General features: G+C 36.8%; 1 annotated feature.

Annotated features, from left to right (window-relative positions):
- Positions 40,505 to 41,089: an enhancer, noted in NCBI's record as "H3K27ac-H3K4me1 hESC enhancer chr15:46834165-46834749 (GRCh37/hg19 assembly coordinates)". NCBI's record gives its function as "activates a minimal SCP1, AML or CMV promoter by ChIP-STARR-seq in naive and primed H9 embryonic stem cells {active_cell/tissue: H9 hESC(naive and primed)}" and the evidence as "EXISTENCE:reporter gene assay evidence [ECO:0000049][PMID:30033119]".

Here is a 72,089-nt window from a genome sequence, read left to right as displayed (position 1 = left end):
CTGCCCACCTACGGGCTGTGTGACCTTTGGCACATCCCCTTTCTTTCTATATATTATTATCATAACCTCCCATCTATTTAGACTGAAGTGGAGTCATAAGGTAACTTCAAAGCAGTTGTCATATTACCATTTAATCTTCAACAGAAAAATTGGAGACTTCAAAACTTTTTAGTTTTGAAGACAACTATTTTAACTTCAGCCCTCATTACACACCCCAGCAATCTCCCCATCTCCAGTTTGAATTTACCCAGTTCTTCATATGCTACTGTTTGTCCAGTCTGTCTTAGAGTATGCTGTATGTTAAGATGAATACAATCCTTCACACGTGGTATGACCAGTGGCACACGTAGGGGTTTTAAAACCCTTCCCCTGAATGCATTTCTCCACCAGCACAGGAGCTTTTGCTACAACAACAGAGTAGCCTGGTTGACACTTAGCTTACTGTTGACTGAAACTCCCAGATGTTTGTTGTGAGTGTTCTTAGTTGTGTCTTTGGCTATCCATTCAGTTCTCCTCCAAATTGTTTTTTTTTTTAATCCAAGTACTGGACCCTGCATTTATTCCTGAATATTTGTACTGACATTAGTGCCACCAAGCAAGTGTCCCTAAAAGACCACTTGGAATCACTTCCTGATGAAATTCCACAATCACTCTCTGTGGTTTCAGGTGCAAGTAGTCATAACCCTATTTGCCTTCATATAGCCAATCTTGCATTGGCTCCTATTATACCATCAAAAAGACCTTTCAATAGAGTTTACCCTCCATATTTGAAGGGTAGGAAGACACAAAGGGGTTTTTCAATGCCTCCTTCATTCACCTTACTTTTGATTTGCTCTGTGCCACAAGAGTTTCCTCTCTATTCAGGAAGCATCAAATACACCCTGACTTTTCTATTCCTAACTGCCACTGAAGCTGTGTGTGTGTTATTTATAATTCTTTTATTATTTCAAAGAAGCTTCAGCAATTTCTTTTTGTAGGCTACTTAGATTTCAGCATAGAAAGCAGGATGCAGTTTTATAGCTATGCTCGAGAGGTTCTATTTGAAACTGTTTTAAGATGGGGAAGTTTTAAGTTACAGAGCTGAAGTGTTACAGTAAAGAGAAAAGATTTTATCACACACATAATGACATAATCAATCTAAATATACATGTACAAAAAAGATGGAACTAGCTGAAATTCCTAGTCTTCCTCAAAATAGAAATAAGACCCTTAGTATTTATATTTTAAAATGCTTTCTATAATCCATAAATAATAATTCAACTATTATGTTCTCTGCACTCAAAATGTTTACAATATATTTGGAGAGACATTTGAACTTTCTAGAAACATCAAATTAAGCAATAATGCCAATCACTTTTAAACATATGATTTTATTTAATGCTCACAACCATGTGATTTAAGCTCATCTAGTATTATAATCTGCATTTTAGAAATGAGAACTCTGTGGCTGAGGGAAGAAAGGAGAAGTATGAAGGTCACAGAGCCTGTTAAGTGGGCAGAATTTAGTTGAGCCTTAAGTCTGCTAACTCCTAACCTGGTGCTCTTTCCACTTCAGTTCTAACATAATTTTTGTCCCATCACTCTTTTTCAAATTTAGAATGAGAATCTAATTAGAAAGTTATTTTTTGTTCATCTTTCAGTTCATGAATTTCCCATTTTATTATAAAATTCTTAAAAGCTGAGGTAAGCACATAACTAACATAAGTATAAACATTGGACATAAAGTATATATGTTATAGATTACACTAGTCAGTAGTTTGCTAGTAAATGTTTAACAACAGGTACTTAGAGGAATAGGGGTAGGTACGAAAAAGTAACATTTGTCTATTTCAATGGTGTATGTACTCCTATCATGGCTAGTTTTAATCTACCAATATGATGTCATTGACTGTCCATTGACTGTGCAGTTAGGAAAAGATGCATACAATCAGCTCTCATGAGCTGGTATGAGATGCCACCAGCTCTCATTGATTATTCGTCCCTCTAAGACATATTGTCTAAATTAGTCACACACTGGACTGTCATCCATTGATTTTATTTTTCCCTCATGAGCTTTATTGAGAGATAATTTACATACAATGAACTGCATTCAGTTAAAGTGTACAATTCAGTGATTTTTAACAATTGTATAAATTAGCAACTACACTAAAGATAGATCACCTCCACTGGGTACCATTTCAAAACACCCTTTCCTCACTCTATCTTCCTCACTCTATCTTCCTCACTCTATCCCTGGCAAACACTGATCTAATCGGATTAGTTCACATTTCATGTAAATGCAATTATACAGGAAGTAGGCTTTTGTATCTAGCTTTTTTCACGCAGAACATAGTGATTTTGTGATTTACTCAAGGTGTAGCTTATGTCAATAATTAATTCACATTTTATTGCTGAACAGTATTCTACTGTATGAATGTAACACCATTTGCCTTTCCATTCATTTGTTGATGTTCAGTGAAATTGTTGCTGGTCTCTAGCTATTAGAAATAAAGCTGTTACAAATATTAACATATAAATCTGTGTGGAGACCTATGTTTTAATTTCTCTTGGGTAAATATATATGAGTATAATGGCTGACAAGGATATACTAAACTTCTTTTACAAAATTGCCAAAAGTTTCCAAAGTGGTCATACCATTAAGATTCCCAACAGTAGTGTCTCTTTTGAATTTTAGCTGCACTAACGCGTTAATAGTAGTATCTCGTTGTGGTTCTAATTTATATTTGTTTGATTCTTAATAATGTTGATCATGTTTTCATGTGTGTATTGGCCATTCATACATATTCTTTTTAAAGTGTCTTTTCAAATTTTTGGCACATTAAAAAGTATCAGGCTGCCTGTCTTATTATTTAGTTGTAAGAATTCTTTATATATTTCGGATACTAGTAAAACATTTAGTTTTCATTTTTCACATGTAGGTGAATATTAGATGGAGTTTAAAATGAATTGTGGAAAAATGACAATCCCATACATCTAACAGTACATTTCAAGCAGGATCATATATCTTTTTTATTTTTATAAGTACAACAGTTCTGTGAGGAAAGAAGGATAGTTATAATTCTCCTCACTTTCAGAATAAAGAGACCAAGTTTTAGATAGGAAATAGAGCACTTCTTAGGCATGTGGGCTTTGGAACTAGATGACCTCTGTTTAAATTGTGACCTATTCACTAGCTGAGGAACCTCTAGCAAGTTGATAGGGAGTCTCTAAAACTCAGTTTTATTACTGCTAAGATGTGAGAAATAATAGTACTTAAATAAAGAGTAAGAATTAAATAAGATGTTGGGAGGCTGAGGTGAGCAGATCACCTGAGTTGAGGAGTTCAAGACCAGCCTGACCAACATAGTGAAACCTTGTCTCTACTAAAAATACAAAATCAGCCGAGTGTGGTGGAACACATCTGTAATCCCAGCTATTTGGGAAGCTGAGGAGGCTTGAATCCCGGAGGCAGAGGTTGCAGTGAGCCGAGATCACACCACTGCACTCCAGCCTGGGCGACAGAGCAAGACTCTGTCTGAAAAATAAATAAATAAATAAGATGAAGGTTGTATAATAACTAGTTTACACAGCTATAATTAAAGAAATAATATAAGTTCCATAAAAGCTGCCCAAACAGACTGGTATGGGGGTTAAGGTCAGAGATGACTATATTTAGTTGATGGAATTGTGAAGATAGAATACAATAGCCTGAAGCTTCTTTTGTTACTGTTTTTTGTTTGTTCATTTTGTTTTATAATCAGAAAGGGAAACCTATCTAAAACAAAGTCAAAACAAAGGGAAGCAGTGTCAAAAAATGGAGAGAGATTCCTACAGATATAGTCTGTAGATCTGGATTTGTCCATCCTTGAATTTTCATCACCCCAGACTGTCAGTAAAAATCCATAGGTACATCATCCTTGATTCAGTATTATTTGGAGAGCAGAAGGGTGGTAACTTGGGTATCCTGTAATGATGTGGTGCAGGAGTGGGACACACCCAAGAGGGATATTGATGTGATCTAAACAAAATTAATCTGAATGGTTTTGGACCATATCTAACTTGTCTCCCCCTTGGGCCTGGGCATTCCATCGCAAACACAAATTAACTTTGTTTAGTTAAACATAATCTGTGTGTTGCACACCAGCATATACAAGCATCTTTTTTGTGAGGTTTGAGTTTGTCAGGGTATTATTGTGTTATAAATCAATATCACTGCCACTACCTCTCAGAAACTAAATCCTTCTAGTGTTCCTGTTGTTTATATCCATGAGGGGCTATTTTGTTGACTGAGAGAATGATATGTTTTTATGACTGTCTCAAAGAATATTGCCAGGGAGATATGGAAACCTAGACATGTAACCAGAAGAAGCAAAGACATCAAGAGACAAACATGCAAGAAGTAGAAAGCCTTCCATTGTGGCTAATTCATAGTGGATGAATAGGCAAGTAGAAGAGTGTAAAGGCTAGTTATGGAAAAGATGTGAAAATGTAGAGAACCCCAGATGGCAGGCTGAGGAGCCAGGATATCCCTTCTTAAATAAGGGAGAGCCAGAGAGTGGGCTTGAGAGAGCAATGCCTTCTTCCCGGGTGTGAGTCAGCATAGGATGGCTTAATGGGGAGAAACAAGCAAGAACGATCCATAGAGAAGATGCTGACGATAGTTTAAACAGTAAATAAGAAAAGTCTGACCCAGAGTCACAGCAGGAGAAGAGGCATTTTGGGGAACAGAACCTACCGATCTTGTCACATGACTGCTACAGAGGGATCAGGAGAAGTCACAGATTTCTGGTTTTGGACAGAATACAGACTCCTGGTTTTGGACCAAGTCTGATTCAGAGATGTCTCTTGCTGCTTTTCCCAGAGCAAGAACCTGGAAAACAGGAAGAAATGGGTAGTTTTTTGAGGGGTAGGATCAGCAATGATGATAACTTAATTGTGAACAGTTTGAGCATATAGGTACAAGAAGGCCATACAAATAGAAGGCAATTGTAAATGAGTATATGAGTCGAGAGAGAGGCAAAGACCAGAAATAGAAAATTGGGAACCACATCTCCAGAGGCTTCACTTAGAAAGGAAACGAGAACACTACTGCTCTGTGGTAGGACTTAGCAAACTCCAGCTCAAAGGTATTATTTGACCTGGCACCAGTTCATTATCCTTTAGTAATCTTTTTATTTTCCAAGAATTGTATATTCACTTTCAGTTATAAAATAAAAGAGGTTTGTGTAAGCTTCACTGAGTTTTCCACAACAGTAACATCTTACAGAAGTCTAGTACAATATCATAACTAGAATGTTGACATGATAGAGTCTCTCAATTTTATTCAAACATCCTCAGTTTTCCTTGTATTCCTTTATGTGTTTCTGTGTGTGTGTGCGTGTGTGAGAGAGATAGAGAGAGAGTTCTGTGCAATTTTGTCACATGTGTAGGTTCATATATTTACTACTATGATCAAGACACAAAACAGTTCCCTCACCATAAGAAACTTTTGTGTTGCTGCTTCATAACCGCACTCACCTCCTTCCCTCCCAGTCCCTACCCCCAGCAACCACTAATCACTTCTCTACATTTATCATTTTGTAACTTCAAGAATGTTTTATAAATGCAGTTATATAGTTTATAACCTTTTAGAACTGCCTTTTTCACTGGGTGCTATTCCCTGGAGATTTATCCTAATTGTTGCCTGTATCTAAAAGTTCATGTCCTTTTTTGCTCAGTAGTATTCCATGGACTAGATCTTATGCAGTTCAACCATTCCTCTGTTGAAGGACATCTGGGTTGTTTCTAGGATTTGGTTGTTGTGATTAAAGTGATAATGAACATTTGTATTTAGGCTTTTGTGTGAATATAAGTTTTATTTTTTCTGGGAAAAATGCCCAAGAGTGCAATTGCTAGGTCATAGGGTAATTGCATGTTTAATTCCATAAGAACTATTAAATTATTTTACAGAGTAACTATATCATTTTATGTTCCTACCAGTAATGTATGAGTGATACCCTGCCACTTGTTTTTGTAAATCAAATTTTATCAAAACACAGCCACACTTATTTGTTAACATATTCTTCATAGCTGCTTTCACATTGCAATGACAGAGTTAAATGGTTGTTAAAGTCACTATATAGACCAGAAAGACTGAAATATTTACTATCTGACCCTTTTTATGTCAGAAATATTTACTTTCTGGCAGAAAAAGATTTCTGACTTCCTCTCTAAGGATTGGTATCTAACTGTAGATGCCTGGGCTGGGTGTGGCAGGCCTAGAGCAGCAGAGTTAAGCATAGAGGAATGAAGCCCTGACAGGGTAGGCCAGGGCTGCTGAAGGCAAAGAAGTCTCTTGCATTTGCACTGAGTTGGATACAGTGGGCCTTGAGAGAAATTCTGAATAGCATGTCTATAGAATTGGGGGAAACCGGGATTGAATGAGAGAAATGCACAGAGGAGATGCCTAGAACCATCTTCTGAGCAGCAGCTGGCAATGAGAGGATGTTATTGATGAGGTGCTGTAAACATGAAGTGAGGAAAAGATGGTAAAAATGTCACCTAAGCCAAAGAGAATTATCACATTTCCTTAGTTCTAAGAGGCCATCAATTATAAGAAGCATAATTGTCTAAATAGCAAGATTTTAAGGTGAATAAGTGATGGAAACTTTCAAAAATCCATTGTAAAATGCACCCACCTGCAATTTACACATTTGAAAGATGTATGTCTGAGAATGAAAGAAATGTGGGCATACAAAGGTTGAGTACAGTATTGTGACTAGGCAGTTATAATGGTTCTCTAGAACCATCACATGATATGGAAGTCCTGGAGGATGATTTAAAAGATAGACTGGGAAAGAAGACTGAAACTGATTCTAAAATCTTGAGAAATTTTATAATTTTGACAATCTTATCAATAGCCACAAAGTATTGTATTGTCCAGGAAGTTACAGTAAAGTTTATTTCATATTAGATTATTGTTTTCAACATTTTCTAAAGATAGGTGTCATTATCTCCATTTTACAGACACATAAACTGGTGAGATATTTCCAGTTATTTCCCTAAGGTCAAAAGACAGAAAAGTAGCAGAGCTGATACATGAATTCAGGTGATCCCAGCTTCCTGCAAGCATGCCTTTGAATTGCAGGTAAAGATGATGAAGAAGAATGTGTCATATGGATGGCACGGGCTTCACCTTACTAACCCTTATGAAATTTCTTCATTTGAATAGCCTGGTAGAGGCAGTGAAGAACAAGAACACTGGTGTCCATTACTCCTTCATCTCCATGCATCAGTGTTACAGGAATAGAGAAGGCACCACCATCAAGGAAAAGCCAGGACTTATAAGTCCAGATAATGTAAGAGTGAAAGACCAAGAGCCCACAAAGGTAGAGGAATCTGTTCCCAGTAGCACAGGGCCTGCTAAGATACAGTGCAAGAGGCCCAGTAGGTGACAGGAAGGAGAGAGGGCCTTGTGGACACTGAGCCTCTCCAGATGGAAACCCCACATCCCTCAGAGTTTTCTCAGCTTTCTTCCTCTTCAGTTCTTACTGATGTTTGTTTGTTTGTTTGTTTGTTTGTTTTGAGACAAAGTCTCGCTCTGTCACCCAGGCTGGAGTGCAGTGGCGTGATGTCAGCTCACTGGGTTTCACCATATTGGCCAGGCTGGTCTTGAACTCCTAGACTCAAGTAATCTGCCTGCCTCAGCCTCCCAAAGTGCTGGGATTACAGTCATGAGCCACCACGACCGGCCTTATTACTGATTCAAGTAATAAATCAGTACTTAGCTGCTCCATTGTCTTTCAACTCCTGGGGCTCCCCTTGGGGTGTTTCTGATGCTACAGGGTCTCTAAAAACTCATATGACTTTATTTTTTCTTAACCGAACCCCATCAGCTTGCTTAAGCAACATGAAGATCAGGTACTCTGGGTACATTCGCTTGCTGATGAGCATCCATTCAATTTCTCTAACCTGCAGCATTAAAATAAAACAATAACACTGTGTTCTTTTCATCTATCACCAATTTCTCTATCACCTTCTTTCAATTCACAGTTACTTTGGGGAAAGGTCTGTCTTGTTTTTTCTCTTTTTTAACCCTTTTGGCACATTCACAACCTGATTTCTTTACAAGCCTCTCACAAATTCTTTCAGGCCCTCAGTCCATGGTTTTTGAACCTGTGTGGTTTCATCACATGGCCCAGGAAACACAAAAGGGCAGAGAACAAAATAGAATATGAACCTACAGACAATTATAGGAGGGTACTTAAGTGCTTACGTAGCAACCAAAAGCTCTCCAAGGGGCTCTGGGTCCACGAAGGATGACCTCAGATAAATAAAGCATGTAGCCAAATACTAAGAACTGAGCAGGCATCTTGGTGTCTTTTTTGTTTTCCTTCTCTTATTTGTTCAATAGATTTCAAATAACGTATGAATGATTGATTCAGCCTCATGAGGCTGGCTGTGATCTAATTCCCTGAGGCTGTCTGCACAGCAAAAGAGAAACAAAATCAGAGGGATCTGGGGATTTTTGCAAGGCTAAAATAAAATGGCATGTTTGATTACTCCCTTTGTTTTCTCAGTTACTAATATCTGAACTATTTAAAGAGATCCCCAAATGCCTTGGAAATAGAAAGTGATGGCAATAGTAAAATGATGGTGACTTTGAGGATATGAAGCTTTTATTCTTACTTTAAAACCTCTGACATCGTTTTTTCAGACATGATTAAGACCACCAAAGCAATTTTACCATCATTCCTTCTGGCCTTTGCTACTTGACTTGCTAGCAATGAGTAATAGGTGCAGTAATCCCAATTCTGTTAGGTAAAGACAAGAAGCGAAAGGGACTAAATGCCCTTTCAGCTAAATCCCCTTTCTTTTGTTTTTTTCTTCTTTCTTTTCCCTTCCTTCCTCCCTTCCTCCTTTCTTCCTTCCCTCCCTTCGTCCCTTTCTCCATTCCTTCCCTTCCTTTCCTTCTTTCCTTTTTTCTTTCTTGTAGTCAGGGAAAAGGTGGGTATTCAAAGAGTTTCCTAAAGTAAATTTGTGCTGTGACTTTACCCATATGAGTATGTCCGCTGTTAGGGACACATGTATCTTGAACCAGGAGAAAACAAACAAAGGACTGAGTGACCCAGTTCTAAGCTTCACCTAACCTACTATAAAAAAAAAGAGGTTGAAATCACAGTTTAAGAACTAATAAGCAAATGACACTAGCAAACAGAGTTATTAAAACTATTTTTAGATGCAAAAATATATATAGTTAGATTACATAACAATTTTACTATTACTCTGTATTTTATGTTTCTCAGAATTTACTGCCCACATTTTCTGGCTTATAAATAGTTTAATTATGAATATTTAACATTTTCTAGGTAAACTAAATCAACTATACAAATTCATTACGCATTTGAAATAAGTTATGGATATTACCTGCTTGATCAGTTTGAGGAATAAAATTTTTTAAAATCCTTTTATATTCAAATTACAAGGACACTGAACCCCTTTCTCCTTCTTCTGGGCTTCTTCCTGGGAGATCCTCAGGATATTTACAGCCCTTCACAAGGCTAGGCTTCAGCAACCTGGCCAGAGAGCAGGAACCCATAGGCCCAGATGAAGCTATTCTCAAGACAAAAGAAAGTGAAAATTCAATGCTTCTCTTGATTTTCCTGTGGCTATTGACATTTTGTGTTTAACAACACCTTCCCATTAGAACTGTAAACATCCCCAGGCATATAAGGGCTTTCAGTATTTGGCCACAATGATATCGGTTAAAACCATCCTTGTTTTCTCCGACAGTCAGCATTTCTATATTAAGACAAATATCAATATTGTTAGTAGCCTATAATGGAGAACTGTACATATAAATAGGAGAAAGTTGAAGAATTCAGCATGATTTATAGATAACAATATAGAGGCTGTTACAGACGTTTTCTGGGGGCGGGGGCTGGAAGGCTCAAATGCAAACTCCTCAGGTGTTGCTCTGCAAAGGAAGATACATACCCAAGCAGCTCTCACAGGAGGCCTGATTCCCCTCAGTAGGGAAAGCTCACAGCAGCAGTGATAGGTGTACAGGTCCTCAGTGACCCACTGCTTTCTACAACAGGCCACAGAAATTTTGCTTGACTGGATATTGGGCTCCAGAAAATGGATCCTTACTCTTGGGTTGTGGGGCTTCCAGGTGGTATGATTAGAAATAAGTAGTCTCTCTTCTGGGGTGATCCAGGGCAGATGCACAAGCCTTGACACTAGCCATATGACTTGGCCAATTACTTTGGCAACTTAGCAGGAAGATGTCACCATGACAGCACTAACCCTGCCTAGACATAATATCAGAGGCAGCTTGGAGGACTGGATTCAAGTACGTTTGTTAATCAGGAAGCTAGGGCTGTATCTAGTTTCCATTGAACTCTGAAGGAATTCAACTCAGTCCAGGAAGAGAGCCTGCAGGCACTCAGTCTTAAATAACTGCCTTCTTAATAACTTGGTTCACCTCACAAAGACGGCCTCTAAACATGTGGCATGCCTCCCTATTTTAGCAACGCGTACCATTTCAACCCAGGAGCAGTGCAACTTATTGTTATTGTTGTGGGAGACTCTAAAAAATGGTGATTATTGGCCAATTCACTAGTCACAGTGTGCAGATTATATTTCCCCAAGGCAAACAGGGCACCGTCATTTGTAAGAATAGCCTAGGAGGGTCACATCTGCAAGTCCAGAAAAAGTAATAAGGTTGTGACTGAAAGATCAAGTAGAGGTTAACCAAAGCTTGCATCATTGCTTCCAGGACTTTTCTACTGGCTGAGGAAATCATATATTCTTGGAGGGAGGAAGAGCTACACTGTATGACTGACTTAGCCTCTTTTTTTTTGAGATGGAGTCTTGCTGTGTTGCCCAGGCTGGAGTGCAGTGGCACAATCTCATCTCACTGCAACCTTCTGCCTCCCAGGTTCAAGAAACTCTCCTGCCTCAGCCTCCTGAGTAGCTGGGATTACAGGCACACGCCACCACACCCAGCTAATTTTTGTATTTTTAGTAGAGACGGGCTTTCACCATGTTGGTCAGGCTGGTCTCGAACTCCTGACCTCGTGATCTGCCCACCTCGGCCTCCCAAAGTACTGGTATTACAGGCATGAGCCACCGTGCCCGGCCAGCTTCTCTTCTTAGGACCTATTGTTGGCAGTCACTTTTATTGGCATGTACTGATGATATGTCTTGATGGAGGTGGGCAAACAAGTGAGAGGAACTGGGAGCACAGTAGTTCCATTAGCAAACACTAAAATGGCTACCAATTCTCCCTTTAACACTTCTGGCACTGGGTGGCAAGTCTGTCATCATGACACATTAGCTGAAGAAGCTCATCACTGTGGGGCATCACCGTGCTGTGTTTGCTGGTGTTTCACCATCTAATTGAGTAAGAAATCGAGTTATCTATCCAACACAGTAATTTGTGGAGACATTTCAAGTTAGACAGTCTTATTTCTGTATCAACATCTGAGTCACTGGATAACCCTGGAATTTCAAAGAAGTGGTCAGCTAGTTCCCCTCTCATGGATTATATTTTGGAGACCTCTTTATTTTTGTGTTACAGGTGTTTTGTGCTGTTCCCTAATATTGTTGCTCCCTTGTACCAACTAGTCAGACTTTCAGCAAATATCCAGTGGGTCCTTATACTCCATTGTTCATGTGCTTGTATGTGGAAGGGTTGGGGAGGGAGAGAGAAAGAGAGTGTTTGTGCATGGTTTATCAGGGAACATAGTTCAATATTCACCTCTATGGAGTGCACTCCTTTCTAAGTGACTCTCTAAGGCCCTTATTAACAACCTAGGAATTCATTCCAGATTTTATCATTTTCTGAAAAGATGCCATTTCTCAGGACCTTGTGGAACTAATTTTTATAAACAGTGACCAGCGATGCCAATAGTCAGTTGTGCAGCCCAAAGTAGACACCCCCAAGACTGATCCCATCCCCAAGGCAGAACGTTGATTTCTAATCCTCTGATTTACACCAAACAGCCCATGGTGGGTTCTTGGTAAGATTCCCAGTACCAGCTGTTATGGAAACAAGAGGAAGTAGCCAAGGGGCACTGTCATAAAGCCTGTTTATGAGAAAAATTAAGGAAAGAAGTAGCAGGTGTGTAAGTTCTTATTGCCTATTATGTGCTAGGTGTGAGCACAGAGATCTAGCAACATGAAACGTCAAACTCTGGGGAGAAGACCCTAACCCTTGAGCTCTTGAGCTTCTCAGTTTCGTGATAAGAAAAATATCAGCCCATGCTGATTTGGTGAAGGACCAGGATGTAATAGTAACATAGCATGATAGAATTATGCCTTTGTCCATATCTCACCGACTGAACTTTCATGGTTAATGTTGAGAACCAACCCCTCTCCTGGAATGACTAAGAAGCTAGTCTCAAGCTTTGCAGTTGCAGTTATGTGACATGGCATGCTAACAGCAAAATTCATCATGTAAGTATCCATGGTTGAGGAAGCATCAGTCTTGTTTTTTAGTATTTTGAGAGATGGACTAGAATTCAGACTAGGATTGCTTGCTATGATCACTGGACTATACTCAGTTTCTATGGAGCTTGGGAAGGCCAGGTTGCCAGGGATAAGTCCTGAACAAGTTACCTTTTACCTCTCAGAAGGTTTAAGGCAGAAGTTGCAAATGTCTTCAGAGTTCAACTATATTACATAAATGAATTATTAAGTGAAATAATTTAAGAGATAGTAGATACTATGGTAAAAATAGACATGAACCCATCCAAATGAGAAAGTCATTGCCCAGCAATAACCGTTGTTGCCCTGTGGAAATGTGGGCCTGATATTGCCAGGTCTTCCTTTTATCAAGAAAATAAGAAAAATGAAAAGTTTGGAGTTTGACATCAAAATTATATATTGTAAAACAAAACCTCTCTTTGGACTGGCTTGAGTTCTTGGATCAAAGACAATATGGCTTGTTATTAAGTTCTAAAGAGCCTAAAAGGGAAATGAGGGGTGGGGGTGGAAATAAGGAGAATGCAGACTAAAGCTTGTTTCAACTCTCCAGACCTCTTTGCTTTAAGGGATTGCTCAGTAAAGCACTCCATGATTCCCTTTGAGTAGTCCCCTTTGTAAGCCTAATCAGCAGCTACTAACTCTGTAATTCTGTCGTTTCTTTGAGGGATGACTTTGCATCTTCTTGGAAGGCTTAGTACATTTTATTGCTGCCAAGATACCCTGTGATATTTCAAAGATATCATTTGCTGCCTTCTTGTTGCTTCTGCAGGTTTTTTATGCTACCATAAACATGAACATGGGACAAAAGAACTTATTTAGATAAAGGTCAGCTCTCTGGAGCTAAATCTAAAATGTTATTGAAAAATACCATAAATAGTGTTATTTCATCCTTGAGATGGAAGACGGGGCATGGCAGTGGGCGTGCTTGAGTGGCAGCTCAATCTTTTCTCATCAGTTTATCAGGTTCCTGTGGGTTATCCGTAGGTAAAGCAGAAGAATGGCTTAGAAGAATAATTAGGTCTCAAAATCTAACAAGGAGTTTTGAAGTGTGTAGTTACTTGACCAGATATCAATAATATTTTTCATTTTGAATTTTAATCAAGCTAAAATAGAAGGAGAATACAAGACAGAAATACAGAAATAGACACAAGAGAACAAAATATGACAGATCCTTTATAAAAAACATGTAGTAGAAAAATGAGTAAAATAAATGGAGATAGGAATTCAGGGATCATTACCCTGAGGCAGGAGATGTTATGACTTCAGGGATCATTATCTTGCAGTGGAGAAATTAAGAGATAGTTAAGAGAAAGAAAACATGTGAGATTGTCTACACTACGATCCTGACAAACTTGTATGAAAAATGTGTCCCACCCATTCATATGGTTGTAATAACCTTCATTTCAGAGATGGGCAAAAGATGAGCTTATAATGGGATTTGTGGTCAAATCTTCCTGGACTCTGAGTGGACCAACATTAGCCAGATAAAGTTGAATTATTTAGTTGTTCAAACTATCAACAAGAATTTATTCAGGACTTCTAGGTTCCCATCACAACGCCTGGCACTCAAAAAACAAAACAACCAAAGAAGAAATTTACATTATCATCTCTGTCTCTAAGAATTTTGCAAGGTACTTATAATGTGATTCTTTATATATCTTTATAGCATATAAGCAAGAAATTTATGTCATCATTTCTGTCTCTAGAAGTTTGCAAGCTACTTATAATGTGATTCTTTATATAGTATATCTTTATAGCATATACAGTGTATAGGATATATACACACATATCTCTATAGTATATAATATTTTCTTTTCCTTTACATTATAATATATATAGACCTTTTTACTTTACTGATTAGATAGAAGGGAATTAGTATAAAGCACATTTGAAGTTGCTGACTTTCACAATACTTGCTCTGGAAGACCTATACAATTTTAGTGTTGCCTTATTTATTTGAATTGGATCATGGGGTGGGGGGGACAAAGTTAACATGTCCCTGGACAATATTCTTTGCCAGAAATACAGCATTCTTTGCCAGAAAAATCCAGAATTTAAAAAAAGCCATACTACAACGTAGAATTGTGAGTGTTAGAGGGTAAGGAAAGGTAGTGGGAAGGGGAGGATGAGGAAAAATTAATTAACAAACATAAAATTACAGCTATGTGGGAGAAATGAGATCTGATGCTCTGCAGCACTGTAGCGTGAATATGATCAACTATAATTGATTGTATGTTTTTGAAAGCTAGATTTTGACTGTTCACAGCACAATAATGTTTGAGGTGATGATACGCTAATTACCCTGATTTAATCATTACACGTTGTATATATGTATTAAAATATCACTCTGTATCCCATAAATATGCACAATTTAATAAAAGGTCTTGAAATTCTGAGCATCTGGAACCACTGGCCTCAGGCTTGTGCAAGATCACTAGATAAGATAACCCCCAGACACAGTGCAGATCTTGTAGACCCCACGTCCTCTGCTGTGGTGTGAGTAGTGTGAATATGTTAGGGCATAACTCATAGAGGACTGAGTGATACTGTAATATGGAAAGTCTGAGCCTGCATACACTTTTGTCAAAGCTTCCTCCTTTGAGCTATATACCATGAGATTATTAAATATTAGTAAAATTTTACAAGCAAATCTGGCTTCAATTTTTCATACATTGCATTCAGTTGGCCCCACCAGAAGCCTCCCAAAGTCTGAAGGTGCAGGGCATTGATCTAATTTTTAGTTAGAGGATCACTAGCAACTCCTCACTAGAAAGGTGCTGGCAGACAAAATTTTAGAGCTGTAGCTATAATTTGAAATGTTAGGGGATTTAGCAAAATTGCATAAACTTTTACCTCATCTTATGCTTTTTTTAAAAAAACAATGCTGTCTTTATTTCTTAACTCCCAAATAAAAAAATACATTTACATGACATTTAGGGTAGAACTACAAGGCCCCATAAGGATTAAGCATACAATCCAGTTATTATAATGCTGTTAACTAAAACTTTCAGAGTCTAATTGAGTTTTGGAGAAGGAGTAGGTTATAAAATTGATGTCTCTATAGATATTATCTTTAATTAAAACTACTTCTGTGTATCATGTAGTTGAAACTAGTAGCTGGTGCAGGGTAGGGAGATTTTTTAAAGTTTGTATATGAATAGGAATTTCTTAACTCCTAACAATGTTAGGCAGTCAATTCTGGGTACTAGCAAATCAAATTCATGAAATCCTTGGCTGTCCCATATTGAGTTCAGGGTAAGATAAAGGCACTAAGAGCAATCAGTGATAAAAACAAAGTAATGTGGTTGAAATTATGTGACCTATTTGGACCAAGGTTGAATGCCTGAGAATTCTAACATCAACAAGATTTAAGATTAGATTTGAGTGAATAGGAAGAAGAAAAATCTGTAACAAGACCGTCTTGAACTAAAATAACTTTCAGGTACATAAACTTATTTTTTCTGAAGCATTGCAGAGTCATCAATTCAGTTTCCTAAAGTCAGCTGCACTTGGACAAGGCTTGAAGGAACATGATTTTGGTAAGGGCTGTGGGACTTCTAAATGTGTCCACCTGGTCCTCACTTCTTTGCAAGTTCTCTCTATCATAAGCAGGCAGTGCATTAACTCACAGCTCTTCTCCTTCAGAGGAGCTTAACTACCCATCTTCTTCAAGAGTTTCTACAACTCATGCATTGGGGTCTCTCCATGACACTGAGCTATGAAATATCACACATTTTAGCAAAATTATAATTTATTATATCAGAATTAAGGGAAATTGGCCTGGTTTGACACCCCTGCCTCCCTCCTCCCGCCCAACCTCAATGTGCCACCTCACACATCTTTTTTTAAAAGTTACACAAGTTATTATAGGGAGGAGGTGGAGCAAGATAGTGAAATAGAAAACTCCATTGATCATCCCCCCTGCAAGGACATCAATTTAACAACTATCTACACGTAAACAAAGCGCCTTCATAGGAACCAAAAATCAGGTGAGCACTCACAGTACCTGGTTTTAACTTCATACCATTGAAGAGGTAGAAAGAACAGTCTTGAATTGCTGATGCCACCCCTCACTCATACCCACCCCTGGCAGTAGCGGCATGGTGCAGAGAGCATTTCTGTGTGTTGGGGAGGGAGAGCACAGCAATTGTGAGGCATTGAACTCAGTGCTGCCCTATTATAGCATAAAGAAAAACTGGACCAAACTCAGCTGATGCCCACCCAAAGAGGGAGCATTTAAACCAGCCCTAGTCAGAGGGAAATCGCTGTTCCCAGTGGTCAGAACTTGAGTTCCCTCAAGCCTCACCACCATGAGCAAAAGTGCTCTGAGGATCTAAATAAATGTGAAAGGCAATCGAGGGCACAAGGACTGCAGCTCCCAGGAAAATGCTAGTGCTGAACTGGGCCAAAAGACAGTGTATAGACAGTGGGCACGTGACATACTTAGACACCAACTGGGACAGCTAAGGGAGTGCTGGCATCACCCTTCCCCTAACCACAGGCTGCACAGACTATGGCTCCAAAAGAGACCCCTTTCTTCACTTGAGAAGGAAGAGTAGGAAGGACTTTGTCTTGCATCTTGGATACCAGCTCAGCCACAACAGGATAGTGTATTAGTCAGAGTCTTGAGGCTCCCTTTCCAGGCCCTAGCTCCTGGACATCATTTCTAGATATACACTGGGCCAGAAGGGAACCTGCTGCCTTGAAGGGAAGGATCCAGTCCTGCCAGAATTCATCACCTGGTAAGTGGATAGCCTTGGGCTCTGAATAACCAGCAGTGATACCCAGGTACTATGTCAAAGGCCTTGGATGAGACTCTGAGACTTCCCAGCTTCCAGTGAGACTCAGCACATTCCCAGCTGTGGTGCCTATGGTGTGGGATACCTTCTGCTTGAGAAAAGCAGAGGGAAAGTAGAGGGGGCTTTTTCTTGCACCTTGGCCACAGGGTAGAGTACCAAGCAGGCTCTTGGGGTCTCCAATTCCAGGACTTGGCTCTTGGATGGCATTTTGCACCTTTCCTAGGCCAGAGGGGACTGCCCTGAAGGATGAGTCCCAGGCCAGGCAGCATTCACTGCAAACTGATTGAAGAGCACTTGGACCTTAAGGAAACATCACTGGTAGTCTGGCAGTACTCCCCATGGGCCTATGGTGGCAGTGGCCATGGATTGAAGCTCCTCTGCCATTGGAAATGGGAGTAAAGAATGAGAATGAGTGTCTCTTGTGGTCTGAGTGCCACCTCAGCTGCAGTACAATAATAGAACTCCAGTTAGACTTCTAAGATTTTTGACTCTAGTCTCTGGCTTTTGGACAGCACCTCTGAACCATACTGGGGCCTGTGAAAACTCACCGCTCCAAAGGGAAAAACATGTTCCTGGCTGGTTTTGACACCACTGATTGTGGAGCCCTGGGACCTTGAGCAAACACAGACAATAACCAAGAAGATGTTACACCAGACTTTGGGTGAGACTCAGTGCTGTGCTGGCTTCAGGTCTGACTCAGTGCAGTTATAATGGTGGGGGCTGCAGGGCTACTTGTGTCACTCTACTGTCAGATTTAAGTGGCTTAGAAAAGAGGGAGAGACTCCATTTGTTTTGGAGAACGTAAGGGAGGAAAGCAAAAGTCTCTGCCTGTTAATCTAGAGAATCCCCCTGTGTCTATCTTGTCCAAGACAATCAAGATGGTACCTCTATGAGTCTGCAAGAACCACAGTGTTACTGGGCTTGGAATGGCCCCTAAAGCAGATACAGGCTGGATCACAAAATTCAAGTCCTTTTGAATATCTGGAAAAACTTCCCAAGAAGAATGCATACAAACGCCCAGACTGTGAAAACAATAATAAAAACCTAACTTCAAGGCCCAGAAACAGACAAACATCTACAAGTATCAATACAATCAAGGAAAACATGACCTCACCAAATGAACTAAATAAATAAGGTACCAGGGACCAGTCCTGGAGAAATAGAGATATCAAACCTTTCAGATAGAGAATTCAAAATAGCTGTTTTGAGGAAACTCAAAGAAATTCAAGATAACACAAAGGAATTCAGAATTTTATCAGATAAATTTAACAAAGAAATTGAAATAATAAAAAAGAAGCAGAAATTCTGCAGCTGAAAAAATGCACTTGCATTACTGAAGAATGCATCAGAGTCTTTTAATAGCAGAAGTGATCAAGCAGAAGAGAATTAGCAAACTTTAAGGCAGGCTATTTGAAAATACATTGCAAGAAGAGACAAAAGAAAAAAATTTAAAAAATGAAGCACACCTACAGGATCTAAAATAAAAAAAAAAAAAAGCCTCAAAAGGGCAAATCTAAGCATTATTGGCCCTAAAGAGGAGGTAGTGAAAGAGATAGGGATAAAAAGGTTATTCAAAGCAATAATAATAGAGAACTTCTCAAACCTACAGAAAGATATCACTATCCAAACACATGAAGGTTATAGAATACCAAGCAGATTTAACCCAAAGAAGACTACCTCCAGGCATTTAATAATCAAATCCCCAAACATCAAGGATCAAGAAAGGATCCTAAAAGCAGCAAAAGAAAAGAAATAAATAACAAACAATGAAACTCCAATACATCTGGCAGCAGACTTTTCAGTGGAAACCTTACAGGCCAGGAGAGAGTGGCATGACATATTAAAAGTGATGAAGGAATAAAGCTTTTATCCTAGAATAGTATATCCAGTGAAAATATCTTTCAAACAAGGAGAAATAAAGACTTTCCTAGACAATCAAAAGCTGAGGGATTTCATCAACACCAGACCTCTCCTGCAAAAAATGCTGAAGGGAGTACTTCAGTCATAAAGAAAGGGATATCAGTGAGCAATAGGTAATCACCTAAAAGTATAAAAGTCATTGGTAATAGTAAGTACACAGAAAAAAACACAGGATATTACAACACTGTGAGTGTAGTATGTATATTACTCTTATCCCTAGCAGAATGACTAAAGGATGAACGAGTAACAACAAAACAACAAAAAGAACTACAACAACTTTTCGAGACATAGACAGTACAATAACGTATAAATAGAAACAAAAAAGTTAAAGAGCAGGGGGACAAAGTTAAGATGTAGAGTATTTGTCAGTTTTCTTTTTGCTTATTTGCTTGTTTATTTGTTTAAGCAAACAGTTTTAAGTTGTTATTAGCTTAAAATAATGGGTTATAAGAGTATTTACAAGCTTCATGTAGCCCCAAACCAAAAAACATATAATGGCTACACAAAAAATAGAATGAAAAAAACTAAATCATATTACCAGAGAAAATCACCTTCACTAAAAGAAAGACAGGGAGGAAAGAAAGAAGGAAAAGAAAGCCATAGGACAACCAGGAAGCAAATTTTAAAATGGCAGAAGCAAGTACTTATTTATCAATAACGCTGAATGTAAATGGGCTAAACTCTCCAATAAAAAGACATAGAGTGGCTGAATGGATGAAAAAACAAGACCCAATCATCTATTGCCTACAAGAAACACACTTCACATATAAAGACACACATAGACTGAAAATAAAGGGATGGAAAAAATATTCCCTGCCAATGGAAACAAAAAAAGAGCAGGAGTAGGTATCCTTACATCAGACAAAATAGATTTCAAGATAAAAAAAAAAGAGAGAAAAATAAGATCACTGTATAATGAGAAAGGGGTCAATTCAACAAGAGTATATAACAATTTTAAATATTTATGCACCCAATAAAGATAGGTGCATATATAAAGATCTATAAAGGAATATAGTATTAGAGCTAAAGAGAGAGAGGTAGGTCCCAATACCATCAATAGCTGGAGCCTTTAACAGCCCATTTTCCACATTGAGTGGCTCTTCCAAACAGAAAATCCACAAAGAAATGTCAGACTTAATCTGCACTATAGACCGAATGTATCTAATAGATGTTTACAGAACACTTCATCCAACTGCAGCATACACATTCTTTTCCTCAGGACATGAATCGTTCTCAAGGATAGTCAATATGTTAGGTCACAAAACAAGTCTTTTCTTTTATTATTATACTTTAAGTTTTAGGGTACATGTGCACAACATGCAGGTTAGTTACATATGTATACATGTGCCATGTTGGTGTGCTGCAGCCAGTAACTCGTCATTTAACATTAGGTATATCTCCAAATGCTATCCCTCCCCCCTCCCCCCACCTCAAAAAACAAGTCTTAAAACATTCAAAACAATTGAAATAATCTCAAGCATCTTCTCTGACCACAATGGAATAAAAGTAGAAATCAGCAACAAGAAGAATTTTGGAAATTATGCAAATACATGAAAATTAAACAATATGCTCCTGAATGACCAGTGGATCAATGAAAAAATTAAGAAAAAAAATAAAAGATTATTGAGACAAATGAGAATAAAAACAACATACCAAAACCTATGGGATACAGCAAAGGCAGTATAAGTGGTTATAATAAAGAAAGAAAAACTTGCAATAAATAGCCTAATGATACATCTTAAAGAACTAGAAAATCTGAGCAATAAATAAAATTGAAATGAAGAACACAATACAAAAGATTGATGAAACAAAAGGTTGGTTTTCTTGAAAAGTTAAAGTTGATAACTAAAAAAAAACCAAAATTAAACAAAATTGACAACTTTAGCCTGAACAAAAAAAAAAAAAAAAAAAAAGGGAAAATCCAAATAAATCAGAAATGAAAAGAAGACATTACAACTGATACTGTAGAAATTCAAAGGATCATTAGTGGCTACTATGACCACTTATTGACCAATAAATTGGAAAATCTAGAAGAAATGGACAAATTCATAGACACATACAACCTGCTAAGATTGAACCAGAAAGAAATCCAAAACCTGAACACACCAATAACAAGAAACGTAATTGGTATAGTTTGGCTCTGAGTCCCCACCCATATCTCATCTCGAACAGTAACCCCCACATGTTGCGGGAGGAACCTGGTAGGAGGTGATTGAATCATGGGGGCAGACTTACCCCTTGCTTTTCTCATAATAGTGAGTGAGTTCTCACACGATCTGGTTGTTTGAAAGTGTGCAGGGCTTCCCCCTTTACTCTCTCTCTTTCTCTCTCCTGCTCTGCCATAGTAAGATGTGCTTGCTTTCCCTTCACCTTCTGCCATGATTGTAAGTTTCCTGAGGCTTCCATGTCGTGCTTTCTGTTAAGCCTGCAGAACTGTGAGACAATTAAACCTCTTGTCTTCATAAATTACCCAGTCTCAGGTAGTTCTTCATAGCAGTGTGAAAATGGACTAATACAGTAATCAAAGCCATGATAAAAAAATCTCCCAGTAAGTAAAATCAGAGATCTAATGGCTTCACTGCTGAATTCTACCAAACATTTAAAAAATTAATACCAATCCTGCTCAGACTATTCCATAGAATAGAGGGGGAGGAAATACTTCCAAACTCATTCTGTGGAGTCAGTACTACCCTGATACCACACCAGACAAAGACATATCAAAAACAGAAAACTACAGGCCAATATCTCTGATGAATATTGATGCAAAAATCTTCAAAAATACTAGCAAACCAAATTCAACAGTACATTAAAAAGATCATTCATCATGAGCCAGTGGGATTTGTCCCAGAGATGCAAGGATGAATCAACATATGCAAATCTATCAATGTGATACATCATATCAACAAAATGAAGTACAAAAACCATGTGATCATTTAAATTGATGCTGGAAAAACATTTAATAAACTTCAACATCACTTCTTGAAAAAAACTCTCAAAAAACTGTGTATAGAAGGAATATAAATCAACAGAATAAAAGCCATTTATCAGACCTGCACTATGGGAAAAACTGAAAGCCTTTCCTCAAAGATTTGGAACACAAGAATGCCCATTGTCACTACTGTTATTCAACATAGTACTGGAAGCCCTACCTAGAGCAATCAGACAAAAGAAAGAAATAAAGGGCATCCAAATTGGAAAGGAAAAATTTAAATTATACTTGTTTGTAGATGACATGATCTTATATTTGGTATAACCTAAAGACTCCACAAAAAAATGATTAGAACTTATAACCAAATTCAGTGAAGTTACAGCATACAAAATCAACGTGCAAAAATTAGTAGCATTTCAATATGCCAAAAGTGAACAATCTAAAAAAAAGAAATAAAAATGTAATCCCATTTACAATAGCCACAAATAAAATAAAATTAAATACCTAGGAATCAACCAAATACCTGAAAGATCTCTATAATGAAAAGTATAAAACAGTGTTGAAACAAATTGAAGAGGACACCAAAACCAGAAAGATATTCCATGTTCATGGATTGGAAGAATAATGTGGTTAAAATGTCCATGCCACCCAAAGCACTGTACAGATTCTATGTAATACCTATCAAACTACCAATAAAATTCTTCACGGAAATAGAAAAAAAATCCTATTATTTACATGGAACCACAAAAGACCCAGAATAGCCAAAGCTGTCCCAAACAAAAAGAACAAAACTATAGGAATAATATTAGTTGACTTCAAATTATACTACAGAAATACAATAACCAAGACAGTATGATACTGGCATAAAAACAGACACATTGACCAATGGAACAGAATAGAGAACTCAAAAACAAATTCACACACCTACAGTAAACTCATTTTCAACAAAGGTGCCAAGAACATACAGTGGACAAAAGACAGTCTGGTCAATAAATGGTGCTGGGAAAAGTGAATATCCATATGCAGAAGAATGAAATTAAACCCCTGTCTCTCATCATATACAAAGCTCAAATCAAAATGGATTACAGACTTAAATCTAAGAGCCCAAACTATGAACCTACTACAAGAAAACATTGGGGAAAGTCTCCAGGACATTGGTCTGGGCAAACATTTTTTGAACAATACCTCAGAAGTACAGGCAACCAAAGCAAAAGTGGACAAGAGGGATCACATCAAGTTAAAAAGCTTCTGCACAGCAAAGGATACAGTCAATAAAGTGAAGAGACAACCCATAGAATGGGATAAAATATTTGCAAATTAACCCTCTGACAAGGGGTTAATAACCGGAATACATAAGAAACTCCAATAATTCTATAGGAAAAAAATGGGCAAAAGATTTGAATTGATACTTCTCAAAAGAAGACATGCAAATAGAAAACAGGCATATGAAAAGGTGCTCAACAGCATTAATCATCAGAGAAATGCAAACCAAAACTACTATGAATTATCTCACCCCAGTTAAAGTGGCTTTTTCTTTTCCCAAAAGACAGGTAATAACAAATGCTGGTGAGGATGAAAAGATCATACACTGTTGGTGGGAATGTAAATTTGTACATCTACTATAGAGAACAGTTTGGAGTGTCCTCAAAAATCTAAAAATAGAGCTACCATGTGATCTGGCAGTCCCACTGCTGGGAAATATCCAAAGGAAAGGAAATTAGTATATCAAAGAGATATCTGCACACTCACATTTGTTGCAGCACTGTTCACAATAGCCAAGACTTGGAAGCAATCTTAGTGTCCATCAACAGATTAATGGATTTTAAAAAGTGATACATGTACACAATGAAGTACTATTCAGCCATAAAAAGGAATGAGATCCAGTCATTTGCAACAACATGGGTGGTACTGGAGATCATTATGTTAAGTGAAACAAAACAGGCACAGAAAAACCAACATCACGTGTTCTCACTTATTTATGAGATTTAAAAATTAAAACAATTGAATTCATGGAGATAGAGAGTGGAAGGATGGATACCAGAGACTGGAAAGGGTAGAGCGGGGATGGTGGTAGGGAGTTGAGGGATGATTAATGGGTACAAAAGGATATAGAAAGAATGAATAAGACCTGCTATTTGTTAGCACAACAGGGTTACTATAGTCAATAATAATTTAATTGCATATTTAAAAATAACTAAAAGAGTATAATTGGATTGTTTGTAACACAAAGGATAAATGCTTGAGGGGATAAATACCCCATTCTCCATGATATGATTATTACATGTTGCACACCTGTATCAAAACATCTCATGTACCCAATAAATATATATGCCTGCTATGTACCCACAAAAATTTAAAAAATAAAAAAGTTACACAAAGTTTGCAACTCACACTACAGTGCAAAAATATGAGAAGAATGTTTTTCCTAGTTAAGAGGAGAAAATTGTTTTAAAACAATTAAGAAGAAATATTAATATGCTTCCTACCACTGCATATTAGCTTATGTTGACAAAATAAGTAAGGCATTTTTGAATTGGAAATTTGCAAACTCCCAAAACAGTTTGATCAGAGACTTACGATGTGTCCAGGCCTTGGACTGCACATTTGCCTTAACCCCTTTCCTGCTTTGGTCCAGAATTTTGTGTTTCATAGCAAGTGGCTAGCGCTGACTTGCAGATTTGGCAGTGCAGTGCTTTGTAGAAGTCCTAAATAAAACAATTGGGGTTTCATTTTTTCACCTTCAATTTCACAGTAGCACACATTGGCTCACCCACACATTCTTAATTATTGCCTGGTATATAATTGTTTCAAGTACGTGTATGTGAGTGTGTATGTGTATGTGTGTTCGCATGTTAGTATATGTGTGTCTAAAATTCCCATGACGCCACTTGGTGGCATGGTCCACTTCTTAATCCACTCTGATTTGCTCGCAGTAGCTAAGAGGAATAGCAGTATTAGGAGCATGGATGCTGAAACAAGGCATTGATGCTCTCCATTTGGGTCCTGATTCTACTGTTTGCCAGGTTTGGAAGGTTATTCATCTTCAGTTTTCCCATTAGGTGTTGTGATGAGTAAATCATTTAATCTTCAACATTGCCTGTCACAACTAGGGTAAGGTGAATGAGATACTTTCCTCAGAAGCAAAATTTAAGGGGGCATCAAATAACTCAACGATCAAGATAAATAAAATTTGTATGCAGTGTTTTACAAAATGTAAATATCAGTGGTGTTTAATGTGTTGATTTGAATCCACAGTTGACATCTCAGGATCCACAGTTTCCTTAGAGTCTAAAGACAAGAATCCTGACTCCAGCATTTACAGCCATTTAGCATAGCACACATATTCATCTGCCCTAAAAAAAAAAATTGATACCTACTAGAGTAAAAGTTAATACCCAAAATAATTGAGTCAATGGTTCCATGTAGACCCCAGGCAGATGTAGAATCACTGGGGATGCTCAGACTTATGTGTTATTTCTTTTGAATCACCTTTAATGTTAGTGCAGAAAGATAAATCCTAGAGTTGCAATGGGCTTGCCTTTTCCTATTTATAAACGAAACCAGGTATAATTTTACCCTGGCAATTATTTTAATTATTATTTCCCAAGACAGTGTTAAATCACAGACAATGACAACCAGAGGCATTGTTATCACAAATAGAAAACCCTGGATTATGGATTGGCAACAGCATAGGAGCAGGTTCTCTCATCAAGTTGTGACTTTAAAATGTGTAGTGTTAGGAAGATAAGAACACTCCACCCTACCTTTCCTCCCTCCTCCCTAAGCCAGAATGCCTTTTCCCCTCTCCCTACTTCAAGGAAAATTAAATGAAGACAGCTAACGAGCAGTTTTATTTTCTTTCAGCAAAGGTCAGCAATCCCACAGCAGCAAATTAATCCCAATTAGTAATGATATTTTGTCTTGATAAATGATGACACATTTGATTTACTGTGTTTCCAGGATGCAGGCAGCAAATGTTAATGATTTGGTTTGCTGGGAATTTATACTCTTGCTCATTTCCCATTTGCTGATCAGTTGCGGCTCGTGAAGACTTGGCTGCTTCAACTAATGAACTGAGGGCCTCGCAGGAATAATGGTGTGTTCTGCAGGCCTCATTTTTTTATGCCATCTGTAGAAATGCAGGCTCCTCTCAGAAAATATCTCTGGAAGCCAGGAAGGAGTGATTATGATCATATCAATGTCACTTGTAATTTGTATTTCACTTGTTTAATGGCATCCCCAATAAATGAAGTTTTCTGTAGAGAACAAAACTAATTATAGCAAATTCAGCATTGGTGTGTGTGTGATGAAGAGAATTCATGAATATAAACATACGTAGCCTTTCCTCATTTCATTAAAATATTCTGATAGCAGTGATGCAGTTTATGTAATGATTTATCTGCCCAGCTGGTATGGTTTCAAATTAGACCAATGAGGATGTTTTCTTGAGATCTTTATAACTGAACACAGCATCCTATTTTTTTTTTCAATAAATGTAGACATAAGTCAAATGTTTTTTTTCCTTTTCACTCCCAGGTTTCCACCTGGATCATTCAGTACTTTGAGGAGTGCCAGAGGCACTTTAGACTCCTCACAAAGGCTGCCGGAGCAGTCCCCTGAGGCTGTGCAAGTCAGACTGTGGGTGATTCTGGGACTAGCATACTTGCCTTCCAAGCATCACCAAAGATGCAAACCAACAGGAAGCCCTGGGGAACATTGACTCTTCCACCTCTGAAAGGCTGATGTGCCTTTCACACATCAGATATAGTCTTAGCTAGAGAAAACTGGTATGTTGGCTGCAACTCCAGGCAGGCTTGTCTCCTAGTTGTTTACATGACACATTAAGAATGAAATATGAGGGATCATTACCCATCCTCATTTGAGAGCTGGAAATGTTAGAAACCCCATTTAGAATCTCCTTCAGGGAGGTGGATGTTTTCCTCTCATTCTTAATCATTGTTCTTACTATCAACTAATATAAAACCAATAAACTTTACTCTTCTTGCTTAAGGGGACACTTGTTATTATGGCAAATTACTGGATCCATATTATGTATCTTCCCTTCTCCTTTCCCTTCCTGGGGCCTCTGTTCTGCCTTTCTATCCCTGACCAAACTGGGTGTTCACTCTGGGATAAAGTTGGCATTCTCTGCTCTCTCTGAAATGTAAATGGTTGGGGTATTTCAGTGTTTACTTTATCAAATGCTGTAGTTTGGACTTTGGCAGGGAGAGGTATTCATGAGATGTCCTCTGCCAGACAACTTGTCTATTTCAGTAGCGTGCTCCACTCTTCAGTCAGAGATAATTTTTTTCTCTCATATTTTTCCCACAGTGTTCAGCAGAACAGTAGTTCCGTGTATTAGTTCAGGTCCTCAAATACCAAGAAGGAATTAAATGTGTAAGGATTTTACAAGGAGAAATCCCTGTGTAAGGAAAAAACATAGAGGTCCAGAGGAGGCTAGGGATCCTCTAGGTTATTCTAATGCCAGTATTTTAAAGTTTCTGTCACGGCGAACATGATGCAGAACTGACTTATATCCTCCAGTTTCATTACTGTACCTAAATGAAACATTTGTCTCCCCAGGGTACTTTTCATGCATTCTAGGAGATAAGAACAGAGAGAAGATAGAGAATTCGGTCCTCAACCCTAGGTTTGTAATAGAACTTTACATTTAACCAAAGCACATTCGTATACATTATTGCATTTGATTCTGATGACAAATATGAAGTCAACATTATTCCTGTCAAAAATTCATACTGCTATGGTCTGGCTCTGTGTCCCCACCCAAATCTCATCTTGAATTGTAATCTGAATTGTAATCCCCACGTGTTGGAAGATGGACCTTGTGGAAGGTGATTAGATCATGGAAGTGGTCCCCCATGCTCTTCTTGTGATAGTGAGTGAGTTCTCACGAGATCTGATGGTTTTATAAGGGGCTTTTCCCTGCTTCACTCTGCACTTCTCTCTCCTGCCATCATGTGAAGAAAGACGTGTTTGCTTCCCCTTCTATCATGGTTGTAAGTTTCCTGAGGCCTCCCCAGCCATGTAGAACTGTGAGTCAGTTAAACTTCTTTCCTTTATAAATTACCCAGTTTCAGGTATGTTCTTATAGCAGCATGAGGATGGACTAATACATATACCCTGAATTAACCCATGAGGAAATATCAAAAACACTATTGAGGGACGTTTTACCAAAAAAATATGGCTAACACTCTTCAAAATGTTAAGAAGATGAAATACAAAGACAGAAACTATTCTAGATTAAAAGAAATTTAAGACATATGACAGCTAAATACAACATGCAATCCTGGATTAGGCCTACACCAGACCTTGCTACCTCCCAAAAAGCAGATTTCCCTAAAGGGGATTTTGGAATAACTGACAAAATCTGAATAATTCCTTTTAGGATGAATAATATAGTTTAACAGTAAATTTCCTGATTTTTATAATTATTTGGGCATATGTAAGAGAATGTTCTTACTTTTAGGAATTACAAACTGAAGTATGTAGGGGTAGCAGGATGTCATGTCTATAACCTACTCTCAAATGATTTGGAAAAAAAGTGACACTCACACACAGTATGTTAAAGCAAACATGATTTTTTAAAAAGTTAATGCTTGGGGAATGTGGTTGAAAGGTATACAGTGTATGTAGTTACTGACTATTTTTGTAACTTTTTATAAATCTGAAGTTATTTTGAAATAAAAAAATATTAAAACAATACCCTAAAAGGTTTGGCATGATCAAGTCAGCCTCCCTATTCAATTTTATGGATTAACAAATTTGGCTTGGGGCAGTAAAAAAAAAAGTGCTTTGATTTAGATCACACAATAGATCAGTGTCAGACTCCAAACTTTAACCCAGACTTACCTCCGATCTCTGAGATCTGCTCACAGGCCAAGCACATCATCCCTAGGTACATGGAAGCAGCAAAATGACATAATGACTTGGCTTCAGAGTCCAAGCTCTAGCTACCTAGTTTTAGTGTTGTGATGTCTTTGTCTTTACAGCACACTCTTGCACATTAACGTAGCCGATGACCTTCATAGTCATGGAGAGAAGCTTGTCCCTGTTTATGGTGAAATGCTTCAATCCTAGATTTCATTGCCATAACCATCCAAATTGTAGCCAGTTAACTCATCCATCTCTACCTGTAGATAATCTTGTCCTTGTCCTCAAATCCTTAGGCTGGCCGGCAAGTGCCATGTTAGCCATGTCCTGGGCCCTGCTCTGACCATGTGTCTGAATGCCAACACCCCTGATATTATTTTATTTCTGGAAATTAATTAACCTCTTAATATCCTGGTTCCAGCCTATCTTACATCCTTATGCCTAAACCTGCCTTTGTTTTCCTTCCAGTATCCTTTGTTTTCCAGGATCTATTTACTCAAAACATCCTCCTGGGGATTAAGCTCTTGTTACTTAAATCCCAGTCACCAGGAATAGAGTCATCTCCAGGATCTGCCTGGACCTTCTGCTCCTGCATCTGAGAGGTGTTCATCAATATCTCAAGTTTTTAGAACCCAGACATACCTTGTTTGGTGGTCTCTCCAAAGACTAAGTCTTCTTTATCACAGCCATCCCCTTGGTTCCATGAATAGAAACATACCTAGCCTTTCCTCATTTCCTTAAAATATTCTGATAGCAGTGATGCAGTTTACATGATTTACCTGCCCAGCTGGCATGGTTTCGAATTATACCAATGAAGATGCTTTCTTGAGATCTTCATAGATTTCATTATAACCATCCAGGTTCCAGGATGAGCATCAAGCATAGCCTTTTTTAATGTGATTCTCTCACTGGAGGACTGAATTTGGATCTGGTTCTTTCTTCTTTTAAAGTCCAACTTCATTCCCATATATCCTTTAAGACTTTCCTTGGCCATCTCTGTCCTTATAGAATTTCCCATTCAAATGCCTCAGTAAACGCACCACTGTTCTGCATGTTACAAGTTACCATGGGTGGTTAGCATTCTTTTCCTATGTAAAGCTTACCCTCCATCCTCTCAGCAATAACATTGTTTAGAGGAGAGATGGGCTGAGGAGAAAATTGTGTTCCTAACTTGCTGTGTTATCTTGCACAAGTCAGTTAATACCTCCAGACTTCACATGTAGTATCTGTGAGTAGAGAAAGTTGGATTAAAGGGTCTCTAATGTTTCTATTAGTGCCACTATTTGTGAAACTGTGGCCTATCCAGTGCCAAATAGCAAACATCCTGTAAGTGTTGGATAATGAGATTCTGACCTCACAAGGGGTTTATAATTATCAGAGGGTCAGGTAATGGAGTGTTTTCCATGGAGGCATTAGAGACCCTTCCCTGAGCCGCATTATGTCCCCAGAGGGTATGACTTGGAAGCAGGAAAGCTTATGTATTTTTAATCAAAGGCAACAGGATCAGTACCCAAACAGCCAAATGACAATCTGATTGCATTTCCACTCTTCAGCTATGCTGAGTATGTTCTGACAGCACAGTATATCACCCAGGGAAAGTGCAGGCTCATTAATAGCACTGGTTATTAAGGGATTTGGATCAGGGTAGCTGTGCTGGCAGTATTGATGGGACACAGCAGAGAATGAGTAGGTAGAGTCTTGTGCTCAACTTTTATCTCTACTCAAAATGCTCTCGGTCCTTGTTACCCATAATATTCTCCCAGAGAGACCATCAGCATTGTTATCAGCCCATTAGAATCTTGGGCCTCACTCCAGACCTATATAATAAAAATCCGTCTTATAAAAAAATCCCCAAGTGGTTCATAGGTACATTAAATTTGGAGTCAAACTGCTCAGCTTGACAGGAGAGGATCCTTGTCTTGGGCCTGAAATACAATTTTGGAAACCATCTTTAAGAATGACAAATATGCGGTGGCTCATGCCTGTAATCCCAGCACTTTGGGAGGCCGAGGTGGGCGGATCACAAGGTCAGGAGATCGAGACCATCCTGGCTAATACGGTGAAACCCCATCTCTACTAAAAATACAAAAAATTAGCCGGGCATGGTGGCGGGCACCTGTAGTCCCAGCTACTTGGGAGGCTGAGGCAGGACAATGGCGTGAACCCAGGAGGTGGAGCTTGCAGTGAGCCCAGATCGTGCCACTGCACTCCAGCCTGGGCAACAGAGCAAGACTCCGTCTCAAAAAAAAAAAAAAAAAAAGAATGACAAATATTATGTGTATATATAAGTATAGCTATTGTTTTGTGTGTACACATAACACATATATATATAATTTGTCATTGTTCTTCAATATTCTTAAATATCATTCATAAAATATGTGTATGTATAGTTAGATATAATAGACAAAACCAAGTTTTCGTTTTCTTATCAGCTTTTAGTGCTTAAGACAGATTCTGACCTTCTCTGTTTCATCCCTGCAGAATCCTGCTATAATGAGAAGTACTTTCTGTCAAAGGACTTAAGTGTTTCACAATGAATGTCTTTCTCCTCTTAGATAATAACACTAATTGCTAATATTTAAGGAGTGTTTTACTAAGTGTCAGGGGCTATTTTAAGAATGGGTTATGGATATTTTATTTACTCATAGCAATCTTAAGAGGTCTCTTGACCTCCTGTCTTAGGAATAAGATTAAATAATTTTCCCATAGTATCAGAAAAAAAGATTATAGCACAAAGGATCTTGTTCTATGGCCCATGTTCTTAAAGATTTGGGCCATAGTCCCTCTTAATGATAAAATAAAGATTTTGAAGGAGTCTCCAGTGGCCCAATCAAAAAGCAGAATTGAGATACTGTGATGCTGTAATAAAATTAGCATTTGGGGAGTGGACAAGAGAAATGCCTGTTTTTTGGCCTCTCCTATCTAATCTTGTTTAGCAGCCCTATATTCCACCAGCCCATAGCAGGTTCTGAGAGTGGGTCTTTCATTAAGCAATTTTACTCATAACTTGGTGCTTGAGGTAGCACTAATTACAAAGCTCAAAGAGGGATGGGGGAAGCTTTCCAAGAGCCAATGCCAAAATGGAAGTTTCTCCATCTACATCACTATTTGGAAAGAGTTCAGTAGATTTTTATAAACTTTTCAAAAGTACTCTCAACCACCACCAACAAAAAATAGGTTGGGTGCAGTGGCTCACGCCTGTAATCTCAGCATTTGGGGAGGCCGAGGTGGGAGGATCACTTGAGGTCGGGAGTTGGAGACCAAGCTGACCAACATGGAGAAACCCCGTCTCTACTAAAAATACAAAAATTAGCTGGGCGTGGTGGCGGGCGCCTGTAATCTCACTACTCAGGAGGCTGAGGCAGGAGAATTGCTTTCCGGGAGGTGGAGGTTGCAGTGAGCCGAGATTGCGCCATTGCACCCCAGCCTGGCAACATGAGTGAAACTCCGTCTCAAATAAATAAATAAATAAATAAATATATTAAATGCATGCATAAAGAGCTAAAATATACTTTTAAAATTTGTGGTTAAAAAGGAAATACTATTTAGTATGTTCACCACTTCCTATTGTCATTCTCCTTTCTTATGGCCACATTTTTAGGACTACAGCCTAGCCAACAGGATGTACAATTTTATATAGATATGAGTCTTCTGTATCATTAAGTCAATGTAATGAATATATACATGTCAAAACCAATATTGCTGTGCTGCACTGGTTGAGAGATTCACCCCAGCACAATAGCTTCTCTGTATGGGTCCATTAGCACTGGCTTTTGGGGACCTCAGTGGGAGGCTGTCTACTTCCCTGATCACTTGGATTGAGAATATGTGTGCTATTCTTCAAGTTAGCAATGTAAAAAGAAACACAAAATCTTACTTAAACAGTATTTTGAGATCATTTGTATAATTTGTATACAAGTTTATGAAGAGTAGGAAAGCAAATATCAGTGAGAAATAAAAGTGTTCCACCATTTTGACTTAAAAGCACTAAAGTATTAAATCTATCTAGATTTTGTGTGTAGGTAGCTAGTGGAAACAAGGAAGGTAAGTTGCCAAGAGAAAGAATATATCTGCATGGAAATTAAAGCCCAAAAACATGTGCATAAGAAGTGCAGCCAGATAAGCAAAGGTTGTCTGAAAATGCAATTTCTAAATATAGCCATAATCATATTGACATGAAAAAGAAATGACATAAAAACTGATGAAATCAAAATAAGGCAATTTATGCCATGAAGAAACTTGAGCTATAATGATTTCTGAAACAGATGTTATAAGGAAAAAAAAATCTCTAACTTTGTGAACTGCACCGTTATATTTAAGAAAAATGAAAATTCTCAAAGAGGCCTATGCCAATTTGCAAAATATCAAGAACAAAGAGGTTAGCAAAGTAATTCTATTATATCTTAGTGCTAGACGTTTTGGGAGGCAAGTGTAGTTGAATGATAATGGGGGTGGTTCCCAAGGCTACCATATCCCATTGGTAGAAGAATATTACGGGCTTTTGGAGGAAGGATTCAAGAACTCATTCAACAGATTGTTTTTATTATCTTAGCTGCTTGGACATGAAGTAAATCTACTAGAAAAACTCAAGCAGTGATTTGGGACATTAGTCAAAAAGTAGAATTGGGTTACTCTTAGAGTTAGGAGCAAGAAGCAAATTAATACATCCTATCTGATAAACTAATTACAGTGTTAAATGCCCAGAATTTATGTTGACCTACAAAAACTAAAGCAACTAATATGGACTTAAAGTGAAAAAGCAGTCAGTACAAAACATTCCTGAGAGTTTGTGAACCTGCCCAAGGGCAGGATTTGTCTTCTGTATTTTTGATTGTTTTCATTTCTGGTAGAATAAGGAATAGGTGTTTTTTGCAATATAAGCATATAAAAGGAAATTAGCTAAAAGGTTTGAAGAAACACAAAATGGCAAATGTGGGCTAGGGAGAAAGCAAGGATGGAGAAAGACTCCATCCTTGTTGTAGGTCTGAGTGAAGTATGTGACTGCCACTGTTAGAAAGCGCAAAGCTCACACCTAGTACCTTTTCTCCACAGAACAAAGCCTTAAGTGGCTGAGAGAGCAGCAGTAAACCCTGTAGTTCCTGGGGTGCAGGAAAAGATCTCTTGTGTCTAGGGGAAGGTTAAAAGAAAAGAAAATCTAGCCCTTGGCATGGAGAACAGGAAACAGAGATATCTTACTGCTAGATGAGGGGCAGGAATGTTGAGAAATTCCACCTCCAAGAAAATGTTCACAATGACCAGCACCAAGCTAACAAGCAATGAGGAAGAAGCAATGGCATTTTACTATTGTTGGAAGGGTGGGGGCAAGGACAAGGGTAAAAAGAGAGATTCTATTTGAAAAGCATGAGTGCAGGGGTAAACTGAAGTTCATAGTTGAGCATAAACATTGAGAAAAACTCTCTGACAAACCAAATCCCACGCCACATAAAAAGTATAAAGAAGGTAAAATACCAACAACAAAATCCAGATGTCAAAGAAATCCTAAGTAGATTCACTCAACCCATAATATTAATGGCCTAGCAGAAGAAAAGGTGTTCCCAATGCCAGACATAAATATGATTTATCTTAGTCTCAATACTTCTATGTGCTACATAGTATAATCAAACATAACTATGAGAAACACCAAAAAAATTAAGGAAATAAAAAAGAAAATCCCAAGAGATCAAGCAATCAATAGAACAAGACTCAGATTAACTAGATATTAAAATGAACAGGAAAATAATATAGTTATGATAATTATGTTAAAGGCTTTAGTGAAAAAGATACACTGCATGAATGAACAGATGAAGAATTTCAACAGAGAATGAAAACTACAAAAAAGTTGAATGGAAATAGTAGAATAAAACCAAAATCGTGGACATAAAGAATGCCTTCAATGGGCTAATGAGTAAACTGACACAGCTGAGTAAAATATCAGTGAGTTTGCAGATGAGTCAATAAAAATTTTCCAAAGTAAAATATAAAAAGAAAAGAAAAACAGGAGAAAAACAGAAAAGAGAGCTTCCAAAGCTGTGGAATGTCATCAGACAATGTAACATACATGCAATCAGACTACTGAAAGAGCAACAGAATGGGAGACAAAAATATCTGAAGATATAATTGGTAATAATTTTCACAAAAATAAAGGATATCAAACCTCAGATTTAACAAGGTAAGAGATTCCTGAGCTAAATAAATGCATACACACAGAGATACATACACTCACACATGCATACACAACTTCCATATCATATTTCAACTGCTTTAAACCAGAAATACAGAAAAATCTAGGAGGTAGACAGAAAGAAAAAGGCACAGATACACAGTGCATATAGTTGCAAAGATAGAAGAAAGACATCATACTTTTCATTAGAAACTATAGATGATCAAGTAACATTAGCAATATGCTGAAAAAAAATCCTGCCAAATCAAGAAAGTAATAACCAGAAAAAGTTATTTTTAAAAAATAAGATATAAATATTAATTGAGACAAACCAAAGCTGAAATAATTTATTCCAAGAACACCTGTACTTTGAAAAATAAGGAAGTTATTCAGGCAGAAGGAATGTGATAATACTTAGAAACTTGAATCTACATGAAGAAATGAAGATCAACAGAAATGGTTAAAATAAAAGTAAATGTAAAATACATCTGTTTCTTATTTGTAATTACTCTAAAACATAAATGACTGTCTAATACAAAAATAGTAGTAATGTATTGTGGGTTATAGTGCATAAAAGTTAAAATGTATGACAAAAATAGCATAAAAGATAGACTAACAATTGGAGATATATTGATGGAAGGTTCTTATGCTACATGTAAAGTAGTATATTACACGAAGATAGATTACTATTAAAAAATATAAATATTGTAAACCATGGAAACAATTAAACAACTTAAAGTATTTAGTAATAAACAAATGGTGATGTTAAAATTGAATAAAATACTCAATTGATCAAAAGTAGGCAAAAAGGAAGAATAAAAGAAAAAATAACATATTAAATGAAAACGACTAAGCGTAAAATTTAATTCTACATTATTAATAATTATCTTAAACATTTAAACACAAATTAAAAGACAGGTATCTTAAAACTGGATAAAAAAGTAAACCAAACTATCTCAAACTATATCTACATATCTAAAAAGAATCTAAGTTAAACATAAGAATATAGATAGGTGAAAAGTGAACTCATTAACTGAAAGAAAGCTAGAATGACCATATTAATATCAGACCGAGTGGACTTTAGTATAAGGAATTTACTAGGAATAAAGAATCACATATAATAAAAGGAGTCAATTCAAAAGAAGAAATGACAATTTTTAATGTTTATGTACCTATCAACTTAGTTTCAAATACATGAGGCAAAAACTGATAGAAACAAAAAAAGAAATAAACAAATCTACAATTTTTCTTGATAACATTAACACTCCTTACTCAGCTATCTAAAAAGAGCAGAATACACATTCCTTTAAAGTTTACATGGAACATTCATCAAGAGGCCATATTTTGGGTAATAAAACTTCAATATATTTTAAATAATATGATGCAGAGTATGTTCTCTGACCATGGTGAAATTAAACTAGAAATCAGTAACAGAGAGTTATATGGGAAATCCCATATATTTGAAAATTTAAAAACAAAACTTCTAAATAACTGATGAGTCAATGAGAAAACTAGAAAATATTCTCAGTTTAATGAAAATAAAAATACAACATGTTTTATTGAGGAGATGCATTTCAAAGAGTTTTTAGAGGGGACATGATAGCATTAAACATTTATATTAGAAAAATAAGAGGGACTTTTTAGCTCTTACTCCTGCAAATAAGAAGCTTGGAAGTCCTCACTTCATCTAACAAGTGACAACAACAAGAAAAATGAACAAATTAAAAAATCAACAACTTTTCTAAAATCTGCAAGAAAAATGAGGTCACAGAGTGAATACTGCCCCTAACATTTGAGGCAGACAGGCAAATACAGAGAATCACAGCTTACCAAAATAGAAGCCCTACAGTAACTGTGGAAAGCAGGAAAATCCGAACTATAATTGATGAATTGCTGGAGGCTCATCAGGGATATGAATGAGAATTAAAACCTTCAGGGGGAGCTAGTCAAAGGGGGAGCCCATGTTTTTATGAGTTTTATCTCCAGGAGCTCTATCAAATCCTCACAGTGATAATCAGAAAAAAAAAAAATCCCTTCATGGTTCTGGCAGGAGAAAGAAAGAAACCATTTTGAAATACACCAGAGCACTCTATTCTTCTTATCAAGGTCTGCCCTCCACAGAAACTAGTTAAGCATAGGCCAACTTGCTAGGGTTTTATCGGAGACTAACTGACCCAAGGGAAGGGAAATACCCAACTCTAGCTTCCTTTAGCCTTCCTCATGGGAGAAGGGAAGTACACAAATTGAGCCCACTTGGACCATCCAATTCCACTTAAAGAAGGGTGAATGGCAGAGAAGCACTTGCAAAGTTCACAATCCAGGGGCATAGGCTCACTAAAAGTCTGAGACCTAATCAGAGGATGATAGAACATTTCTCCCACCACACCTTACCAACACATTGCTAAAGGCCTACTTACAGCAGTTGATTTTATCCAATGCATCATGTCCAAATATCAAGAAAAAATTACAAGGCATACTGAAAGGCAAAAAAAAAAAAAAAGGAAAAGAAAACACACACACACACACACACACACACACACACACACACACACACAGAATCAGACTCAGATATGGTAGGTATATGAAAAATTCAAAATAGAAATTAAAAACAACTATGATTAATATGGTAATGGCTATCTATAATGGATAAAGAAGACAGCTTGCAAGAACCATTGTAAGCTGCAAGTTGCAGAAAGATGGAAATTCTAAGAAAAAAGAAATATGATATATCAAAAACACTATAACAAAAACAAAGAATACCTTCAATGGACTTATTAGTAGAGTGGACATAACTAAGGAAAGAATCTCTGAGCTTAAAGATATCTCAATAGAAATTTTCAAACCTGAAAATCAATCAGAAAAAGACAAAAAAAAAAAAGGAATCCCAAATTATGGGACAACTACAAAAGGTATAGCATATACATAATGGGTATATCAGAGGAGAAGAAAGAAAAGAAGAGAAAAAACAATTGAAACAAGGACTGAGAATGTTCCCCAAATTAGTGTCAGATAACAAACCAGAGATCCAGAGCACTCAGAAAACCCCAAGCAATTTAAATGCCACAAAAACACCTGGGCATATTATTTTCATGCTACAGAAAATCTAAGGTAAAGAGAAATCCTGAGAAGAGTGATGTCAAAAACCATGGTGGAATAGGAGGCTCCTGACCTTTCTCCTACAGATTCACCAGATAAACATCTATACATGTGTAAGTTCCTCCAGAAGAAAGTCAGAAATGAGTTGAGAGACTCCTACACCTGGCCAAATGAAAAAAAAAATCCACATCAAAATGGATAGAAAAAGTGGAGGCACACTTGAGCACAAACCCTATCCCAGCATCGTGCCATACAATCAGGAAGGAATCCTCAACACTCAGTGTCTTACTGAGAAGGGAGAATTTAGGCTATATATATAGTGCTCTAACTCTAATGTTCTTTATGGTTTGCTAGTTTTTGACCTAACTGGGAGAAGAAGGGGCCAGGCATATAGAAATCTCTCTAGATCACAGAAAAAGCACTGGTTTTATATGAGTGTGCAAGCACTTTTAGGGGCTTCGATCTGTGGGATCAGGGCAGAAAAGGGGCTAAAAGGCACAGCTCGCAGTCTCTCCCCAGAAGGAATTTGTCAGCACACTCTACCAGCTGCTGCTGACAGTTGGACTTCTAACTAACCTGTATTAGAGAGTTAATAAGGCAGACAAAAAGTCCTGAACAGGAGCTCACGCACTTCCCAAGGTTTTTCCCCAGCCCACTCCAGTGATAAATCCAATTCTTGCTGGGAAGAGTGTCCATGCACTGAATGTCCCAAATTCCACAGCTCCCACATTAGAGACTGCATCCTAAGCCACCTACTTCTGGGAGTAGAAAGGACTAAACGTGTAATTTTTCTCAGATCACAGTACAAAGAGGTGGTTTTAAATGGGGACACAAACACTTCCAGGGGCTACATCTCCAGAGATCAGTGAAGAGAGGAGCTAAAATGCATAGCTCCCATTTCCTGAAAGAGGTTTCCCTGCATACTCTTGTAGTTGTTACTTGATGATAAATCTTCTAACTAGCCTGAATCCCAGAGTTAATGAGGCAGCAAAAAATAGGCCCCTGGGAACCAAAGTGGGGCTTGGGCACTTCCCAAGTCTTTTCATTGGCTTGATCTAGTGATAAATCCAGCTGTATAGATTTTCCCTGGAAAAAGTTTTGTCCATGCACTGAAGCTACTTGTATAGCTCCCACCTGAAGGACTGCATTCTAACGCACTTAGATCTGACAAATGAAGAGGCTTGGCATTCACTACTTTCCCTAGATCAAAGTTTTGCATAGCTTCAAATTTCTCAACAAAATATTAGCAAATTGAATGCAACACTGTATAAAAAAGAATTATATACCATGACAAAGTGAGATTCATTCTACATATCCAAGTTTGGTTTAATTTGAAAATCAATTAATGTAATCTATCATTAACTTAAGGAGCAGGCTATAGAAAAAAACTTCTAATCATATTAATAGATGCAGAAAATGCATTTGACAAAATCTGACATCCCTTCATGATAAAAACTCTTAGTAAACTAGGGATACAGAGGAACTTATTCAATTTGGTAAAGAACATCTACAAAAAATTCTAAAGCTAACACCACAGTTAGTGGTGTTAAAAAAAAATGGTTACAATGGTGTTAAAAAAATCCTGTAAGATAAAATATGAGGCAAGGATGCCCCTCTCATAACTGATTTTAACATTGTAATGGAAGTCCTAGATAATACAATAAAACAAGAAAAGGAAACAAAAGTAATACAGATTGGGAAAGAAAAAATTAAATGGTCTTTTTTTAAACAAATGACATGGCTGTCTATTTAGAAAATTTGAAAGAGTAGACAAAAAATATTCTCCTGGAACTAGCGCAATGTCGCAGGATACAAGGTTAATACACAAACGTTAATTCCTTTTCAATATACCAGAAATAAACAACTGAAATTTTAAATTAAAAAAATAGCATTTGCATTAGCATCTCCAAAATAAAATACTTAGATATGAATATAACAAAATATGTACAATACCTATATAAGAAAAACTGCAAAATTCTGATAGAATAAATAAAAGAATAAATATCATGTTCATTTATAGAAGACTTAATGTTTTCAAGATAACAAGTTCTTGCTAACTTTACAGATTCAATGCAATCCCAATGAAAATCCCAGCAGGTTTCTTTTTACATCAAGAAGCCTATTCTAAAGTTTATATGTAGAAGGCAAAGACTCAGAGTAGCCAACACAGTATTGAAGGAGAAAAACAAAAATGAAGAATTAACACTATCCAATTTCAAGACTTACTATAATAACACAGTAATCAAGACTGTGTGATATTGGTGAAGGAATAGACAAGCAGTCAGTGGTACAGAATAGAGAGCCCAGAAATAGACTGACATAGTCGACTGATCTTTGATGAAAGATTAAAGGCAACGGAGAAAAGATAGTTCTTTTAACAAATGGCGCTGAAGAAATGGAAATTCCACATTTAAGAAATAGTGACTCAGAGGTGGAGCCAAGATGGCCGAATAGGAACAGCTCCGGTCTACAGCTCCCAGCGTGAGTGAAGCAGAAGACGGGTGATTTCTGCATTTCCATCTGAGGTACTGGGTTCATCTCACTAGGGAGTGTCAGACAGTGGGTGCAGGACGGTGGGTGCAGCACACCGTGCGTGAGCCGAAGGGGGCAAGGCATTGCCTCACTCGGGAAGCGCAAGGGGTCAGGGAGTTCCCTTTCCTAGTCAAAGAGAGGGGTGACAGACGGCATCTGGAAAATCGGGTCACTCCCAGCCTAATATTGCACTTTTCAAATGGGCTTAAAAAACGGCACACCAGGAGACTGTATCCCGCACCTGGCTCAGAGGGTCCTACACCCACGGAGTCTCGCAGATTGCTAGCACAGCAGTCTGAGATCAAACTGCAAGGGGGCATCGAGGCTGGGGGAGGGGCGCCTGCCACTGCCTAGGCTTGATTAGGTAAACAAAGCAGCCCACCTGACCACAGCTCAAGGAGGCCTGCCTGTCTCTGTAGGCTCCATCTCTGGGGGCAGGGTACAGACAAACAAAAAGACAGCAGTAACCTTTGCAGACTTAAATGTCCCTGTCTGACAGCTTTGAAGAGAGTAGTGGTTCTCCCAGCATGCAGCTGGAGATCTGAGAATGGACAGAGTGCCTTCTCAAGTGGGTTCCTGACCCCCGAGCAGCCTAACTGGGAGGCACCCCCCAGGAGGGGCAGACTGACACCTCACACAGTCGGGTACTCCTCTGAGACAAAACTTCCAGAGGAACCATCAGGCAGCAGCATTTGCGGTTCACCAAGATCCACTGTCCTACAGCCACCGCTGTTCTGAAGCCACCGCTGCTGATACCCAGGCAAACAGGGTCTGGAGTGGATCTCTAGCAAACTCCAACAGACCTGCAGCTGAGGGTCCTGTCTGTTAGAAGAAAAACTAACAAACAGAAAGGACATCCACACCAAAAACCCTTCTATACGTCACCATCATCAAAGACCAAAAGTAGATAAAACCACAAAGATGGGGAAAAAACAGAGCAGAAAAACTGGAAACTCTAAAAAGCGAGCACCTCTCCTCCTCCAAAGGAACGCAGCTCCTCACCAGCAACGGAACAAAGCTGGACGGAGAATGACTTTGACAAGTTGAGAGAAGAAGGCTTCAGACGATCAAACTACTCCAAGCTACAGGAGGAAATTCAAACCAATGGCAAAGAAGTTAAAAGCTGTGAAAAAAAATACACGAATGGATAACTAGAATAACCAATACAGAGAAGTCTTTAAAGGAGCCGATGGAGCTGAAAGCCCAGGCTCGAGAACTACGTGAAGAATGCAAAATCCTCAGGAGCTGATGCGATCAACTGGAAGAAAGGGTATCAGTGATGGAAGATGAAATGAATGAAATGAAGTGAGAAGGGAAGTTTAGAGAAAAAAGAATAAAAAGAAATGAACAAAGCCTCCAAGAAATATGGGACTATGTGAAAAGACCAAATCTATGTCTGATTGGTGTACCTGAAAGTGACAGGGAGAATGGAACCAAGTTGGAAAACACTCTGCAGGATATTGTCCAGGAGAACTTCCCCAATCTAGCAAGGCAGGCCAACATTCAGATTCAGGGAATACAGAGAACGCCACAAAGATACTCCTCGAGAAGAGCAACTCCAAGACACATAATTGTCAGATTCACCAAAGTTGAAATGAAGGAAAAAATGTTAAGGGCAGCCAGAGAGAAAGCTCGGGTTACCCACAAAGGGAAGCCCATCAGACTAACAGCGGATCTCTCGGCAGAAACTCTACAAGCCAGAAGAGAGTGGGGACCAATATTCAACATTCTTAAAGAAAAGAATTTTCAACCCAGAATTTCATATCCAGCCAAACTAAGCTTCATAAGTGAAGGAGAAATAAAATACTTTACAGACAAGCAAATGCTGAGAGATTTTGTCACCACCAGGCCTGCCCTAAAAGAGCTCCTGAAGGAAGCACTAAACATGGAAAGGAACAACCAGTACCAGCCACTGCAAAAACATGCCAAAATGTAAAGACCATCAAGGCTAGGAAGAAACTGCATCAACTAACGAGCAAAATAATCAGCTAACATCATAATGACAGGACCAAATTCACACATAACAATATTAACTTTAAATGTAAATGGGCTAAATTCTCCAATTAAAAAACACAGACTGGCAAATTGGATAAAGAGTCAAGGCCCATCAGTGGGCTGTATTCAGGAAACCCATCTCACGTGCAGAGACACATGAGGCTCAAAATAAAGGGATGGAGGAAGATCTACCAAGCAAATGGAAAACCAAAAAAGGCAGGGGTTGCAATCCTAGTCTCTGATAAAACAGACTTTAAACCAACAAAGATCAAAAGAGACAAAGAAGGCCATTACATAATGGTAAAGGGATCAATTAAACAAGAAGAGCTAACTGTCCTAAATATATATGTACCCAATACAGGAGCACCCAGATTCATAAAGCAAGTCCTTAGAGACCTACAAAGAGACTTAGACTCCCAACAATAAAAATGGGAGACTGTAACACCCCACTGTCAATATTAGATCAATGAGACAGAAGGTTAACAAGGATATCCAGGACTTCAACTCAGCTCTGCACCAAGCAGACCTAATAGATATCTATAGAACTCTCCACCCCAAATCAACAAAATATACATTCTTCTCAGCACCACACTGCACTTATTCCAACATTGACGACATAGTTGGAAATAAAGCACTCCTCAGCAAATGTGAAAGAACAGAAATCACAACAAACCATCTCTCAGACCACAGTGCAATCAAATTAGAACTCAGGATTAAGAAACTCACTCAAAACCACTCAAATACATGGAAACTGAACAACCTGCCCCTGAATGACTACTGGGTACATAACGAAATGAAGGCAGAAATAAAGATGTTCTTAGAAACCAACTAGAACAAAGACACAACATACCAGGATCTCTGGGACACATTCAAAGCAGTGTGTAGAGAGAAATTTATAGCACAAATGCCCACAAGAGAAAGCAGGAAAGATCCAAAATTGACACCCTAACATCACAATTAAAAGAACTAGAAAAGCAAGAGCAAACACATTCAAAAGCTAGCAGAAGGCAAGAAATAACTAAAATCAGAGCAGAACTGAAGGAAATAGAGACACAAAAAACCCTTCAAAAAATTAATGAATCCAGGAGCTGGTTTTTTGAAAAGATCAACAAAATTGATAGACCGCTACCAAGATTGATAAAGAAGAAAACAGAGAAGAATCAAATAGATGCAATAAAAAATGATAAAGGGGATATCACCACCGATCCCACAGAAATACAAACTACCATCAGAGAATAATACAAACACCTCTACACAAATAAACTAGAAAATCTAGAAGAAATGGATAAATTCCTCGACACGTATACCCTCCCAAGACTAAACCAGGAAGAAGTTGAATCTCTGAATAGACCAATAACAGGCTCTGAAATTGTGGCAATAATCAATAGCTTACCAACCAAAAAAAGTCCAGGACCAGATGGATTCACAGCCGAATTCTACCAGAGGTACAAGGAGGAACTGGTACCATTCCTTCTGAAACTATTCCAATCAACAGAAAAAGAGGGAATCCTCCCTAACTCATTTTATGAGGCCAGCATCATCCTGATACCAAAGCCTGGAAGAGACACAACCAAAAAAGAGAATTTTAGACCAATATCCTTGATGAACATTGATGCAAAAATCCTCAATAAAATACTGGCAAACTGAATCCAGCAGCACATCAAAAAGCTTATCCACCATGATCAAGTGGGCTTCATCCCTGGGATGCAAGCCTGGTTCAGTATATGCAAATCAATAAATGTAATCCAGCATATAAACAGAACCAAAGACAAAAACCACATGAATATCTCAATAGATGCAGAAAAGGCCTATGACAAAATTCAACAACCCTTCATGCTAAAAACTCTCAATAAATTAGGTACCGATGGGACATATCTCAAAATAATAAGAGCTATCTATGACAAACCCACAGCCAATATCATACTGAATGGGCAAAAACTGGAAGTATTCCCTTTGAAAACTGACACAAGACAGGGATGCCCTCTCTCACCACTCCTATTCAACATAGTGTTGGAAGTTCTGGCCAGGGCAATCAGGCAGGAGAAGGAAATAAAGGGTATTCAATTAGGAAAAGAGGAAGTCAAATTGTCCCTGTTTGCAGATGACATGATTCTATATCTAGAAAACCCCATTGTCTCAGTCCAAAATCTCCTTAAGCTGATAAGCAACTTCAGCAAAGTCTCAGGATACAAAATCAATGTACAAAAGTCACAAGCATTCTTATACACCAATAACAGGCAAACAGAGAGCCAAATCATGAGTGAACTCCCATTCACAATTGCTTCAAAGAGAATAAAATACCTAGGAATCCAACTTACAAGGGATGTGAAGGACCTCTTCAAGGAGAACTACAAACTACTGCTCAATGAAATAAAAGAGGATACAAAGAAATGGAAGAACATTCCATGCTCATGGGTAGGAAGAATCAATATCATGAAAATGGCCATACTGCCCAAGGTAATTTATAGATTCAATGCCATCCCCATCAAGCTACCAATGACTTTCTTCACAGAATTGGAAAAAACTACTTTAAAGTTCATGTGGAACCAAAAAAGAGCCTGCATCACCAAGTCAATCCTAAGCCAAAAGAACAAAGCTGGAGGCATCACGGTACCTGACTTCAAACTATACTACAAGGCTACAGTAACCAAAGCAGCATGGTACTGGTACCAAAACAGAGATATAGACCAATGGAACAGAACAGAGCCCTCAGAAATAAAGCCGCATATCTACGACCATCTGATCTTTGACAAACCTGAGAAAAACAAGCAATCGGGAAAGGATTCCCTATTTAATAAATGGTGCTGGGAAAACTGGCTAGCCATATGTAGAAAGCTGAAACTGGATACCTGCCTTACACCTTATACAAAAATTAATTCAAGATGGATTAAAGACTTACGTGTTAGACCTAAAACCATAAAAACCCTAGAAGAAAACCTAGGCAATACCATTCAGGACATAGGCATAGGCAAGGACTTCATGTCTAAAACACCAAAAGCAATGGCAACAAAGGCCAAAATTGACAAATGGGATCTAATTAAACTCAAGAGCTTCTGCACGGCAAAAGAAACTACCATCAGAGTGAACAGGCAACCTACAAAATGGGAGAAAATTTTTGCAACCTACTCATCTGACCAAGGGGTAATATCCAGAATCTACAATGAACTCAAACAAATTTACAAGAAAAAGACAAACAACCCCATCAAAAAGTGGGCAAAGGATATGAACAGACACTTCTCAAAAGAAGACATTTATGCAGCCAAAAAACACATGAGAAAATGCTCATCATCACTGGCCATCAGAGAAACACAAATCAAAACCACAATGAGATACCATCTCACACCAGTTAGAATGGCAATCATTAAAAAGTCAGGAAACAACAGGTGCTGGAGAGGATGTGGAGATATAGGAACACTTTTACACTGTTGGTGGGACTGTAAACTAGTTCAACCATTGAGGAAGTCAGTGTGGCGATTCCTCAGGGATCTAGAACTAGAAATACCATTTGACCCAGCCATCCCATTACTGGGTATATACCCAGAGGATTATAAATCATGCTGCTATAAAGACACATGCACACGTATGTTTATTGCGGCACTATTCACAATAGCAAAGACTTGGAACCAACCCAAATGTCCAACAACGATAGACTGGATTAAGAAAATGTGGCACATATACACCATGGAATACTATGCAGCCATAAAAAATGATGAGTTCATGTCCTTTGAAGGGATGTGGATGAAACTGGAAACCATCATTCTCAGCAAACTATCGCAAGGACAAAAAACCAAATACCGCATGTTCTCACTCATAGGTGGGAATTGAACAATGAGAACACATGGACACAGGAAGGGGAACATCACACTCCGGGGACTGTTGTGGGGTGGGGGGCGGGGGGAGGGATAGCATTAGAAGATATACCTAATGCTAAATGATGAGTTAATGGGTGCAGCACACCAACATGGCACATGTATACATATGTAACAAACCTGCACATTGTGCACATGTACCCTAAAACTTAAAGTATAATAATAATTAAAAAACAAAACAAAACAAAAAGAAATAGTGACTCACAGATCTTACACACTTCACAATAATTAACCCAAAATAGATCATAGACCTAAATGTTAAATGCAAAATTATAAAACTCATAGAAGGTAAAATAGGAAAAAATGTAGATAATCTTGGGTTTAACAGTGGCTTTTTAGATCCAATATCAAAGACATGATTCATGTAAGAAAGAATTGGTAAGCTAGACTTCATTAAAATTTTAAAATTTCTGCTCTGTAAAAGATACTTTGAGAATAATAAAAAGACAAGATATAGCCTGGGAAGAAATATTTGCAAAACACATATCTGATCAAGTACTGTTATCCAAAATATACCAATAACTTTCTTAAATCAACAATAAGAAAATAACTCACTTAAAAGATAGGCCAAAGACCTTAACAGACACCTCACCAAAGATGATATACAGATGGCAGATAAGCATGTGAAAAGATGCTTTATATCATATGTTATTGGAAAAATGAAAATTAAAAAAACAATGAGATACTATTACACCCCTAATAGAATAAACCAAATCCAGAACACTGATGACAACAAATGCTGGAGAGGTTGTGGAGCAACAGGAACTTTTTTTCATTGCTAATACAAATATAAAATGTTACATGTGGAAGACAGTCTGGCAGTATCTTACAAAACTCAATATACACTCACCATATTTTCCAATGATTGCATTCCTTGGTATATACATAAAGGAGCAGAAAACTTAGGCTCACACCAAAACCTGCACACAGATGTTTACAGCAACATTATTCACAATTGCCAAAACTTGGAATACACAAAAATATTCTTCAGTAAGTAAATAAATAAACTGTGATACATTCAGACAATTGGTACGTTCAGGCAGTTGTGGTACATTCAATTCAGCTCAGACAATTGAGCTATTTATAATTAGCTCAGATGTGAGCTATTGAGCTATGAAAAGGCATGGAGGGTTCTTGAGTAATTTACTCAATACTAAGAGGAAGAAACTAATCTGAAAAAGTCTACGTATTGTGTGATTTCAACTACATGACATTCTGGAAAATGCAAAACTATTAAGACAATAAAAAGATCAGTGTTTTCCAGGGATGTAGGAAGAGAAGCATGCATAGGCATAGCACAGAGGATTTTTAGGGCAGTGAAACTACTTACTATGATATGATAATGGTGGTTACATTTAATTACAAATTTGTCCAAATCTTTGGAATGTACAACACAAAACTAATGTGAGCTATGGACTTTTGGGTGATAATTTGTGTCATTGTAGGTTCATTAATTATAACAAATGAACCACTTGGGTGGGAATGTTGATAATGAGGCTATGCATGTAGGGGGCAGGGAGTACATGCACATTCTGTTCAAATTTACTGTGATTTTCAAACTGTTCTACAAAATAAAGTCTTATTTTTTAAAAAAGAAAAACCCAATCTAATCTTTCATGTTAAGGAACTCAAATTTGAAGAATAAGTGAAAAAACAAAGTATGCAGAAGCAAAATATGAATATAAGCAAAAACTAAAAGAAATGGGAGGCTTTAAAAAATAGAAAAAAATTATACAAAGCAAAAAGCTACTTATTTGAATAGATCAGTGGAATAAACATTTAACTATATTTCCACAAACATTAAGAGGGTAATTAGGAGATATTAAGGACAACTTTATGACCATACATTTGGCAACTAGAATATGCAAGATTATTTTCTTCAAAGACATAAAGAACTGATCGTTACTAAAGAATAAAGAGATAGCTAAATAGTCCATTATCTATTAAAATAATTTAGTTTGTATTTTAATACATGCTAAGTAAGAAAACTCCTGATCCAGATAGTTTCACTGACAAAATAATATGAGTTATTAAGCTTTTTAAGTAACACGAACTCCTCCAGAAAATAAGGAGTATGATACACTTTACAATCTTTTAATAAAGCCGGAATTACCCTATACCAAAACTAGGCAAAGATATTTCAAGAAAAGATATCAGTAATTATCATGAATACAAACACAAAAAATACTCCATAAAATATTATACAAATCCATAAAATATTTCATATTACCAAATCAAATTCAGTAATACGTAAAATTTATAATATATTTTGAACAAGTGAGATTTATTTTGGAAATAAAAGGCTGCTTCCACATTCAAAAAATGTAATTTACCACTTCAATAGACTAAAGAAAACAATGATAATATTAGTAGATATAGAAAATAAGAAATAGAAGTTTTCCTTAACTTGAAAAAGAGTATCTACCAAAACAAACAAAATTCAGCTCAGTCTCTAGCTAATATCTTATTAGTAAAAAACCAAATGCTTTCTCCCTTCAAGAAATAAGGCAAGCATGCCCATTTTCATCACTTCTATTTAACACTATACTGTATTCTAAACAATGTAATCATGCATGGAAAATAAATACAAAGCATAGATTTCAGTAAGGATAAAATAATACTGTCTCTATTTGCACACAACATAATTCTCTGCATAAAAAACACAAATAATCTACAAAACAGTATTAAAACGAATATGAGCTTAGTAAAGTTGTAGCATGCAAAGTCAATGTTCAAATGAGTCAATAAAATTTGATAGTATCAATAGCAACAAAATTCCATAGCATCTCTATATACTGGCAGGGGACAATTGATACTCAACATTTTTAAAAAATGCAATCCACAACTGTACCAAAAATATAAAGTATTTATGTATACATCTAACAAAATAATAAACAATTTGTATGCTGACACTACAAAACAGTGATGAAAGGAAACAAGATATACAAAATGGAGAGCTATATCATGTTTATAGATTAGAAGATTCAATAGTTTAAGAGAGAAACTATTTCCAAACTGATCTTTAATTCAGTAAAATTTCTATATAAATCCTAGTCGTCTTTTGAATAGAAATTGGCAAGCTAGTTCTGAAGTTTATGTGAAAAGATGAGGAGCTGGAATAGAAAAAATAATTTTGATAAAGATCAAAGTAGAAGTTTGCTTATTTCAAGATTAACTATAAAGCTACTCTAATCAAGAATGTGTGGGGTTTTGTTGAAAAGATAGATAGATAGATCGATGGAACAAAATAGACAATTCAGAGATAGACCCACACTTTTTCAGTTGATTGATTTTTAACAATGGTGCAAAGGCAAATCAATGGATAAAGTACACTCTCTTCAACAAATGGCATTAGAATAATTATATTTTTATTAAATTAAAACAAACTTCACTCTATACCTTAAATTATATACAAATATTAACTAAACATAGGTAATAGGTATAAATATTAAACCTAAAAATAAAGTCTAAAATATTATATTGAAGAAACTATCTGAAATTTTGGAAAAGGGAAAGATTTATGAGAAACAATACCAAGAGCATGTTCCATAAAAGAAAACTGGCTGTGTTGAATTCCATCAAAATGGAGAACTGCTCTTGTAAGACAATGTGAAGAGAATAAAGAGACAAACCACAAACTGGTAGAAAATATTTGCAAATCATATATTTCTTTTTTTTTTTTTTAATTTCCATAGGTTTTTGGGGAACAGGTAGTATTTGGTTACACGAGTAAGTTCATTAGTGGTGATTTGTGAAACTTTGGTGCACCTATCACCCGAGCAGTATACACTGAACCTGATTTGTAGTCTTTCATGCCTCAACCCCTTCCCACCCTTTCCCACTGAGTTCCCAAAGTCTATTGTGTCATTCTTATGCCTTTGCATCCTCATAGCTTAGCTCCCACTTATGATTGAGAACATACAATGTTTGGTTTTCCATTCCTGAGTTACTTCACTTAGATTAATAGTCTCTAATACCATCCAGGTTGCTGCAAATGCCATTAATTAAGTTGTTTTCATAGCTGAGTAGTATTCTATATGCGTATGTACCACAGTTTCTTTATCCACTCCTTGATTGATGGTCATTTGGGTGGGTTCCACATTTTTGCAATTGCAAATTGTGCTGCTGTAAACATGCATGTGCAAGTATCTTTTTCGTATAATGACTTATTTTCCTCTTGGTAGACACCCAGTAGTGGGATTGCTGGATCAAATGGTAGTTCTACTTTTAGTTCTTTAAGGAATCTCCACACCGTTCTCCATAGTGGTTGTACTAGTTTACATTCCCACCATCAGTGTAGTAGAGTGTTCCCTGTTCACCCCACTCACACCAACATCTATTATTTTTTGATTTTTTGATTATGGCTATTCTTGCAGGAATAAGGTGGTATTGCACTGTGGTTTTGATTTGCATTTCCCTGATCATTAGTGATGTTGAGCATGTTTTCATATACTCAACATATATATGTAGATTCATGTGCTCAACATATATATATATACATCTACATATATAGATGTATAGATTATGAAGATTTTCTTCCACTCTGTGGGTTGTCTCTTTACTCTGCTGACTGTTCCTTTTGCCCTGCAAAATCTCTTTAGTTTAATTAAGTCCCAGCTATTTATCTTTGTTTTTATTGCATTTGCTTTTGGGTTCTTGGTCATGAAATCCTTGCCTAAGCCAATGTCTAGAAGGGTTTTTTGATGTTATCTTCTAGAATTTTTATAGTTTCAGGGCATAGATTTAAATTCTTGATCCATCTTGAGTTGATTTTTTATAAGCTGAGAGATGAGCATCCAGTTTCATTCTCCTACATGTGGCTTGCCGATTATCCCAGCACCATTTGTTGAATAGCGTGTTCTTTCTTCACTTTATGTTTCTGTTTGCTTTGTCAAAGATCAGTTGGCTGCAAGTATTTGGGTTTATTTCTGGGTTCTCTATTCTGTTCCATTGGTCTATGTGCCTATTTTTATACCAGGACCATGCTGTTTTGGTGACTACGGCCTTATAATGTAGTTTGAAATCAGGTAATGTGATGCTTTTAGATTTGTTCTTTTTGCTTAGTCTCGCTTTGGCTATGCGGGCTCTTCTTTGGTTCCTTATGAATTTTAGGCTTGTTTTTTCTAGTACTGTGAAGAAAGATGGTGGTATTTTGATAGGAATTGCATTGAATTTGTAGATTGCTTTTGGCAGTATTGTCATTTTCACAATATTGATTCTACCCATCCATGAGCATGGGATGTGTTTCCATTTGTTTGTATCAGCTATGATTTCTTTCAACAGTGTTTTGTAGTTTTCCTTGTAGAGATCTTTTACCTCCTTCATTAGATATATTCCTAAGTATTTTTTTCAGCTATTGTAAAAGGGGTTGAATTCTTGATTTGATTCTCAGCTTCAGCAAATTATATATCTCATAATGAATGAATTTGTATCCAGAATATATAAAGACCTCCAAATCTTAATAGTAATAAAAGAACAGAATTTAAAATAGTGAAGAAATTTTTGAAAAGACATCATGAGGGAAGATATACAAATGTCCAAATAAGGGCAAGAAATTATTCTCAACATTCTTAACAAACCACTCATTAACTTTTCCAATAGCTAAAGAAAAAAAGGAAAGAAAACTGACCAGACTAAATGCTGGTGAAGATGAGGAGCAACTGGAATTTATGCATTGTTGGTGGGATTGAAAAAATGGTAAAATAACTTTGGGAACAGAGTTTAGAAATTTAATAAGTTAAATATACATTTGCCATACTTTCCAGTAATTTCACTCCTAGGTATTTATCCAAGTGAAATGAAAACTTATGTTCACAGAGACATCTGCACTTAAATATATATGACAATTTTATTTATATTCACTCCAAACTGGAAACAACTCAAACGTCTTTCAACTGGTGAATGAATGAGCAAATGATGGTACATTTGTACAGTGGAATACTTACCAGCAATAAAATAAATGAATGTCTAAAATAAGAACATGAATAAAACCATTTATGATTCCATTTATGTAACATTCTAGAAAAGGCAAACATATAGGTACCAAAAGAGATTAGTGAATGCCATGGGCTACTGGTCGAGGCAAGGGTTAACTGTTAATGGGCATGAAGAAAATTTGGGGAGTGATGGAAATGGTCTATATCTTGATTTTAATGCTAGTTACCCGACTGTATACACTTGTCAAAACTTATAGAACCATATACTAAAGGGTAAATTTTATTGCAACTAACTTTTATCTCAATTTTAAAATGTCATTAGCAAATAGTCTTACTTTCAGAGTTAAGTAACAGGACAATAATAAATTATAGATAATTATGACTGATTTATCCTTGCCCAACATGATGAAAGTCTTTTCTTTCCTGAATCAGGCCTTGTTTGCCACTTTCTTTTGTACTTCACCTGTATCAATGTTCATTTCCCCAGACACACTTGGCTCTCATAGTTTCTTGACCTGGAAGAATTTACGATTCTCAATCATACTATTTGCCTCTAAGCATTTGAACATACTTGGTTGTTGTTGTGATTTCTTTGTTGTTTTTATTTTTCTGACCTTTTAAATTTTTTCCCAGAGTATGAATAAATATAATATAGCACAGTATTAATCGTAGTCCAATTAGGCAGTTTTCTTTCTGGTAAATTTTAATAGATGCCTAGAAAAATGCCCTCTGTTATCAGCCAAAATAGCTCCCCTGGCAGTGCAAGAGTGCTCAGCTTTTTAATTTGTCAAAGAAATTAAAACAAAGTAAGACATGGCAGTTGACTGAATGGAAACTAGATATTCACTCAAGAAATATACATACTCTACCAGCACTTCAGCTGTAAGCTCTTGACTTTGCTTATTTAATGTTCACAGTTTTAATGATTCAAGGGTATCTCTCTGACACTGTCACCACACTTGATAAGTTTATGTTGTTGAGTGGACCATCCCATGAGTTTGTTACTGTTGGTGAGTTATTTACCAAAACAAGTAATTTATCTGGCCATTCCACATCTGCATTTAAATATTTTTTCCTATTCTTATTCACAGATGTTTTAATTTTAAAAAGATTTTATAATGTAGCATTAAAAACATAGGGCATTTTAAAAAGTCTTGGGCAATATTGATACAAGTGCTGCCAAGGCACCATTGTGTCAGGGAAGCTAGTTGAAATAAATCCTGTGGAGATCTGCCCAGCTTCCCACTTCTGCACGAGAGAATCTTGCTCTGACTCGTTTGCTAGATGGCACAGAAGTGGCTAACTTTGTAAAATTCAGGCTGCAGTATATGTATTTCTGAAAACTGGGCCATACAATTTGACACACCTTATGATACAAAATGTGTCTGTGATGGAAAAAGATGCCATATGGAGTTTATGGCAAGCTTCAACAGGAGAACGACAATATAAATCCTTGATGTTCTGTAGCAAGGGTGTACCATCTGCAGAGAAAATATAATTGTTCTAATATGCTACTAAATGCCTCTCAAGATGGAGCATCTGACCAGAAAATATCAACTGCTCAACTTTAGTCAGTTATGTGAGACCCTGTGAGTCATAGGTTAGGGGAAAACAGCAGCAATCTATCTTCAGTTGGAGGTGGTATGTTTGTGAGTGGGTATGAGCAAAGCTGGAAGACACAAGTAAACTGCATAAGCAGATGATCTGATCCCATGTGTCCTTACACTACTGTTTCATGGGTGCTTCTCCCTCAGCTCATGTCTACGTGATCTTATATAGGGGCTTAGGCATCAGCTAACAGAGAAGAAAGAAGTACAGACTTAGTTTCCAGACAGATTGGCTTGGTTTGTTAGTGTGAATCAAAGATTGAAGGCAGGTGTGCTAAACCTTACTCAGGTGTTTCTGAAAGAGAGCAATGAGGATAAAATCCTCCCAATGGGCAGTTCTCTTTGCAGTGTACCTGGTCAGCCATTTTGTCTGGATAAAGAAATGGCACAAAATAAGAATGTGCACAGTCTCATGGTCAATGGCAAATGACCTGGCTGGTTCGTTAGAGGCCTTAAAAGAGAAATGTTAAAAGATTGAAGTCAGGGAAGTGTGGGGAAGAGTGAAAGTGGGTACAACATGTGAGGATCTTTGTATCAGATGTTAATTCCCATCAGACAGCATCCACCACAAGAGTCATAAAACTACTGAATAGACAGAATGACTTGATTAGTTGACATCAGCTAGCCTTTATCAATGCTCACCCCATTCCTGGCATGATGGGCTCATGCACAGTGGCAGGATGACGCCTATGCATGGGCCTAATAGCATAGGCTTTCACACATCAAAACTAATCTGGCTACTGCCACTGCTGAATGCTTCAAACTGCCCATAAAAGAACAACCCACATCACCAGTATGGCACAATTTCTTCAGGAGATCAACCAGCAATTTGATGACAAGTTGACTAGATTAGGAACCTTCTACCCCTAAGGGAGAGAGTTTCATTCCTCTTCACTGGGATTGGCTGGATTTGAGATAGAGGTTTGCCTTTTCATCCCTCAGGACCTTGCCCAGCACAACTTCTGAGGGCTTACAGAGTATCTGATACACATACACAAGATCCCTCACAGTGTCATCTCAGATCAAGGGGCCTAATTAATAGCAAAGAAAGTCTGGAATTGACTAAAGGATCATGGGATCTATAGTGAAGCTCCTGCACACTGCAAACACTCAGAAACTCCAGCCTGAGAGGTCACTGAAATAACATCTAAAAAATACTGCTCAGGCATCAGTTCAGAGATGGCACTCTGAATGCATAAAATCCACCAGAATGTGTGGGGTTTTTTTTTTTCTTTTGAGACAGAGTCTCGCTCTGTTGCCCAGGCTGGAGTGCAGTGGCACAATCTCGGTTCGCTGCAAGCTCCCCCTCCCGGGTTCATGCCATTCTCCTGCCTTGGCTTCCCAAGTAGCTGGGACTACAGGCACCTGCCACCATGCCTGGCTAATTTTTTTATATTTTCAGTAGAGGCAGGGTTTCACTGTGTTAGCCAGCATGGTTTCAATCTCCTGACCTCGTGATCCGCCCGCCTAGGCCCCCCAAAGTGCTGGGATTACAGGCGTGAGCCACCACACCCAGCCCAGAATGTGTTAATCTTCATAAATTAAGTGTTGTTTCCTTAATAGGCAGAAGACATGGGTCTGGGAATCAACAAGTAAAAGTAGAAATAACCCTGCTTAATGTCACCCTCTTGATCTGCTTGGAGAAATGTGTGCTTTTTAGCCATGTAACATTTTAGACTTTGTACATCTATAGAGAGAACCTGGCTTCAGATGGTGATCACTGCCACTAGAGAATTTAGTAGGAGTCCCATTGAAATTTAAGCTGTGACTACCACTCAGTCATTTGTACCAACGACTATAAGGGAAGGCAAGGAATCATCATGTTTGCAGAGGTAATTGCCCCTGATCCTCAGAAGTTTGGTAAGAATATGTTTGACACACAGGTGATACAGTAGGGTACCTTTTGGTGCTTTCATGCTTGGATTTAATGGTAGATGAGAAGTGCAGCAGCCATAGCCTGATAAGGGCATTGTAACCTATGGCCCATATCCCTCAAGGATGAGAATCTGTGTGCACACACAAGCAAGCCATTTACACCAGGAGAGGTGGGAGCTGAGTGTGAGAAGAATCTAAAAAGAATTGTAGAGTACATAAATTATATCATAAGTTGTCACCCCAAGACCACTATTAGTGGTAGAGCTTACAGTATTTCCCATTAACCCAAGGAATAAGAATAAGACAAATCCTGGAGTAGCTGTTCCCAGATAGAATTACCTTAACAAGCTGTCAATAAGAGCTGTATTCTGTCCATATTTTCTTTCTGGAGTGAAGCACTCATCTGCTAGCTACTGTGAATGGTTGCTGCTTCACTCACTGGGAATTGCCCTCAGCAACAAGGAAGTAGTTGTCCTGAGATTATACTCTTTCCCTCCTGGGAGTGTCTGGCAGCCAATAATTGGTTTGTGAATGGATATAGAAGCGTGAGTCCCCAACCCCTCTATTTAAGACAACTCCATAATGCTATTGCAGTTCTAGAGTGACATTTCCCTCAATCTGTAGGCTCTATTGAGGTCTTTGGTGCAACCTCATTGCAGGTCGGATTCTCTCCATTCTAGCTTTCATATAGGTATATGATAATTCCCCCAAACTCTTTAACAGATTCTCAGTCTCAACGTTTGTTCCAGAAACACATGTTACATGGTTAATCATTAATCTCAGTAAAAACTTGGCTTGGATGTGCCACCTAATCAAATGAATATGTCAGTGCCAAAGTTCATAAGAAGCAAAATAGATGCAGAAGATAACTGAGAGATTGTTGAAATGGGCATTGGCAATTCTGATTTTAACTAGCAGTCTCACCTGACACCAATAATCTTAAATCTGTTGAAGATCAATGACTGAGCATAAACAACCTGATGACTTTCACATGGATTTATTTAGATGCCATTTTTTCTTCACATTTTTAGAAACAATTTTGAAAGTAGAAGTATAATATATAGTGCCAGCTACCTTATTTGAAGTTTGATGACAGAGTAGCCTCCTTTCGCTGAAATCTATCTACGTTTATTCTAAAAAACCAATCCAGTAATTGTTAGATTGAGTGACTAGAAGAACACTCATAGCCCTCAGGAAACATAAAATGTCATCTCATCAATCTATATCAGATGAATATAAGTTGAAGCCAAATAAGTTTTCAAATACTTGCCTTGATGTTAATCTTCAGTATGAAATTGAATATGAGCAAAGCACTGGAAAGAAATTGGAAGCAACGAAGAAGTAGAACCCTCTACCTAGCGAGAGAGAATCCAGATTTGCATGGCATTTATGACAGATCTTCTGCGGATCTTAAAGTTGTTAGGGACACTTCTTGAAGTATAAAGTGACTTTTATTTAGCACTTAATGTGGGAGGTGATTTCACATAAATTATATGCATGAGTGATCTGACAGAGAAACCTGGAAGTTCGCCTCTTGTAAGAGATGTCTGTTGGAATGAAATTTGTTGGCATTAGTGTAAAGAATGAAAACCTAGGAGATTTTTATTGGTTTCACAACATTGGACAAGGCCAGGCATTAGGAACTTCCCTAAGTCATCTCGTCAATGCCGACAAGTCTAAAATTAATAACCAAAGCTTTCAGGAGGTAGGCTGGGACAAAGATAAGAACATAACAGAACAACTGTAAGCACTTTTTAGACAAATTCCTTTCCCTAAGCATGAACTTTTTATTCCATGTAAAATTATACTGCTGGAAAACAATGTAGGTGTGATGTCTTATTTCCAACTGTAGTGAAGTGTCTAGGCTTTTTCAGCAGCTGTGTGAAAAGAAAAGAAACAATTCCCTTCTTCCATTTCCCACAGAATAATTGTGAAATGAGCAATAGAAATACTCTCAAAGTACAGATTATATTATCCTTTTATCAATTAAGATGTCTTTGACTGCAAGAAATAGATTATCCAACTAAGATTAGTTTGACAGAGAAGACTATATTCATTTTTTTTTCAACAAGAAGTCAGGGCAAGACAATTACGAGGTTACTTCAACAACTCCCTATTGTCACAGTTACACATCAGCTTTTTCACTGAGATTTCCTTGGCTTTTCCCCATTCTTCCCTAAGCTTTATTAGAGTGTATGAAACGTTACCTTCAAAGTGGCAAGATATCTCCTTAACTCCCAGCTTCGAATCCTCATGCAACAGAATCTGCAGTCATATATTAGACTAGTTCCTGCATTCTCTCTGTATTTAAAATGCAGATGCTCCCTATATGCAGTTCTATATGCTCCCTATATGCTTTCTAAGGTGCTCCCTATATGCAGTTCCTGTATATCTCATAGGCCAGGGCTATATCACTTGTCCATGACTAGAGTGGAAAGGGAAGTGATATGATAATAGTTGGCCTAGATTATTCATATCCTAGGTCTTGGAAGGAACCAGAAAGCCCAGGAATAATTGGTACATAGAAGAATTGGGTGCTGTTAGCATGAAAGTGGGAGGTGCTTTTTTTAATAGTTCTTGGGTATGAAATGAAGAGTACTGCAACAGTCTTCAAATTAGTTGGTGTTATGGGTGGAACTATGTCCCCACAAAATTCATATGTTGAAGTTAGACCCTAGTACCTAACAATGTGAGTGTATGTGGAGATTCTGACTTTAAGAAAGTAATCAAAGTCAAAGGAAGTTCTTAGTGTAAGCCCTAGTCCAATATGACTGCTCTCCTAGTAAGAAGAAGAAGTTAGTACTAGGACACAGACATATACAGAGGGAAGACCATGTGAAGACACAGGGAAAAGACAGTCATCTACAAGCCAAGGAGAGAAGCCTCAAAAGAAATAAACTCTTCCAACATGGTTAGTATCTTGCTCAAAGTCCTAGTATCCTTTTTCTTGCCCAGACCCTATGAAATCTTAATGGAACTGAAGTATTGGTTACAGAACACTTCATTTTACTTAGCTTCCTCATTTCCTCACATGAGTTGGTAAATAACATGCTTTTCCAATTATTCTCAGAGCCAGAACATTCAAAGTAGTTTTATGGAAAATATTGCAATGATTTGTTCTAACTTTAAATAGCATAAATTCTAACATGGTGCTATGCCAGAATCTGTTGCCTTTATGCATACAAGAATACAGGATTAGGAATTCTAAGTGTATTTATAGCTTGTATAGCAAGAACATTTTCTATTATTTCAGAATTTGAGCTGCGTTGCCAAAGCTGAGAACAATGAATTTTGATTTTGTTAGAAATGCAGTTTTCCCTAAATTTTTATTTTTATAAACTTGTAATCAAAGTACCTCATATATAAAGGAAAGTATACAAATCATACTTTTACATATTGATGAATTTTTCCAACTGAACATACCTGAATAGGCATGCCCATATACACCATCCAGTTTAAGAAGATTATTGCTAGCTCGTTTAAGAAGATTATTGTGACAGTATGACAATTTTGATACAAATATATTGGTGAAATATGAAGACATTTTTGTTGGATATATATGCCTAAAAGTAAAATGCTGGGCCACGTGATTTATTCTTTCAGCTTTAGTAGACACTGCCGAGCAGTTTCCAAATAAGTTGTTTGTACCCACTTACACTCCCACCATCAGTGTTATAGGAGTTCTAGTTAACTCCACCTCTGTACCAAGTTTTGATATTTCTGACTTTTTATCCTTAGGCATTCTGGTGGCACATAATGGTAAGCATTAACATTGTTTCATATGTTCATTGTCAGTTGGAATATACTTTTATAACAAGTACATCTTAAAATTTCTTAACAATTTTTAAATGAATTGTTCATATTGCCCTTATTTTTAAAGGATTTTTTTTGCACATTCTAGGTATGAATTTTTCATTGGGTGTATTATAAATATCCTCTAACATTCTGTATTTTATATTTTTACTCTTTTAGGGTTGTGTTTTGAAGAAGAAAAGTTCTTAATTTTAATATGGTCCAATTTGTCCTTTTTTTTCTTTTAGATTAGACTAGATTTTATTTTTACCTACTTAAAGATCATAAAGATGTTCTAATTTTTCCTTTAGTTGTTTTATCTTTTATGTTTACATCTGCGATCCCTCTGCAACTAAATTTGTGTTTACAGTGAAAAGAGATCAAGATTTACTTTGTTTATATATGAGTATACAATAATCCCAAAGCCATTTATTAATCAAAAAATTCTGTACTCAGTAATGTTAGTCTTGACATGAATCAGACTACAGTACTTGTGGATCAGGACTCTTTGTTCTGTTACATTGGCCTATCAGTCTGCTTTTAAGTTAGAATACACTGTTTTAATTGGAATAGCTGCATAATAAGCCTGAATTGCTGGTATTCTAGCTTTTTTCTTTCTTTAAGATTTGCCTTATTCTTGGTTGTTTAAATTTCTACGTAAATTTTAGGATGAATCTGTAAACATAATAAACAAATCTCTCTTAGGATTTTCATTGTGAATGAATTAAATCTATTCTTTAGTTTGTAGAGAATTGTTTGTTTTTGTGTCACAGATTTACACAATATGAGTTTGCTATATTTATTTATTTTTCTTAATTCGCTGCAATGAATGCACAGCTTTTTTGTATGGTTTTGTGAATGTTTTAAATTTAATTCTAGCTATTTAGTTTTCTTTTATAATTAAAAAATCCATAATGCAATTGAACTATGATTTGCATAGAAAAAAATGCACCAATTCTAAGGACGTAGTTTGATGTGTTTTGACAAAAATATACACTCATATAACCACTAAGGCAGCAGTTATCTTGTTCCCTTTCCCAGTCAATCCTCAACCCTAATCCTACATTCAGGGTAAGGACCGATTTGCTTTTTGTCACCATTGGTTAGATTTGCCTTCTTAAGAGTTTTATGTAAATGTAATTAGTAATCATTTAGTTGTGTCTGGCTTCTTTTGTTTAGCAAAAGACAAAGTCAGTCAACAGGTGAATGGATAAACACATTGTGATGAGGACATTTAGTGAGATACTATATATATATGTATATATATGTATAGTATATATATATATATATATATATATAAAACCTATTCTAATTGTTAGCTATAGCTCATTGTGCTTGTGATTTACATTTTTCTGATAACTAATGAGGTTGAGCACCTACTAATGTGATTATTAGACATTTGTGTAACTGTGATATTTCTGTTCCAAAGTTTTCCCAATTTTGAGGGGCCAAAATTTTTGAGATATGGAAGCTTATTAGACATGTGTTTTGAAAATATATCTGCCAAGGCTGTATATTATTATTTTATTTTCCAAATGATGTTTTTTGAAGATCACTTTTTTTTTAGTTTTGAAGTCTAATTCTTTAATTTTATGCTTTAAGCTTTTGCTGTCTTATCTAACAAATGTTATTCTTTCTCCAACATTTTCTTCTAAATGTTTTATTTCATAGTTTCTAGACGTGTGTTTATAATACATTTCAACTCAACTTCAGTACATGTAAAGGGTAGAAGGATAAAGGTTCATTTATTTCTGTGGTATCAGCTGTATACCATTTTTTTTTCTCTGATTTTATCTGGTTTTCTCTCGTTTTCTTAGTCTGGCTAAAGGTTTGTCTATTTTGTTACTCTTTTCAAAAAAATCAAATTTTCTTTTTCATTACCCTTTTATATTTAGTTTTTACTCTCAATGTCATTTATTTCTGCTCTGATCTTTACTTTTTCTATTAATTTTGAGTTTGGTTTGCTCTTGTTTTGCTGGCTCTTTAAGATTCATCATTAGGTTTATTTGAAGTTTTTCTACTTTTTGATGTAAGTGTTTATTGTTATAAACTACTTTCTCAGTACTGCTTTTGCTGCATTGCATAGATTTTTGGTATGTTGTATTTCCATTTTCATTTGTTTCAAGAAAATTTTAAATTTCATTATTTCTTTAACCCAATGGTTATTCAGGAGCATATTGCTTAATTTCTATGTGTGTGAACAGTTTCCAAGGTTCCTCTTGTTAGTGATTCATAGCTTTATTTGTTTGTGGTCAGAACAGGTACTTGATATTTTTTCTTTTTTTTTTTTTAATTTTTTGAGATGTATTTTCTGGTCTAACTTCCAGTCTATCCTTGAGGACGTCCCATGTGCTGAGAAGAATAATAGGTATTCTGTAGTCACTGGATGTAATGTTCTATAAATGTCTATTAGGTATGTTTGGCTTATAGTGCAGGTTCAGTTAGGAGTTTGCTGATTTTGTGTCTAGATGATCTGTGCATTGCTGAAAGTTGGATGGTGAGATACTCAATTATTATAGTAGTGGGGTCTATCTCTCTCTTTAGCTCTAATAATAGTTACTCAGTATTCTAAATGCTCCAGCATTGGGTCCATATATACTTAGAATTGTAATATCCTCTTGCTGAATTGATCCCTTCATTTTTATATAATGATATACTTTGTCTCTTTTTACCATATTTGTCTTGAAAAGTGTTTTATCTGATGTAAATATAGCTAGTCCTCCTCTTTTTTGGTTTCCATTTGTGTGTAATACATTTTTACATCCCTTCAGTTTTAGTCTGTTTGTCTTTATAGATGGAAGTTTCTTGCAGGCTACCTGTAGTTGGGTCTTTTTAATGTTATTATTGAGATATAAGGGCCTACTATTGCCATTTTGTTATTTGTTTTCTGGTTGGTTTTTGGTCCTCTATTTCCTTCTTCCTTTCTATGTGTAAAGTTGGTTTTCTCTGGTAGTATGTTTTCATTCGTTGCTTTGTAATTTTTGTGTAACTGTTAATAGGTTTTTTTTGTGGTTACCATATGGCTTTACAAATGACATCTTATTATAATCAGTTATTTTAAGCTAGTGACAACTTGATTCTTATTACAAAGAAAAAAAACAAGCAAAGAGAAAAATAAAAAACTACACTTTCATTCTAATCCACTCCATATTTTGACTTCTTGTTGCCCCTATTTATCTTTTTATATTGTCTATCACTTTAAATTTTTTTGAGTTATTATTTTTTATATGTTTGTCTTTTAGTCTTCCTACTCAAGATATGAGTGGTTTACACACCACAATTACAGTGGTAGAGTATTCTATATTTATCTGTGTACTTACTGCTATCAGTGAGTTTTATATCTTCAGATGATTTCTTATTGCTCATTAACATCCTTTTCTTTCAGATTGACAAATTCTCTCAAATATATTGCGAGACAGATCTGGTGTTAACAAAATCCCTCAGCTTTTGTTTGTCTGGGAGAGTCTTTATTTAGCCTCCATATTTGAAAGATAATTTTGCTGAATGTAATATTCTAAGTTGAAAATTGTTTTACTTCAGCACTTTGAATATGTCATCCCACCCCCTTCTGGCCCATAAGGTTCTTGTTGAGAAGTCTGCTGTCAGAAATATTGGAGCTCCTTTATATGCTATTTTCCCTTTTTCTCTTGTTTCTTTTCAGATCATTCTTTAAAAACATATTCGACCTTTGAGAGTTTTATTATTATATACTTTGAGGTAATTATTTGGGTTGAATCTTCTTACTGCTCTTTGACTTTCTTGTACCTGGATATTCATATCTTTCTTTAGGTTTGGAAAGTTTCTGTTATTTTCTTTGAGTAAACTTTCTACCCCCATCTCTGTCTACATCCTCTTTAAGGCCAATAACTGTTAGATTTGTCCTTTTGAGGTTAGTTTCTGGATTTTCTAGGCATGCTTCTTTTTTATTGGCTTTTCTTTTTTCTCCTATAACTATATATTTTCTTAAATCCTATCTTCGAGCTGACTAATTCTTCTGCTTAATCAAGTCCACTGGTAAGAGGCTCTGATGCATTTTTTATTTGTCAACTGAATTTTTTCAGGGGCAGATTTTCTGCTTGCTTTCTTTTTATTATTTCAATCTCTGTTAAATTTCTCTGATATATTCTGACTTTCTTCTTTGTGTTATTTTGAAGTTTGATGAGCTGCCTCCAGACAGCTCTTTTGAATTCCCTGTCAGAGAGTTCACATATATCCATTACTCTAGGACTGGTCACTGATGTCCATTTGGTAAGGTCACGTTTCTCTAGATTTTCTTGATGTTTTTGGACATTTGTCAATGTCTGGGCATTAGAGACTTGTGTATTTATTCCAATTTGTGCTGTCTGGGTTTGTTTGTGCGCATCATTTTTGAGAGGCCTTTCCAAGAACTCAAAGAGGTTTGAGTGTTGCGACCTAAGGCTGTGGTTACTGCAGCTGTTTTAGCACTAGGGGCACCTAAACCCAGGAACACTACAACTGTTGATATATGGAGTCCTACATACACAGCCTTGGTGGATTTGGAGCAGATAACAAGAGGATTCCTTGGGTTACCTCCTCTCTTCCCTCTCTTTTCTGCAATCAGGAGTCTCTGCCTCCATTGGGCTGCCTGGAGTTGGGGGAGGGATGATGTCAGCATTCCTGTGGTCACCACAGCTGGCACTGCACTGGGTCATAACTGAGGCAAATGACTTTTCAGACCACCACAGTACTGGGGCTTAACCAAGTCCTTGGACCACTACTGCCTGGCTGCCAATGCTGTTTATTTAAGGCCCAAGGCCACTTTAGGTAGTGGGTGGCAAATCTTGCCAGGATTGGCCTCATGCCACTAGAGCAGTGGATTTCCTTCATGCCCAAGATGGGTCTAGAAAGGCCATCCAGGAGCAAAGACCTAGCATCAGGGGATTAAGGAATCTGTCCGGTGCTTTATTTTACTGTGGCTGAGCTGATACCCAAGTTGCAAGACAAAGTTCTCTATACTCTTCCTTCTTCTTCCCCCAAGCAGAGGGAGTCTATCCCAGAGCTGCAGTTCCTGGAGTTGGGGAGGGGTGATACAGGCAATCCCATGGCAACCACAGATTGTGTCACACTGGGTGGTGCCCCAAGTTGATTGCCTTTAAGACCAGTGCAGCACCAGGGCTTCCTCAAAGACTGCAGTACTTGTGGCCCTGACTGGCACACAAATTTACTCAGGATCCTTGGCCAATTTAGTCAACTGGTCATGATGCTGGCTAGGACCCAGTTTCCTCCTGCTGAGGTAGAGGATTCCTCTCTGGTCCAGGGTTGATTTAAATGCTCCTTCTGTGGGCATCAGCAGAATTCTGCCCTCTGTTGTGTTCCACTGTAACAGGGAACCAATGAAGTACAACGCAAAGTCCCACGTTTGCATTTCACTCTCCCTCTCCAAATCACACAGATTCTCTCTAGATGCTTCACTGCCTAGGGTTGGAGGAAGGTTGGTGTAGGCAATGCAAGGCTCTTCTTTCTACCTTTTCCAATGCCTCTTTTGTTGTTGTTTTATTAAAATCAGGTGCTGTGATTGCTCACCTAATTTTTTGGTTCATAGGAATGAGCTTTCCTCTGTGGATAGTTGTTCAGTTGTTCGCGTGGGAGGGACAATCACTGGAAGGTTAAATTTGGCCATCTTGCTCCTCTTCTTTGTCTAATCAAGTTTTTATGTGTATTAATTTTATATCCTTAAATCCTACTAATGTCACTTATTAATTTTAGTATCTTCTTTGTGGATTCCTTGGGATTTTCTAAATAAACAGTAATGCTATTGGCAAATAAAAAGTTTTACTTCTTCCATTGCAATCTTAAATAATTTTACCTCTTTTTCTCACTGTATTACACTGATTAGGATCACTAATATATTGTGTAGCTTTCCATTTAAAGTTCAAATTTCTGGACACAGTCCTGCTCTGCCTGTTGTCTGGTGTCTAAAAACTATTGTATTATAGATTTTTCTTAATTATCTAGTTATTTTAAGGTCATAGGGTATATCCAACCCCTGTTACTCTAAATGGCCTGAAGCAAAATGCATTTTGTGTGTCTTTGCAATTAATGTATGTTGTAAACAGCATATACTTGTCTTTTTCTATTTTATTCCTTATGGCAATCTCTGCCTTTTAATTACAATTTTTGGTATACTTACATTTAATGTAATGATTTATGTGGTTGAGTTTAAGTCTGTCCCTGGCTATTTATTTTTATTTGTTTTCAGTGTTTCTCTCTTCTTTTATGTCTAATTTCCTATCTTTTTTGAAGAATTTTTGATATTCTGTTTCCTTCCCACTATTAGCTTTCTTTAGATAATCTTTGGTATTTAATGTTTTGTTTTTAATATATGGTAACTATAATGGTTAAAATGCTTTATTCTTTAATTTACCATCTCTATTTTAAATTATTATAGAATATTTATACTTAATGTAAGAACCTTGTAATATTATAATTCAGTTTCTCTCCCATCCCTTGTGATATTCTTGTTTATGTCATAATTCTACATGTTTTGAATTCTACAATATATAGAACGTGTAGTCTATATATCTATATCTAAAATATAGACATATATAAATTTATATATCTATATTATATATCTAGATACCTAGATATAGAGATATAAATAAATATATTTTACAAATAAATAATATTTGACTATATAGTTAAACATATATATAGCTATAGTCAATAGATTTAAAAATATTTAAAAACAAAAAATTATGTCTTATCTTCAACCATTACCAATTACCATTTCCAGTAATCTACATTTCTACCCATAGACCCTTAATTTCATTAATTTTTAATTTCTTTTGCCAAAAATGCTTTTAACATTCTTGTTGTATCGATCTAATAACAAATTCTCTGGGCTTTTTTTATCTAAAAATATCCTTATTTCACCTTAGCTTTTGAAATATATTTCTAGATATAAAATTCTAAGTTGATAGATATTTTTTCTAAATTATGTATTTTAAATATATAACTCTTTCGCTTTCTGTTTCTCATTATTTCTGAGGATAAGGCGATTGCTATTTTGATCACTGACCTCTTATTATAATGTACATATTTTTGTATTTTCCCCTGGTTATGTTTAAAATTTTCTCTTTAGGACATAATAATTGTACACACATATGTGCATCCAAAATGTGAGAACCTAAATATATTTTAAAAATTAAGAGATCTGAAGGGAGGCACAGACTGCAATACAATAATAGTAGGAGATTTCAATGCCCACTTTCAACACTAGGCATATTATCCAGATAGAAAATCACTAAGAAAACATTGGGCTTAGGCCAGGGGTGTGGCTCATGCCTGTAGTTCCAGCACTTTGGGAAGCCAAGGTGGGCAGATCACTTGAGACCAGGAGTTTGAGACCAGCCTGGCCAACATGGTAAAATGCCATCTCTACTACAAATACAAAAATAAGCTGGCTCTGGTGGCTCCCATCTGTAATCCCAGCTAATTGGGAGGCTGAGGCAAGGGAATTGTTTGAACCTGGGTGGCAGAGTATGCAGTGAGCTGAGATTGCACCACTGCACTCCAGCCTGGGTGACAGCCCATCTCAAACAAACAAACAAAAAAACAAAGAAAACATTGGGCTTGAACTGCATTTTAGAACAAACAGATCTAACAGATATATAAGGATCCATTATACTCAACAGCAACAGAATGCACATTCTTCTCAACTGCACACAAAACTTCTCCAGGATAAATCATTTGTTAGGCCGCAAAACAAGTCCAACTATAAGAAGATTGAAATCATATCACATATCTTTTCCAAAAACAATGTTATTGGTTTCTCTTAGTTATCTAGTTATTTCGCTTAATACAAGCTAGAAACCAATAACAGAAGGAATCATGGGGAAAAAAAACAAATATGTGAAATTAAACAGCATGCTCCTGAACAACGATTAGGTCAAAGAAGAAATTAGGGAAACTTAAAAAATAACTTGAGGCAAATGAAAATGACACACAACATACCAAAACTTATGGGATGTAACAAAAGCAGTTCTAGAGTGAAGGTTATAGCAATAAACACTTACATAAAAAATAGGATCTCTAATAACCTCATATTATACCTCAAGGAACTAGAAGAAGAAGAACAAACTGAGCCAAATGCTAACATAAGGAAGGAAAAAGCAAGGATTTGAGCAGAAAAAAAAAATAGACCCCTAAAACAAAATAGAAAAGATCAAGTGTTTTTTGTAAAGCTAAAAAAAAAAAATGACAAACCTTTAGTTAGAGTAAGAAAAAAAAGAGAGCAGGCTCAAATAAATAAAATAAAAAAGGAAACAGAAGACATTACAAATGATAACACAGAAATGCAAAGGATCATAAGAGACAACTATGTACCATTATACACCAACATATTGGACAGCCTAGAAAAAATAAATTCATAGAAACATGTAAGCTACCAGCCTGCACCAAGAAGAAATTGGAAATCTAAGCAGATCAATAACACATAAGGAAATTGAATCAGTAATTAAAAGTCTCCTGTCAAAGAAAAGCCCAGGACTAGGTGGCTTCATGACTGAATTCTATCAAACTTTTAAAGAAAAACTAGTACCAATTCTTATCAAACTCTTCAGAAAAATTAAAGAGGAGGGAATACTTTCAAACTCATTTTACAAGGCCAGTATCACTCTGCTACCAAAGCTATACAAAGACGTTACAAGAAAAGAAAACTATAGGCCAATATCTCTCATGAAAATAGATGCAAAAATTCTAAACAAAATACTAGCAAACCTGTTCAAAAGTACATTAAAATGACCCCATAAATACACAAAATTATTATGTGTCATAATTTTTTTAAAAGGCAAGAAATTTTAAAAAGAATCATTCATGACGATCATGTGAAATTTACCCTGGGAAGCAAGTTTGGTTCGACATATACAAATCATATGTGATTCACCATATTAACAGAATGAAGGTCAAAAACCATATGATAATCTCAATAAATGCAGAACTATTTGATAAAATTAATATCCTTTCATGAAAAAATTCAACAAATTCAGTATAGAAATAATGTTTCACAATGGAATAAAAGCCATATATGACAAGCCTATAGCTAACATCATACTCAACAGTGAAGAGTTGAAGGCTTTTTCCTGTAAGATCAGGAAGAAGACAGGGATGCTCACTTACACTACTTCTGTTCAACATAGTACTGGAAGTCCTAGTCAGAACAATTAGAGAAGAGAAATATATACCATCAAAGCTGACAAACAATTTTAAAGTTGCAAGATACAAAATCAACTACAAAAAATCAATAAAATTTCTACACATTAACAACAGCTTATCTGAAAAACAAATTAAGAAAATAATCCCATTTACAATAGCATCAATAATAAAATACATAGAAATAAATTTAACCAAGGAAATGAAATATCTGTATGCTGAAAACTATAAGACACTTAAGAAAGAAATTGAATAATACACAAGTAAATGGAAAGATATCTCACATTCATGAATTAGAATAATTAATATTGTTTAAATGCCCATAATACCTGAAGGGCTCTACAATGCAATCCTTATCAAAATTCCAATGTTGTTCTTAGCAGAATAGAAAAAAAAAAGTAATTATAAAATTCCTATGGAACTACAAAACACTTCTAACAGCCAAAACAATCTTGGCCAAAAAGAACAAAGGTAGAGGCACCACACAACTGGATTTCAACGTACATTACAAAGCTATAGTAATCAAATAGCGTGGTATTGGAATAAAAACAGACACATTGCCCTATGGAATGGGACAAAGAGCCGAGAAATAAGTCCACATATATATGATCAGTTGGTTTTTGACAAAAGAGCCAAGAACACACAGTTGGAAAAGGACATTACTTTTAATAAATGATGTTGGGAAAACTAAATATTCACATAGAGAAGAATGAAAATCTCCCCTTTTATGTAAGAATCAACCCACAATGTATTAAAGACCTAAATTTAAGACTTGAAACTATAAAACTACTAGAAGAAAAATCTAGGGGAAAAACACCATGACACTGGTCTGGTCAGGGATTTTGTGAATATGTTTTCAAAAGCATTGGCAAAGAAAGAAAAAACAGACAAATAGGGTTGCATCAAACTAAAAAAAGCTTCTATACAGCAAAGAGAACAATTAGTAGAATGAAGAGACAATCCAAGAATGAAGAGAAAAATATTTGGAAATGTTATATTAGATAAAGGGTGAATATCCAAAATATTCAAGGGACTCTAACTTCTCAATAACAAGAAAACAAATAACCCTATTAAATAATGGGCAAAAGACTTGAATAGAGATTTCTTAAAAGAAGACACACAAATGACCAACAGATATATGAAAAAAACCTTATTATTTCAAATCATCAAATAAATGCAAATTAAAACAACAATGAGATATATCACCTCATATCTGTTATATTGGCTATTATCAAAAAATGAAAAATAAGTGTTGGCAAGGATGTGAAAAAAAAGAAACCCTCATAGGCTTTTGTTGGTATTGTGAATTATTACAGTCATTTTGCAAAGCAGTATGAAGATTCCACAAAAAACTAAAAATAGAATTGCCATTTGATCTAGCAATCCCAGTACTGGGTATATGCCCAGAGAAATTGAAATCAATATGCTGAAGACATATCTATACTCCCATGTGTATTGTAGCATTATTCACCACAGCTAAGATATGGAAACAACCTAAGTGTTTGTCAATGGATAAATAGATTTTTTAAATGTGGTATATATACACAATGGAATACTATTCAGCCTTAATAAAAAAAGGAAATTCTGTCATTTGCAATAACATGGATAAATCCAGAGGTCATTACATTAAGTGAGAGAGGCCAGGCACAGAGAGATAAATACCATATGTATTAGTCCATTCTCACACTATTATAAGAATTGCCCAAGCCTGGGTAATTTATAAAGAAAAGAGGTTTCATTGACTCACAGTTCCACATGGCTGGGGAGGCCTCAGGAAACTTACAATAATGGCAGAAGGGGAAGCAGGGGCATCTACATGGTGGCAACTAAGAGAGTATGTGAAGGAGGAACTGTCAAACACTTATAAAACCACCGGATCTCCTGAGAACTCACGCACTCTCACAAGAACAGCATGGGGGAAACCGTCCCCATGATCCAATTACCTCCCACCAGGTCTCTCCCTTGATGTGGGGATTATGGGAATTGCAATTTGAGATGAGATTTGAGTGGGGACACAGAGCCAAACCATATCACCATATAATCTCACTTATAGGTAGAATCATAAAAAGTCAAACTGACAGACAAAGTAGAGAGTACATATATGGTTACTAGAAGCTAGAGGAAGCAGGGAGGTGGAGGTGAAAGGGAAAACGTTGCTCAATGGGTGCAAAGTTACAGTTAGAAGTAGGTTCAAGTATTCTTTTGAGCAGTAAGGCAACAATAGCTAATAATAATGTATATTTCCAAAAAGCTAAAGAAAGGATTTTTGATCATTCCAAAATACATACACATATTGAAATATTACATTATATCCTATAGACACAATTGTCCTTCTTTAATTAAAACTCTAAAAAATTTAAAACATGAAACAGAATTTCTTCTTTATCTTCAATTGTCAGCATTTTTATTTGATATACATACATGTGTTTTCCTTTGAATTTATACTGCTCAAGTTTTGATGAATTTTCTGGATGTCTGAACTGATGACTTTTCTTCATTTAGGAATATTTTGTGCAATTTTTTTCAAATTATCTTTTACACCTCTTTTTGTCTTTTTTTGTTTGTTTGTTTTTGGGAAGGAGTCTCACTCTATCACCCAGGCTGGAGTGCATTAGTGCGGCCTCGGCTAACTGCAACCTCTGCTGCCTGGGTTCAAGTGATTCTCCTGCCTCAGCCTCCCGAGTAGCTGGGATTACAGGCGCCCACTACCACAGCCGGCTAATTTTTGTATTTGTAGTAGAGACGGGGTTTCACCATGTTGGCCAGACTGGCCTCAAACTCCTGACCTCAAGTGATCCACCCACCTTGGCCTCCTAAAGTTTTGGGAGTACAGGCATAAGCCAACTGACTGGCCTAAACATATTTAGCTGTTTTTATACTACATAAAAATAGAATTACATGTAGAAAATACTTGAAAGTGGATTATTTAAATGTCCAAATGTCCAAAGTGGATTATTTACATGTTTAAGAGAAATATAGGAACCACTGTTTTTCAAATATATCATCCCAGGGATAGGGGAAGGATTTCTGAATGAAGGTAGTGTTTGCAAAAATTAATAGCTATTTC

This window comes from Homo sapiens, chromosome 15 (genome assembly GCF_000001405.40).
Source record: "Homo sapiens chromosome 15, GRCh38.p14 Primary Assembly".
NCBI classification, from domain to species: domain Eukaryota; kingdom Metazoa; phylum Chordata; class Mammalia; order Primates; family Hominidae; genus Homo; species Homo sapiens.
The sequence above is the reverse complement of the archived record's forward strand: the minus strand, read 5'-3'. Positions and strand labels throughout refer to the sequence as shown.